The sequence below is a fragment of the Cupressus sempervirens genome, chromosome 8 (assembly GCF_028749045.1).
Source record: "Cupressus sempervirens isolate cs-2001-9-10 chromosome 8, ASM2874904v1, whole genome shotgun sequence".
Classification (NCBI taxonomy): Eukaryota; Viridiplantae; Streptophyta; class Pinopsida; order Cupressales; family Cupressaceae; genus Cupressus; species Cupressus sempervirens.
Window position 1 is genome coordinate 150,452,598 of NC_143125.1, and position 72,089 is coordinate 150,524,686.

General features: G+C 34.7%; 1 protein-coding gene across 3 annotated transcripts; it reads right to left on the reverse strand.

The window, feature by feature from the left end:
- Positions 1–5,615: 5,615 nt before the first annotated feature.
- On the reverse strand, positions 5,616–36,615 carry LOC149541997 (kinesin-like protein KIN-14C). Of its 3 annotated transcripts, XM_089797045.1 has the most exons (17): positions 36,136–36,615; positions 35,004–35,270; positions 34,749–34,893; positions 34,118–34,227; positions 33,843–33,962; positions 33,511–33,714; positions 33,031–33,240; positions 32,847–32,921; positions 32,516–32,662; positions 19,815–19,959; positions 19,619–19,728; positions 7,411–7,572; positions 7,063–7,250; positions 6,813–6,894; positions 6,598–6,702; positions 6,347–6,451; positions 5,616–6,259 (listed from the first exon to the last, which is right to left on the reverse strand). In XM_089797045.1, the coding sequence occupies exons 1-17, from the start codon at positions 36,190–36,192 to the stop codon at positions 6,074–6,076; spliced, it is 2,418 nt and encodes an 805-aa protein (XP_089653171.1). In that variant the 5' UTR covers positions 36,193–36,615; the 3' UTR covers positions 5,616–6,073. The 3 variants fall into 3 exon arrangements, with proteins under 3 accessions (XP_089653171.1, XP_089653173.1, XP_089653172.1); XM_089797047.1 differs by lacking the exons at positions 6,813–6,894; positions 7,063–7,250; XM_089797046.1 differs by lacking the exons at positions 19,619–19,728; positions 19,815–19,959 and having other exon boundaries at positions 36,136–36,613.
- Between the last annotated feature and the right edge of the window lie 35,474 nt (positions 36,616–72,089).

Genomic DNA, 72,089 nt, shown 5'->3' on the forward strand with positions numbered 1-72,089 from the left:
TGTTTGAGGCTAGGGCTAGTGATTAGAGTTAGGGTTTAGAGTGGGGTTAATTTTTTTGTTATGGTTAAGGTTAAGAAAATGATAAGAAATATTGTTAGCATTAGTACCATGGTTAGCATTATTTTTGGTGTTAAGATTTTGATGGACTTATGATATAGTATTATCATTTATCTTTATTATTTACATTATCGTTAGTATAATGGTTTCAATAATATGTTATTAGGTTTAAGGTTTAGGGTTAGGATTAGGATAAGGGTTTAATAATATGATTATATTTATCATTTATCTTTATTATTTACATTATCGTTAGTATAATGGTTTCAGTAATATATTATTAGGTTTAAGGTTTAGGGTTAGGATTAGGATAAGGGTTTAATAATATGATTATATTTATGATTACATTTAGGTTTACAATCTACATCACAATTAGTATTATTGTTGTGTGTGTGTGTGTGCAGGTGCGTGCGTGCATCTGTGTGTGTGCGTGCGTGCGTGAGTGCGTGTGTGCCTGCGCATGTGTGTGTGCGTGTGCGTGCGTGTGTGTGCATGCGTGCGCGCGTGTGTGTGTGTGTGTATGTGTAAAATCACCCCCTCACTCTCCCCTCCCTTATCTCACCAGTATATCCTTCTCTCTATTGGAAGCATCTTTAGATATTAAAAATGTAATACGAGTCCCCATCTCTCTCTAGATATGACCCCTTCTCTCCCCCACCCTCCCTTTTAACCAAGTGCCCCTCTATCTTCCCTCCATTAAAAACATAATATGAGTCTTTTAACAATTAGACTATGGCTATTATTATGGTTAGATTTGATGTTAACATCATGCTTAAAATTGTAGTTGTATGTGTGTGTGCGCGTCTGTGCGTGCGTGTGTGCACGCGCGCGCGCGTGTGTGTGTGTGTGCATGCGCGTGTGTGTGTGTGTGTGCGTGTGTAAAATCACCCCCTCACTTTTTGCTCCCTTATCTCACCAGTAGATCCCTCTCTTTATTGGAAGCATCTTTAGATATTAAAAACGTAATACGAGTCCCCATCTCTGTCTAGATATGACCCCTTCTCTCCCCCTCCCTCCCTTTTAACCAAGTGCCCCTCTATCTTCCCTCCATTAAAAACATAATATGAGTCTTTTAACAATTAGACTATGGCTATTATTATGGTTAGATTTGATGTTAACATCATGCTTAAAATTGTAGTTACGATTTCAATTTAGGTGGAGACATTTCTATTATAAATTCATAAGAGAATTATAATAGATTTGAACATTTAAAACTTAAATAATATAAAATACAAATTTAAATAATAAAATTAAAACTATTAACAACAAAGATAAGCAAATGTGGTCCATTTTTTAATGTTCTCCATAAGTTTATAAATCAAATTTGATTTGTTTAAACGTAAAAATAACTTAATTTTATTAATGATCAAAATTTTAATGGTTAGGCAAGATAGGCTATAGGCAGATTATTGGGCGGGGGCATGCAGGGGCACGCCCTATAAATTGAAAGGGGGGCACGCCTACCATTCAGGAATCCATCATCTTGACTTCCTTACCCCCCTTCAGAGTAGGGCAATGCCCTAAAATTCTATAGGGTGTGGTTGCCGACAAAGGGTTGCCCATGAGAATTGTAGGGAGAATTGGGCATGAAGATGAGCCTAAGAACCATTACAGGCCCTCTGCATGCACCTATAGAATGGTAGGGCACTAGCATTCAAGTCCCTACAATTATATGGGCACTACTATCTATAATTGATGTTAATACATGAATAAAGAACATAACGTCACCCCATAGAATAGTAGAGGTCGGGGATGGGTGGGGGCTCCAGTATTCATTCTTGCTTTTGGTTAGGGATGACTGATGCATCTGCAAACTTAAGGCACCATCCAAAAGGACGTTAGCTTGACTGTGCCGACCAGGAACGGATTAGAAACTGCGACTACCTATAGAATGGTAGGGCCTTATTCCCTCTCCTCTCCCCTCCTTGACTTGCAGGTTCAATTGGCCTGGGACCTTGTAGGTATGCATGCAAATCTCCCTCTGGTTGCTAAACCAGCACCCCCAAGATCAAGAGACATCGCCCTACCACCTGCATGTGATGTCAATCCAATACGATGCCCGTTGATTGCCACCTATCAGTCAAAGAAAATCGTGACCCAATTATTCTGTTGAGCTAAACCCGCCTTCTACAATGGATTGTTCGTGGTGCAGAGCCTACAATAAACAATAGGCACTCTGCATGCACACCGGTGGGACAGGAACATGTGAAGAAAGCTTTCCTATTGAAGAATAATATAATAAAGGGCACCCACCCGCCCCCTACGAGCCATGGTAGGGCGACTATCCTCTGCACCGAGCCCCACCCCTGATTCCCTCTCCCGGCAACCTTGAAACGCTCCCTAAACAAATTATTGTTCTTTTGTCTCGATATGCAAAAGACTTGGGTGGGCACGAGGAGAGAATCCGAGGGGACTTTAGCTTACTTATCGATTCACCACTAGCGATTTGTTTCATGATGAGTCGACTTAAATAAATGTTTGTTTCGATGCAACCAAGATTCAATAGAAGACAAGATTGTATGTAACACCCCAAAGGGACAATAACTTTATTGCCCAAAAGTAAGCCTTGATCCAATTTATTGTCTCTTATCGAAGAGGTCTTGAGTTCAAGTCTACTCACACTTTATAAATAATAATAATTAATCACAACACGTGATAATTAATCTTGTCTTCAACCTCTTACCCATCCAAAAAAAAAAATGGTTAAATTGTAAAATAAATTAATATGTTAATAAAAAGAGATTTTGGTTTTAAATTTTGAAGTTTTAGGGAAAAAAATATATCATTAATATTATGTTTTGAAAATACTTTGTGGACTTTTTTTTCGTTTTTTTAAGACTTTTATTTCTCTCCTATTTATGTGTCATTTGTAACTGCCTTCCATTTTTTTTTTAACATAGAATATTCCTTGACATATTCCCCTACTAAAAATGGCTACTATCATTGTATATGCCTTGGACATAATTAAATATTTATAAAATTAAAATATTCAAAAGTATAATTTTTTTAAAACTTATGATAAAAACTTAAAAGACGTAAATAGTAAATGAATTAGAGACACTTAAATACTTGAGCAACTTAGGTGTTATAATTGTTGCAAGCATCACAAAAGAGGAAATTGACTTGCATTACATTTCAAGTCCCATGCAACTTCTGCATTACAATTATTGATATACTGAGTGAATGCGGCTTCAAAATGTTTTCCCAAACGCATACATTTCTGTATCGATTTCTCTCAACTATATTACTACGAGTAGGTAAGACCAGAGAAATATGAAAAGCACCACAGATGTCTTGGACAGTAACCAATTTATTCAAGTAACTTTGAAAGGAGCGGGCTATCCTCCCAAGAAGCACCGAAAGTTGTCTTTTTCAAACAAAAATCCTTCAGATCTGCGAAAATTCAGCATTTTTTTTACAGATTGTGTTGTTTTCTGTTATTACCATTGAAATCAATACAAATTCACACTAAAATTTCCGTAAAAGTTTGTTGTGTTTTTTGCAATTTTGGGGAAAAAAAAATCGAAGCTGCAAATTTATTGTGTTTTTGCTTGATCTGTAACTGTACAACCTAAAATGCTACAAGCTTCATCCGCACCTGTTAAAATGAAATTGAACCTTTGATGAAGTGTGTTTTACCAAAAGATTAGCTTGCATCTTTCATTTAATCCTTATAGACTATATTCTTTCCTCTTTAAAGACAACATCTACACAGACTTGTCCACACCATCAATACCCTCAGTACAGTTTTAGAACGCATCAATTGCCAAGAAAATGTGAGAAGAATATTGAATACTAATCCCTGAACATATAGTATCCTCTGAAGAATAATATTGGTTACCAGCTTACCGTTTGAATTGTCCAATGCAACAGTATTCATTATAGCTTTATCTCTTTATTCGAAGAGTGAACAGCATGACCCGGACAGAATTGGGGATTGTCTGATTAAAACTGTGTGAAATGTATCAAATGCTAAAGAGCTTTATTTATAAATAAAGTCAAGTAAGTCTTAAATTCACTCGCCGGAGCCCTGCCTGCCTACCACATTCTTCCCATGCATCAGAAATAGAAGAGTGCTTCCATCACAAGTTACCAAGTGTTTCTTGAAGTAGACAATCCTAGTGCCAAAAAATCACAGGCCACCTTTCTCCCGGGAAGAAATTTCATTCGCACATGAACTTTTCCGATAATTGAAAGGCTGGTTGCATTAAGCTCATGCTAATGCTTGAGCAGCTATCCTTTACAATATCCAAACCAAGACATGAAACTTGTTGTCTGGGTCCTTGTTCACTGTCGTGAGTAAAGTTTGTTTCAGAAGGGTTTTTAAAAGCAGGTGATAATACTGTCTCATAATTAGATTGCCATCCTGCTGTAATCTGAATTGGTTCAAAACAAGTTGCCACAGAAACCCCGATATTAAAAGAATCTCGATGTCGGAAGAATGACCTGTGGGCAAATCTGTGTCTAAAAATTAGAAATAGATATTTGAATTGTGCAATGCAACTTTCCCCAGCCTGGGAGACGAGGATAAAGATTTTATGATGATAAAGTTGTCAGCCGATTTGAGACTGATATATAATCTCCTGTAGATCAGGTTGACTCGTCATTACACATAAGATTGATTTATTTAGACTTGACGAAGCTAGGGAGAAATGCCTTTGATAAAATGTAACCCACAATAGGTGTCTTTTTTATTTATTTAGGTACCCTTTACAATATCTATATGTGAATGGTCACTATGTGGAGCTGGTTTAGCTGGGCCATCCTCTCAAGTTTCAACATCCTATATACCCAATAAATAAGTTTTCAGAATGCAAATTGAGTTGCATAGTTTAAAGTAGCTGATTGGTTACTTTGATCACTTGATCCAGTATGTTGTGTTGGGCAATGTTAGATGTTAATTAATCTACAGCAGCTAACAGTTCTAAGAGCGGCAAAGAGTGCATTGAGCCAGTCATATGTCTGTATATTGTTGTGAATCCGTGATAGATCATTTGTTTATATATGTGTGTGTGTGTGTGTGTGGCCGTTGCAATCCATCTTTTTCGGTCTAACCAAAGGCACATGACTCAAATTCACCTCTTCACAAAGACGAACAGTAAAAGTGCAACTCATTCTTCGGAAAAAAAATTGGGAAGAAATTTCAGCAAATAAAAAGCTATAATTCAACTATACACCAATCAAGATTGTATGACATTTTATATCAATTATGATCGACACAACATTGCACCTCCTTTTCGTGCAAGTGCTAGTAGTATTGTATTTTGCACAGGCAAAGTAGATAACTGAAACATTTATTTTAGCAAGGTAACATAAAATCATCACTTCCTAATAGACTGCTCCAAGCATATAATGAGGTAACTTTATTTCAGTGTCAAGATCATCCTCCCCATCATCGAATTAAGCAACAAGGTAAGATAATTGGTAGATAAAGACCAACTATTTCACTGCACACTTTCTATAAATTAGATGTCCATTTAAACTTGAGCTTTTGGGGGCATGTGACACAAAATATCATTATCCAATTGCATTCTGATTCTCAAGAAAATGATTCACTGTCGTCATAAAGAGTTAGTACCTTTAATTCAACTTTTTTATCAGATTATGTCCCACAAGCTGAACGACTCAAAGTTGTCACCCAAATGAATCCTTGCACAAATAAATATGTGAACAATTAGTAGAAATTGTCTGAACCAAGAATTGTTAGTGTACACATTACAATATAATTAAAGTTGTACGCTTTTGTGAGAAAACCCGTATAATGCACCAGGCTAAACCTACACCCGGTATAAAAATTTACAGTACTGAATGTGCTGAGGATATATACTCCAGCAATCAAATCCCTGCATAAAGCATGATCATCTCAGTGTCTGAAATAACTACTGAGGCCATCCGCATGTCCTGGTGTATAGATAGCAGATGTCAACATCAAAATGGTAATGCCTGTTGTTCCAGCACCAACAGGTCAAACCAAGCCACACTGAACCATAGATATAAAATAATACATAACCAGTGAATTCTAGCTGTTACTCGATCGACTGTGAGTATCACTGATTCTACTGCTTGTATGCCGCCTTGGCACACCTATTTCACAGGCATTGACCTTGGCAGCAAACCTTAAGCTACACAAAGACTCGTTAAATGACTTCGGATCTGGTGAAATGTTGACAAACATTAAAGTCTTAGAATCCCCTCCAAGGCATGGCTGCATGGTAAAATGCTCATTAAAATTAGTATTGTAGGAAACAAGTGTTTGATTTAATCATACAAGACTGCTTACAGACAGTGTTACCTGAAGTAAATATGTAAGCTTTGAATTCCTGTAAGGTACATGTTGCTCTTTGTTAGCTATGGCCAAAATTACATCACCTAAACTTGACAAACTTTTGTTAATGGCCTGCAAGCAGATTTATGACATTAGTTAATAAACCATTTAACATTAAATTCTATTGTCCTTTATTAAAAAATGTAGGATGATCCATTATCCCGCTAAAAATTTATAAAAAGATTATTCAAAAAATGAAAAACCAAATCTCACAAAACCTGTGTTTCTTTTAAGCGTTCTCCTGTTGCTCCACTCCTTGAGAGTCGTTCACTTCCAGCTAAATCAACAAGATTTAAAACTCCATGAACTTGTTGTTCAGTATTCTGGCACCACCAAATCAACAAGTTTTGTATCACCAAGTTGTTGCAGAAACGAAACAAGCATTTCCAATCATATAACACCCAACAGTATATTATATAGATAGCTCATGTACCTCATTAGAACCAGCAATTCTAAGAGTGAAGACACAGTGACTACGCGAGGATTGCTCATTCATTGCAGTCTTTCCTACTGTCCTATAACCAATAAATGAAAAGGGCAAGGAAACACGACCATAAAACCATCAAAATTATATTTGGAAACCAATTAAACTATCATCTGAACATTATATTTCCAAAATAAACACCATATCATGTTAAGGAAAAAAACATGAAATTCACATCACTGACTATCCATAAAGTGACCTGCTTTGCGCTGCTTGATTCAAAAGTGAAGAAACCTCTTCCCAAGTTGTAACTTCAACAATGGTAAGATCTGAGACGAAGGTATTCCCATTGGCATCATGTTTTACAACATGTTGCTTTCCAGCATCATGGGAGTTGGCCCGAGCAAGATCACGAATAGTCTCATTGTAAATTTCCAACATGGATGCCTAGATAGTAGAATTTATGTATTGACAAAGGGTCAAAAATCTTTACAAAGCTAGATTAAGCCTACACTCTTGTTCCTTAATCATTCAGAGTATGTTAAAAGGTCCACTCATTCAAGGCTCATTAAAATTGTCAATGTAATAGAGGATAGTTATTAACAACCTGCATCTTAAAATCCCAGCCTTGAGAACGAAGAGCTTGACTTGACTTGAATATTTGTTCCAGGGACCTTGGTATAATGCCCTTATGATAATCCACATCAGGTCGACCAAGCATAGTATATGTTTTCCCCGAACCTGTCTGCCCATATGCAAAAATACAGACCTGCCAAAGAAAAGATAAAAGGATTAACAAAATGTTGTTTTCTGGTCAAATATCCATCCACCAAATGAAAACCTTCACATAATCATCTGCCAATAACCAAGTAAATAAAAACTGCTCAACCAAATGAAAAACTTCACATATTCATCTGCCAATAACTAAGTAAATAAAAACTGTTCATGTAATTTATATTGTAATATAATGCTCAAACAAGCTTTGAAAGATTATGAAAATCTATAAGAACACTTGGGAAAATGTGAAGACCAAAAGAGTAGAGTCAACATTTCCACAAACCAGTCACCGTTTCCAGATTCAGTGTAGATAAAAATGAAATCAGCTAATTTTAATAAAAGTGACATGATAATAATAAAAATTGTGCTAGAATATCCATCCACCAAATGAAAGACTTCACATAGCCTGCTGATAACTAAAATAATGAAAAGTGAAAATTAATTATACAATATATAGTTTAGTAGAAGGCCCATACAAGTATTGGAAGGTTATGCCATCTATTGAGAAACTTGGAAAACTGCATTTGTCACCACTGCCCATTATATATCTTCCAAAAAGCCATAGGCTAGAATGCTTTTCATACTAAATCCATAAATGCTTACTAAATTGTAGATTCACAGTGGAGGGCAAACTATTCAAACAGTTAATAACAGCATCGACACTTCATTTTTGCAGAGCATAAACTATTATATATGCATGTTGTTTGCCGAATGCTTTCCTATGCAATAGGAAGATTCATACTAGCTTTATTAGAAAATTGATTTTAAAGCATATACATGCATGTTTATGTGGTTCTATAAAATGCAACAAGGTTTCTAAAAACCCCAAACCAACCTCAGAACACAGAAGAGCCTATCAACCCAATTAAGCAATACCATAGCATGCAGTTACTATGGAAGGCAACTGAACTGTCAACCTAGAAAGAGAAAACAAATTTTCTCTAAGAAGAAAATCATCAATTAGCTTTGATTTTTTTAAAGAAGAAAATTAAGAGAAAATTGAAATCCAGTATTTACAAAAGTACTATTTTTGAAGAGTATTAAATAGGATATAGATAAATACAGAGTTCAAATCAAGCCTTAATCTATTACATAAAACCAATTATACTCCTAACCCATATCCTTCACCTGGCTTGATCTAATGATCGCTTTGATGTACAATTGATTTGTTACTTTGCAATACCCTGCCAATTGACAGATTGCAACCATGCAGTACACATTCTCCAATCAGAAACATAATAATATTTAAGTATTGTGTAGACAGAGTATTAATTAATAAGGGTAAGATAAGGTAAAAAAACAAACATAAAACTTTAAAAGTAACATATTGCTTAGAAATGAGAACCTATTAGTACTTAAACTTTTAGAACAAACTTTAAGTGAACCACCAGGATATAAAAATAGAGTTAAAGAATGACAACAGTGGACTCTGACTGTTCCCAATCTACAAACTGAAATAGCAGCAAAATTAATCATCAAACTCACTGCATGCTTCCACAAACAACAATAGATGAGACACACTAAATTCTATCAATGAAAACTGTGACTGAACCTGCGTGAGTTTAGAGTGATAGGGAGTTAGTATACCATAAAATATTTTTCTGCTTGTAACAACAATGATGAAAACGGGAAAAGCAGTGAACTTAAAATATTTATATCAACTAATGGAGCACAAAAATAGGTAGACCAATCAAAGTATACGCAGCATTTTTGAAATCCCTTGAGCACCCAATAGTAATTAATACTTGAAAGGTGCAACAAAGACTTGAATGAGGCGCGGACCAAATAAACAGTGAAAAAATTGTATCACCTATAACAGATAAGGTTTACAAGACAACAAATAGATTCGATACTATAAAGTTTCAATCATCTCCGAAAAGAATTGGAGGCCAAACAATTTGTAATTTTAGGATCAATTCTGCATTTGCTGGTAGGAAATTCAGTGACTAAGAGACTGCCTTAATATGTGAAAACATGCAGTCTCTAGGAAAATGCCTTAATATATGAAAACATGCAGTCTCTAGGAATCTTATAAGAAAAATGAAAACTTGAGAAGTTGGGATGAAAAACAAGAACAAAAACAAATATTTCACACCATTAGAATATGAGCCAAATGTACTAAGTAGAATCCAGCTAAGGATATCAGTTTTCTAGAACCTATAATACTTTCACAGTGTTCTTTCTGAGTTCAATTGTGTGTGTTTTTTACTACTTGAGCTCTCTAACATTCTGATGATGGATCACAGAATGTGATCCATAACATTCATACAAGACAGTACACAAAATCAAATGCAGAAAGAGCAGTAAGAAGATTGTGTTAATAACATTCTGATCACCGACTTGTAGGAGTATTAATTATGTTAATTAAGGAAGGGTTATGTCCCTTGTAGGGACATACCCTTTAGGAAGGATATATAGGGAGGTTATCGATGAAAATTGAGGACACACAGTTACAAACATAGTAATGAGAATCGCGTGAATCACCTATTCAGCGATCAGATTCATGCACGCCGATTTTTTTGGTGTCGGAAATCATGATCGGCGATTTCATCAGGTGAATCGCCTGAATCACATGTATCGGCGATTCACTCAAAAAACCGCCTGAATCACCATCAAAAATCACCAAAAATCGGCTAGCAGCAGCAAGCATGTTTAATTGGAAATAATAAAAAAATCACTTATGTTTTTTGCTTTCTTTTTTACCTTTCCTCTTTGTTATGACCCTAAAAGGGCTTCTAATTGTTAAGCATGACTAGAAGAGAGGAGAAGAGAAAAGAAGAACCATAGGTTATTAAATAAATAAAAAACGACGACAAATGAAAAATGTTTAGAATGCATAATGGACGATGCCCAAGGGAAGGGAAAGGCATAATCAGGTAGTAAAACATCAACAGTTCCCAGAAAGAGTGTGGGATTAGAAGAAAATCACAAAAACACTGTGTTTCATGTACTTTTGTGTGGGTTTCAGAGTGCTAATTTGGTTTTGGCGACGACCCCGTTGGGGGCGTTGCCCCCTAGACCCCTAGTCGCTGCATTTATCAATCGTGGGAAGTCTGACCAGTTGATGAGACCTGAAGTTGTTGCAGGCATGGAGTGTCTGTGGTGGAGAGAACAACAGAGTAAGCCTTTCGAGAGGGGCGATATGCTTTGAAGCACTTGGAGTAGGTGTTGGATGTGAAGCTGTCTTATAAAAACTCTTTAGCTCATGTGGCAAACACAAACTTTCATGTTTATATATGTTAAGTTTCAACTTCTATTTGATGGTGTTATAGTGTGTTTAAGTTATATTCAATAAAAAGTGCAAGAAATAAGTTTTAAATTGTTAAAATCTCTACATTTAAAGGGTTTTTTCCAAATTTGCCGATTCATCGCTGATTCACCGGCGATTCATCCCCAATTCACGATTCGATTCGGCCGTGTCGATTCTGATACGATACCGATTCTCGTTACTATGGTTACAACAAAGTCTGCTCCTCTAAGCATCTATATCCTGCGAATTATATCAGAGATACTCCCTCACAATCAAAGGTCGATTATTCATTATTGGATCTGCATCAAGATAGGTGTTAACTTCATCAATAATCAGAATTCTTAGAAGACCATTCTCAGCATTTAAAGACTGAATTAAAAGTCTGATTCAAAGATAAGGAATTAGCAGAAACTTTACATGGTATCAAAGCTTTGGTAATCGAACCTAGGCTTTACAAAATTTCAGTAATTAGACTTTGTATACATCAAGCAGCAATCTCCTATCTTCTATGGCATACACAATTAGACCCGAGGATAGGTTTGATGGGAAGGAACATTTTGATGCCTAGAAATTTAGAATCATGATGATTCTTGAAGAGATCAATGTAAAACAATTTGTTGATGGAGCATCCAAACAATCTCCAATTGAACCTCACAAATCTATCTGGAGCAAAAGAAATGGAAAAGCTATTCAAATCATCTTGGATGGAGTAAAAAATGATATCGTACCTATGCTTACAAAACATCAAACTCTTTGATATGATGAATGCATTACGATATGCATATGAAGTAAACAATGCAACTAGGGTTCTCGCACTAAAAAGGCAACTAAATCACATTCGGATAAAGAAAGGAGAATCGATAAATTCTTACTTCCTAAGAGTTGTCGGCATTAGAGATGAACTATCAAGCATAGGAACCACCATTAGTGACACGGAATTAACGCTTATGGCTATAGATGGATTGCCAGATTCATGGGAGACATTTGCACAAGGAATAAGTGCCAGAGATAATCTTCCGGACTTTAACAGACCCAAGAACAATTGTCTTCAAGAGGAATCCAAAAAACTAAAGAAAGGAGGGAAACCAAAAGCAGAAGATAAAGAACTTCATGTTCTTAATACAAACTCCTATATGAGCAAGAAGAAGCATTTCAAGAAGAAAAAGGGAAATCAAAAAAATGGAAAACCCAAGAAAGATCTATCTAAAATAAAGTGTTTCAAATGTGAAAAATTTGGACATTATAGATCTAATTGTCTTGAAAATTTCAAACAAGAAGCAAATTGTACAAATGTTATTAGAGAAGAAGATACTTATGAACATGAGAACTATGTTTTGTATTCCTCTCTATCAAATGAAATTTCAAATAAAGCATGGGTAATTGATAGTGGATCTTCTAAACATATAACGGGATACAAAAAAACTCTAGATTCTTTATCAGAGAAGGTTAATGGTGAAGTTACCGTTGGTGATAACTCAGCACACTCCGTTGAAGGAATTGGAAATTGTACTTTGAAACTAAAATCAAAACATACTCTTCTTCTTAAAGGTGTACTCTATGTACCAAGAATTAAAAGAAACCTAATCTCAATTACAGCACTTGAAGATGATGGGCACAATGTTGCATTTGTGCATGGCAAAGTATTAACTTGGGCTAAAAACTCCTCCATCAAGAAAGCAAAGTTAATTGGTGAAAGAAAAGGATATTTGTATGAATTGAATACAGAATCTAGTCAATCTATTCAAGCCCTAGTTCACAAAGCTACAGATACAAATGAAATATGGCATAGAAGATTAGGGCATCTAAATTTCAAAACTTTATTAATTATGGAGAAGATGGTTACTAGATTACCTAAACTAAATAAAGACCACCCAAGTATTTGCAAAGGGTGTGCTCTAGGTAAGAACACCAGAAGTCCCTTTCATGATAGTACTAGGAAAACAAATAATGTACTAAAATTCATTCATTCAGATTTATGTGGACCCATGTCTGTTCCTTCTCTTGGAGAATTTTGGTATTATATCTTGTTCATAGATGACTTCTCTAGGAAAACATGGATTTATTTTTTTAAATGCAAGGAATCAAAAGAAGTCCTACAAAGATTTAAAGAATTCCAAACATTAACTGAAAACTTGTCAGGGCATAAAATTAAAACCCTTAGAATTGATAACGGAGGAGAATATACCTCAAATTTGTTTAAAAGGTTTTGTAAAGAATCAAGGATTAAGAGGGAGTACACTGTTCCTTATAATCCAGAGCAAAACGGGGTAGCAGAAAGAAAGAATAGGACGATTATAGAAGCTGCTAGAGCTATGATTTTTGACCAAAATCTAGAATATTATCTTTGGGCAGAAGCCTATTGTACTGTTGTATGTATTCAAAACAGAAGCCCTCACTCCTATCTTAAAGATAAAACCCCTGAAGAAGTATTTGCTGAAGTAAAACCCAATATAAGTCATCTTAGAATTCACGGGTGCCCTGTATATATCCATGTTCAAAAAGAAAAGAGAACCAAGCTAGAACCCTCTAGGAGGAAAGGTATTTTTGTATGGTATAGTGAAACATCTAAGGCATATAGGATTTTCATACCTGGACAGAAAAACACTGAACTTAGTAGGGATGTAATCTTTGAAGAAGATTTTCCATTCAAAAGAGCTATAAGTTCTGATGAACTTTCTCCTTTACCTAGTTCTGAAAGAAATAGTGAATCTGGGTCCCAGAGGGAGAACTTAGAAGAAATAGAGGATCAAATTCAAAATATGAATCTTGAAGAAAATTCAAAGAAAAGACCACTTTGGGCCATTAAAACAGTTAAGTAGCTCAAGACTTTGTTGCACCTTCGGGAACAGTTAGAGAAAGCAAAAGACCTAAAAGATTCTCTAGTTATACAACAAACATGAGTGATTTATCCAAAACAGAACCTACCAATCCTTCTAATGCTATTAAACATATAGCTTGGAAAAGAAAACATGACAGAAGAATACCAATCTATTATGAAAAATAATGTTTGGGAAATTGTTTCTTCCAAGTGGATATTTAAAATAAAGCATGTTGCTGACGGTAGTATTGAGAAGTATGAAGCTAGATTTGTAGCCAAAGGATTTTCTCAAAAAGAAAGAATTGATTATGAAGATACATCAAAGGGATGGAAGGTACATTAGATGGATGTAAAAATAGCATTCCTAAATGGAAAGATTACAGAAGAAGTTTATCTGAAGCAACCTAAAGAATTTAAAACTCATGATACTAACATTTTTGTTTGCAGGCTCAAGAAAGCTCACTATGGGCTTAAACAAGCTCCAAGGGCTTGGTATAAAAGAATTGATAAATATCTCACTGGCTTAGGATTCTCCAAGAACGAAGCCGATCCAAACTTATATTATAAAAGAGATAAAGATGATATGGTAATTCTGATATTGTATGTCGATGATTTATTAATCACAAGTGATGATCATCTTATAAATCAGTGCAAGAAAGATCTAACTAGAGAATTCAAGATGAAAGACTTGGGGCTTCTCCATTACTTCCTAGGATTGGAACTACAACAGAATTCTGACAGTATCATACTTAATCAAGGAAAGTATACATCAAATATTTTGAAGAGATTGGGAATGTGGAACTGCAAGTCTATGTCTTCTCCAATGGAGACTAATCTACATAAACTTAAAGAAGCAACAGCAGAATCACCTTCCATAGATTCCACTCTCTACAGACAGATGATTGGATCCCTTATGCATTTGGTAAATACAAGACCAGATATTTGTTATGTTGTTAACGCCTTAAGTCAGTTTACATGTGATCCAAAGGAGATTCACCTAGTTGCAGTTAAGCACATTATGAGATATTTACAAGGCACTCTAAATTTTGGACTCAAATATGAGAAATTTGCTTTAGATTTGCATGGATTCACATGTTTAGATTGGGGTGGAAGTGTTAAAGACAGAAAAAGTACTTCAGTATGCTATTTCAATTTAGGATCAGCTATGATATCTTGGATATGCAGAAAGCAATCCTTAGTAGCTCAAAACTCCACAGAAGTCGAATACATTGCAGCAGCAATGGCCTCTCGAGAAGCAATCTGGCTAAGGAAGTTACTTGTAGGATTATTTGGGCAAGCCATGAATCCTACGATTATTCATTGTGATGATCAGAGTTCCATCAAGTTTTCAGTGAATCCAGTTTTCCATGACAAGTCCAAACATATTGAAATTCATTACCATTATGTAAGAGATATGTAAACAGGAATTCTATAAAGTTGGAGTACATTTGAACTACAGATCAGACAGCAGATATTCTCACCAAACCTCTATCTAGACTAAAGATAGACCACTTCAGGAGAAGACTTGGTATGGTTGAATTGTAATTCATTTGTATTCTTCAAATTATTAATAAAATAATTTTATTTGTCAGGCTATTGACTGTTATGGGCTTCACCATTTATATTCATTATATAAGAGGTGATGATCTCTAAGATAATGAACATTTGTATAAAAGACATTATGAGAGATGACAATCTCTTAGATAATGTGCTAAAAAGTAAAGTTCTATTGTAAGATCTAGATGAGTTCAAGATCATATTGTGATGTAAACATTGCTATGTCTATGAGTCACAATTTGGATAAAGGAAGAATTTTAGTATTCTCAAGGGTTATTCTGTATTCTGATAGATCTTAAACTCAGGATCTTGTTGTGATATAGAAATACCAATTTCTATGAGTCACAACTTGGATAAATGAAGAAATTAAATTACTCTTCAAATTTATCCTATATATTATCACTAGTAGCAATGATTTGTCATATCACAGGTTTAGTAATATGACTTTGTATCATGTGTTCTATGATACCTCATACTAAGAAGAGTCAAACAGATATAGAGTATTAATTCTTGCTTATTCATCTGTATTGGTGTTGCTAGATATAATATCTCTCTGTAGGATTATCAGGTTAAGAGGGAGTGTTAAGTATATTTAACCAGATAAACCTACAGGTCTGAAAGTGCAGACCATACTTCTTCTTTTACCCTTATATATCATTTATGTTGGCATTAGATTATTTTCCTTAGGAGCCAGCAACTTCTCAAGAAGTGAATTAATAAACCTTAACTAATCTAACACATTGTGTTAGTTAGATGTTATCATGTTCATTTATTCTGATCGCCGACTTGTAGGAGTATTAATTATGTTAATTAAGGAAGGGTTATGTCCCTTTGAGGGACATACCCTTTAGGAAGGATAGATAGGGAGGTTATCGATGCAGATTGAGGACACACCATTACAACAAAGTCTGCTCCTCTAAGCATCTATATCGTGCGAATTATATCAGAGATACTCCCTCACAATCAAAGGTCGATTATTCATTATTGGATCTGCATCAAGATAGGTGTTAACTTCATCAATAATCAGAATTCTTAGAAGACCATTCTCAGCATTTAAAGACTGAATTAAAAGTCTGATTCAGAGATAAGGAATTAGCAGAAACTTTACAAGACGTACCCCCGCAAAGTCCCCAATTGCTGCCCATCAACCTTTGTTTGCTATTAGGATGTCGAAGAGGACGCATGAGCATCCCCTGTCCGCTGTCAGTTTTATGTATGTATAGAGCCAAAGGAACCATCGCAGATTGATGAGGATGAGGACACAACAGTTTCAAATGAAGGCTGGTTGGTATTCCTTTCACCAATCTTGATCTTGAGGAGTCGAGCAGTTACAATGATGAGGAGTTTGCCTTGAGGCCTGACTTCCCAAGAGATGATTAGAGGCCTCCCTTCACTACATTTTGACTTTTTGTACTTGTTTTGATATCATTCTACTCAATGTAATTATCTTTATGATATTTTTCATTAAAAGAAATCTTTAATTAGCCAATTCAACAATTGTCCAATTTTATAATTTATTTAGTATTGAGTATTCTAATCTCTAACTAGTAATTCGATATTCAAAATTCCAATGTTCATTTCTCATTGTTCAATGTTAAAGTATTTACTATTTAATATTTGGCATTTGCAATTTTATTATTTTACTTCTTCATAGATATATACACCTTTTCATTACTAGCATTTGGTACACATTGTTTCCAGTTACATTGAGCATTGTAATTATATAGATTATAGGTATGCTACTTACTACATCTTGGAGAGGATATTGTGGTGCATGAGCCTGTACAATTGGTGGTCGTCAATCCAGAGTGGGCCTAGTGGTCTAATTCTATTTCAATGAAGGAAGATCAGTGAAACAAAAGAACCATGGTGATAGTTGGTGGGAGCACAATGAGGTAAGCCGCTGATTTTATTTTAAAATCTAGCTTATGTTACTCTTTAAAATGCTGATTTTCATTTTAAATTAAAATTTCTAATTCTGGCCTGTTAATGGGTCTTTGAGGTTTAAATCTTGGCAAGTAGGGGCAAACACAATAAGGTGGTATTCGTCAGAGAAGGGGTGGGTAAAGATTAATTTTGATGGTGCCTCTAAAGCAACCCTAGACCTTGAGGATTTGTTTTGTGTCATAATGAGAATGGAATTATCCTTGATCTAGGTGCAAGAAGGCTGGCAGACAGTACAAACAATGAAGCAGAATGCTTGGTGGTAGTTGGGGCAATTTTGATGGCCAAACAATTGGGAGTGCAAAGGCTTCATCTTCAAGGTGATTTACAACTTATTGTGAATGGCATAGTGAAAAGGGGATATGGATACTTGGTATCTCAACAAGCACATCTAGATGATTTGAGACCTTCTGAGGGATTTCATTTACTTTTGGGTGTCTCATGTTTTTCGGGAGGCCAACACAATTGCAAACAAACTATCTAATGTAAGGGGTGAATGGATTGGTGGACTTTAGGTTTTGGGGGAATGGAGCTTGTGCTTTGGAAGGGGGAGATTTTTTAAATCATTTTCTTGACGTCACATTTTTGTGACGTCAAGGAATTTATGAATCTGGAGGCAAAAGAAATACTTTTGAGCTAGCCTTTTTTGGTGATGAGTACACTCCTAGCTAAGGTGGCAACGTGCAAGTAGTTTGAGGTGTGATTTTCTCTTACCCGTATCTATTAAGGAACGGTATGATGCGATGTTTCAACATCATGCTTGGAGTTAGGGTGTGCTTTTGGAGGCTTCAAATGCCTTTAAAGGTAGAATTGTTGAGTTGCATAGTTTGGTGTTTTGCTAGTGCTTTCTCTTGATTACAGAGTTGTTGTGCAAGTGTGAGTATTCATGGAAGCAATCTTTTCTTTACAATCGTTAGGCCAATTGGCTTGCTTCAATGGGCGATTTATGTGCAACGGGTGAAGAATATCTTCAAATTTGACCATGCTGTGATCTAGGAGGTTGTGTGTTTGATGTTTGGGGATGAGTTTATTAACATTGATCTTTGGCCCAGAATCAACTTGGACATTTCCTCCTTGTTTGTGGCTCTAGCTTTGATGGCTGGTCCATCAAAAGACAAGCTCCTAAGGGTGTCCTGCATGTGTTTGGAGTCCAAGTGTGCAGGTGGGCTTGCAGATAGTTGCTAAGGCAGCGGTGGGTGTGGGCCTGCACATGAGTCATGGCCCAGGCAAATTAATTGGTGGTGAAGATGGGAAAATGCAGTCCTTGGTCATCTGGATTTCCACCCAGCCAATGGAGATGCAAATGGTGGATGTTCGAAAGGGGTGGAGGGATCTTGTTTTTCCACAAAAATCTGAACTGGAGTGCAGGAGTTGGTGGCAGAGAGGAGAACGGTGAAGCAAACTCCTATGAAATTGACAACACCTTTGGTGAGCAAGGGCATTCCTATTGCTCGCCAGCAGATCTGTCCCAAACGATCGGCTTGTGGGGGTTTTGGGGATGGTGGTAGTGTGGGGGGCAGTGAGGGATCAGTTCGGGCTGAGCGTGGTGGCCAATCCTTTGTAAACTTCTCTAGGGAAGAGGCTGCAGGATGGTTCCTCTGATGTCTGGCTTTGGTCTCCTGCTTTTCGGCATACACAATTTTGATAGTATGGATTACTGTGTTTTGCTTTGTGCTGCTGTCTGCTTTTTGTCAGGGTTTTCATGGTGTTCATGCTCTGCTGGGAAGTGTTTTGGGATGTATTCTGAAATTCTGGTTTGACTCAAGTGGGTTTTGGGGGTTGGAAAGTTAACTCTGCCAATTTGTGGTGGCCTTGTAAACAGCTTTTTTAAATTAATATAAGCTTCTTACCAATCAAAAAAAAATCTAATTCGGATTATAAAATTTATAATTCTCTCAAGCTTTTTGTTTGCATTTTGCAGATATCGTTGCTCTGTCACACCCATCATAGAGAGTGTCCATGCCAATTGCATTGTTTGTGGTTCTTCCAATTTACCAGTATCTACATCACCTAATATGGATGGTGAAATGATACTTTTGAAGATCCATATGATGTTGCTTGGTCAATGATGGCTGACTCTTGACACTCAAAATTATTGTTTTTATTTTTATTTTCATATTTGATAGAAATCATGACATTTGATTTTGAGCAATTGACATTGTAAAATTTGTATATTTTATGATGATTTGTTTATTATACAATATATGATACTATGTGTCGTATCATAAGACTTAATTATTGCTGCAAACATGTATAGCATTTTTTTTTTTTTTATAAATTTTTGTATGGATAAACCCAACCCAAGAAAATTGACTTAACTCCTGCACCAAACCACAGAAGTCAAACCCAAACCAACACCAGGACATCTAACTTAGAATTTGCAGATTTGTATTCTCACAATTTTGATCTTAATTACATGATATTCAACCAAACTAAACTTAACCTATATATCAAAATATGGTAATTTACCTTATAGCCATCCAATGCACTTTGTACAAGTTGAGATATATCCACAAATACATCTTCTTGGGTAATTTCAGGACCAAATACTTTGTCAAATGAGAAGCCATACTTTTGTCCTAACAATACAACAGAGAAATATTCAGTTTTTCAATTTGCATTACAAGTCCCATAGTTGAAAATGACAAGATAAGCTTTGAAAAACCTTGTTGTGGTTGAATAAGCTCAACACCACGACCCTGAAGTTCCATTGAATTAGGATATTCAACAACAGGAATTTCTGACCCATTCTCATCATCAGGAAGAATCGGGCGCACTCTGCAGAAAACTCTAATATTGCCTTTCAATTCCTGCATGATAAATAAAATATTGATTTTGAGTTATTCAATTCATTGACTGGCATGGACATAAACTCTATGTTTTTATAGATTTGAAGGAAAAACATCATGTTAAAAAAATTATTGATCTTGAGCAATGCATTTCTGACTACAATTTACATAAAATATGTTTTTATAGATTTAAAGCAAAATAAATGATAAGATGTTTAAGACTTATGCCAAAAGGGTTTTTTAAGATGATTATAAAAAATAATTTAATACTTTTGAGGTAAATGATTAATCACAGGCCTAATTTGAAAAAATATAAAAGGAAGGCACCTAGCCTGAATTTGTAACTAGCATTCCCTTCAGCAATTTATTCACTTTTCAAATTGAGCGCTGCATTCTACTCATTTCAATGAAAGCCCTTAGCTGTTTTCAGAAGTATTTGAGGATGAAAACAATCTTAAGTGATACAAAAGACCCTAAACCTCTACGATCAGCAATTCCATACAAAAGTTCCATGGTCTGCTGATTTGGAGTTTTGGTGCATATTTTTGGGTTTGGCAATTATTATTTGCAAGAAGGTCACTTGGATTGCTGATTTTCAGATATCTGAAGGTTACAACATCCATCTCCACTGTTTGGGAATCAACTATTGCATTCTTAGAATGCTGCTGCATCATTCCAAATGAGGTGATCACCATTTCATTTCGTATTTTGATGGCCTTGAAGAGTGTTCTCCAGATTAGAGAGAATCTTGACACTTATTGCGTGTTGTACAGCCATTTTGGCATCATTCCTACCTGCTAAACAGTAAAAAGCCCTTGTGATTACCATTTTCTTGGAGGCTGCACAGTTATTTTGGCAACATTCCCATAGGTTAAACAGTCCATATAGCCCTTGTGATCACAATTTTCTCAGAGGCTACACAACTATTTTGGCAACATTCCTACACACTAGACAGCCTACACTGCCCTTATTGCAGCCATACAAACCAGATCTAGCATCAGTTTGTTCATTCTAGTGTTTTGGTATAAAGATTTAAAATTTAAAAATTCAGAAATATTGTTTCCAAAAACAATATAACAGCACTTTATTTGTGCAATTGATTATCATGTTTAAAACTCGGATTTGCTCAATTCCAGTGCGTAAGGGCTTCATATTTTCTATCCATCAAAGTTGATCAAGGGTTTGATATAATAAATGTCTGATATCTAGAATGGTTATCAGTGTCATTTCTTCCCCAGTTTGCTGTTTTAAGTTGTTCCTTTGTTCACAAATTAAAAAACTTTAAAAACACGAAAAAAAACAGAGAAATAATAAAATAATTATTTAGGAACATTATAAAAGCTGAATTCCAATGCAATGGCACCGGAAATAGCATAAGAGCTTACACTAACAAAATTTAGGTCAAACATTCCATTTATTACAGCCTTCTAGATCTTATCTGTTACACAACTCCACCAGCCAAAGGCACAATACATACATACCGCAACCCTAGAACTCAATCTCCATTAGTCACTGTGTGTTTCATGAAATTTGGTAAGATTCAAAATCAATTGATAGTTTGTAAATGACATTAGTACAAGAGAGATGAATTGTGACTTATCTTCACATATGGGTGGGTTTGATCAGTTTCAGAGCATAAGGAGCTTGTATACAAGTCATATGCTGGCAGGATAATCTAAAGCATCCTGAGAAAGACACGAGATGGTTGTGTAGGTTGCAAAATCAAGTGCTTTACGAAGTTTGTTGTTTTCCTCACTTTCCACGAGTGATGAAAGTGTTGAGACTGCAGCAAAAACATAAATGCCATACAAGGGTTAAGAATACAAATAAGAATGGCCAGAAATGGAGAGATATATAGATGATTGACAATAGATTTAGGAAGTTGGAAAAGGATGTTATGTTTAATTTTATCTGTCATTACTGAGGAATTAGTTTAAGAAGAAAGCAAGAACACGAGAAGAAACCAAATAGGACTATATGTGGACATCGAGTCATATATAAGTAGAAGCGGAGTTTTTTCTAGGGCAGAGGGAAAGAGAGATATTTAACATACTGAAGGAATAGCTAATGTCAAGAAACTAGACAATTGGTTAGTGGTTACGACAAATGGAGGTCTATTTTTACTTGCATGGGTTGAATGCATGATAGCAAATCTCTTTTGCTTGTTAATCTATGGTAATGCACTCACTGCAAAGCTCTCACTGCCTCTTTTCCAATGAGAAGAATCTCCACCAATCTCTCAAAGTGAAAAATTTAGGGACTTGTTGAAGAAGCAATTCTATCACATATACGGTGGTGTTGTCTGTCTAATGGCAACCCTACCATCAAAAACAAGAGCAGCGCGTGCAGGAACACACAATGCAGTTCCATTAGGAGGCAATTCAACATGTCCAAAATATGATGAACAAAAAGACTAACATATTGGACAAGGTAAGAGGAAGATGCTATGGAGTGGTCTGTCCAATGGCAATCCTCCCACCAAAAAACAAGGGAGGTGTGTGCAAGAACATACCATGCAGCTCCATAAGGAGGCAATTCAACATGTCTAAAATGTGATAGATAAAAAGACCACTAAATTGAACAAGGTAAGAAGAAGAGCTCCACTTTGAAGCAAAACAACAAGTGGATGAAGGATAATTGTCAAGGTGTAGACTCAAGCGAATGGAAAAGCATGTGGAAGAAAAAATGTCTAAGTTGCCGATTCGGGTTCAGGGACGGGTTCGGGTTCGGGGTTCGGTTCGTGGATTCGGGCAATTTTTTATTTCCCCATTTGGGTTCGTGGGTGGGTTCGTGAGTATATATATATATATATATATATATATATATAAACACACACACACACAAGAGAAACATACATAGTTGCAAAACAAAGTCATTTCACAATATGAACAATTGTTGCTTGATCATTGATCAATGCCAAATGCCAAAGGGTTTCGAGTCCCTTCAAAACCTATTTTTACCTGAATCTAAAAGCATTAAATACTCGCTCATTAATCTATCTTCATGATTGTAAAGAAAATTATACATTGAATTACTAAATTGCAAAACATAGACTAGTTCATCAAATAATACATTGAATTACTAAATTGCAAAAGAAAGACTAGTTCATCAAGTAATAAAGATTGAAACATGATGATAGATGACAAGTTTTTAGTAGTTTATCAATAATCATAGTATCAAATGCCCTTCAAGGGTCAAATGGATCATCACAAAATGAGGGATCAATGGCTTCATCCCCAACTACAACTATATCTAAATCTTCATCATTGGAACCCAAACTAGTTCCACTAGTCCCATATGCTGCTATATCATCGTCCTCCTCCTTGACATAAGGGATTAGATGAGTGAAATGTTTTTTATTAAGTTCCTTTGAGTGTTGCATAAGAAAACAATTAAAAAAACACGCTCTTTAATGTTGTTTTAGCCTTGGGTTCGCTGTGGGTTCATCTGGGTTCGCTTCAGCAAGGACCCGGACGAATCCACAGTCAAAACTAAGGACCCTGCCCAGACCCGAACCAAACCCAGGGACGAATCCAGACCCGTACAGACCCAAACCCGAATCCGGGCAGCAGGGGACGAATCCGGCAACAAAGAAAAATGTCAACACCAACATTAAGATCAAGGACAAGGACAACTCAATATTTTTGTACACGTCATGACAAAGCACATAATGAACAGGCTTGTAGGAAGCTACATCCACAGTTGCACACTTTCAAGAAGAACAAAAGCACTATTTGCATGAAAAAATTGAAAGAAATTGAGCACACCTCCAATGTTGATGATTGTTTTTCATATGCCATTATGAGGTAAGGTACAAGTGTGGGTAAAGTGATGCCAAAGAGGAGAAAGCAATGAGCAAGTGGTTTCAAATGACACTTCATCACAAGTGAAGGAAGGCAAGTGCCCTATTTGACACTTGTTCACAAGCAAAGCTGATATCCCAAGAACTAATCAATGAACATTGAATTGCCAACAAGACACTATTACGATAATAGATAGTTTCTATTATCTCTATTTAATATCTAATGGTTATCTATTGTAATCTTTTGTAAATATTAGAATGTTTCTAATATTTAGGTTTATGTTTCTAGAATAGAATGTTTCTATTCTTTACAATTGTTTCTTAAGGAAAAATCATTCAGTCTCTTGTATAAATTGAGCTCTTGATCACTGTTAATAACAAGCATATATTTTCCAATTACTTCGTAATATGGTATTAGGGCCAATAGTCTAAAAAATTTCAAAAATAATTATAATTTCTTGGTTGAAATTGTTTGCCTTTTATTTTTGAAATTATTTACATGCATATTTGCTTCCAACTCTCTCTAATCCGACTAGGGTTTCCGTTCTAAGAGATTTGAATCCACTGACTTCTGGTTCGGCTCTACAACCCATTTCTATCCAGATCTATCTATTTTTCTGCACATTTCCGCCATTTTTTGTGGTTTTTTTGCAGCAAGGCCATGTTTGTTCAAAACCCTAATTTCTCATACGGGATCCAAAAAAATTACAGATTCTTGATGAATTTTTTGAGATCTCAACTAGTTTGTCATCTGTTTTTTTTAGGTGCCTCGATTTTCAAGCCAACCAATCCAAAAACGACATCATGTTCTTTCTAGGTCTTCGAGCTCTCTTTTGAGTCACCCTTCAAATTTTCTGGGTCTCGACTTTTTGAGGGTTGCATGTACTTGGATGTTGTTTACATGTGCTACTTTACCATGCAAAGTCTCGTGTTTTGCCTTACTTAAAAAATTCGGTGGGTTTTCATTAAAAAAATTTCTCAAAAAAAAAATGATGAGTTCTTTATAAGTTTCTATAAATTTTCCCTCAAAAAATTATGATTCTGTAACTCGCAAAGTTGTGTGGGATTCCTCATGTTGGGTTTTGATTGATTTTTCAGCTCAAAAATCATGTTGGGTTTTGATTGATTTTTCACCCCAAAAATTGTGTTTGGTTTTTTTTATTTTCTCCTAAAAATCATGGCTTTTTGCGGTTTGTTTTAGAGCATTATGCTAATCTGCAAAGTTTTAGAACATTATCCAAAGTACCATCAGTAATCTTCTCAACAAACATCCTTTGCTCCAGATTCAGAAGGCTCCTGGAAGAAGAACATTCAATGCAACTTTTGCCACAAGTTTGGTCACATGAATGTTGAATGTCTGAAGCGCTTAGCTGCCCTATCTAAGCAATCTGGTTCGCAGCCCACAGCGAACAATATAGAGCCCCTTGAGCAACCAAAATTGCCTTTTACGCTTTTTGACAACTTCGTGCTCTAGATAAATTAACCATTAAGGGAGGGTATTACGATAATAAATAGTTTCTATTATCTTTGTTTAGTATCTAATAGTTATTTATTGTAATCTTCTGTAAATATTAAAATCTTTCTAATATTTAGTTTTCTGTTTCTAAAATAGAATGTTTCTATTCTTTACGATTGTTTCTTAAGAAAATATCGTTCAATCTCTTGTATAAATTGATCTCATGATCACCATTAATAACAAGCAAATATTTTCCAATTACTTGGTAATAGACACAAGTACATATTCTTTGGGGTAGATAAAACAAGGCATGGAAATCTCAATCAACAACCAATGTGTGATCAAGTTTGAACTTGCAGTGGCTTCAAGGATGAAATAATTGTTGATATAGTTCCATTGGATATTTATGGAGTAGTATTTAAAAGTCCTTACTAGTTTGAGAGGGATGCAATATTTAAGGAGGCAAATCAAGTATTGGCTTGTCAAATCAGGTGAAGAACTCATTATCAAGTCTTATAAGACCGAATCCAAAACTTCTATGGTTATTGCAAACAAAGCAAGCCGTAAGTTGATTAATCCAAATAGCAAGTTTGTGCCAATAATGTTGATTTGCAAGCAAAATGAGTAGGTGGCTGAGATGAAGTCAATGCATGATTTACAATCCAAAACATCCATGGTTACTACAGCCCAAACCAAGTAGTTGCGTTGATTAATCCAAGTAGCAATCTTGTGTTGACAAAGTTGAATTTCAAGCAAAATGAGGAGGTAGTTGAGGTGAAGTTAATACATGATTTACATAGCAGCAAAGAAAAAAGGGGATAAATTAGCTTGTATGGCACTTCAGCAAGCTCTATGAAGAGCCTAAAGAGCTGCCACCACACTAATCAATTGAGCATTAAATCCAATTGCTGCCTAATACCATGAAAACCAGTGTAACACCGACACAAGGTCATGTCCAGACAAAAAAAATAAAAGGAGGTCAATCTAGAGACACCGAGGAATGGCAACAGGAGGGGTTGTATACTAACATGCCAAATTGAAATACTTGCATATAGAAAAATTGCAACACAAACCAGAACCATTGAACATTCAACATAGTAACATGGTACATACCCAATAATTACATTCACAAATCAAAATTCAAATAGAAATCCAAATATCAACAAATACGTTTTATATTAGTTCTATCAAATATCGATTATGTCATAAAGATTATTAGAATGAGCAGCACCATGCATGATATGAATCATGACCAATATCAAAATGAGTACAAAATCATGTTAAAATGACAAAATGTAGTGATGGGAAGCCTCCAATCATCCCACAACGAAAGCCCTTGTCACTAGAACTACTAGACTCCTCTAGCTCAAATTCACAAAAGGAACACAAGCCAACCCTACATTTGTCTCTGTTGCAATCTTATCCTCATCAATATGAGATGGATCCGTTGGCTTCACATCCCATCATGTTGCTAGGCTCTCTTTGTACATGTGTGTCGAGTAATCTACAATATGTAAATCATTGTTACAAAAACTAGCTTCTCAGCTCTCTTAGAGGTAAGTCTATTGCTCTTAACAAACTAGATGAAGCACCCACACAACCAGTTAGAGGTAAGTTTGTTGCTCTTACAAAGTGAATCACCCAAGCACCCAAGCGATGCGGTAGTAGGTGTGGTCACAGTGTGGCAACATCTAGGCAGCAGTGGGGGTACTTGGGTACTCCAAGTACCCGTCCCAAGAACATCCCCACAATAGGTACTCCTGGGTTTTGGGTCAAGTATGCATCCTCGAGCTTCACTCACATAACACATTATGGAGGTTAATAAGATCAAGAACCAATTTAAGGCCCTTTTTGTTGTACTATTAGAAGTTAAGCTTGATCATTGTCTTTCTTAGTTATTCTAGGGTTTAGTCTTTCAGTATGAGCACATGAAAAGGAGCTTATAGGTAGGTAAAAACAGTGAAGAAGTGGAAATGTTACATGTTTTGGATGAAACACTTGTACATACATGCATTCCAAACATTAGCAAGCACTCTTACTACTAGATGGGTTTCTTGTGGAAATCTTACTTAGTTATGACTATGAGGTATAAAAGAAGTGACACGACCAATCTAGCAGAATTTTTTTTACAATGGCAAAGGTATGCATGCTATCTAGCCTTGAAGCTTTGTCCAAGAAGCATATGCAATGGAGAATAAGCATGATGAGGTCTTTGAAGAGTTGTTCAAGCTGCAAAATAGGATTCCATTGACAATTTGGATCCAAAAATTGGTTTTCACTTGAAAGATAGTTTGTTTTCCAAAATAGGAATGTTGCGTGTACCTTAAAAAAGGAGTTTGTTGTTCATTAAAAAGTCTTGCACCTTCAAGGTTGCGAGGCATTTTGTAGTGACTAAGACCATCTCCAACCTTCAACACTACACAGATTTGGCTATACATGCAAAGGGTGTCTCAAAATTTGTTAAATGTTTCAAATTGTGTAGTTTGGGTAAGCCAAGTCAACCAAATGATTGGATGTTAGGACTGCATCAGCCATTACTTAGCACTTGTTGCCCATGGGAATGCATCTCTATGGAGCTTGTAAGTTGCCCATGCAAAAGAAGGGGCAAGATTACCTTTCTATAGTGGTTCATTGGTTTAGCAAGACATAGATTTTAATTCATTGCAAGAAGACACTATCAAGAAAAAAATGTAGTTGACATAATATTGTAAATGTTTAGATTTATTTTGGTTTGACTAAAAGCATTGTAGTAGATGAAGATTTAGGGTTTATGTTGGATGTTTTGATGTGCCCTATGTACCTATGGACATGGTATGAAGGCCTTGCTTACATTCAAAACTCTTATAACAAGCATATACACATTTCAATAAATCTATCATCCTCGGAGACATGTTTCAATTACTTAAAATACCTAGCACTCCAACTATTGCAAGGCAGACATGGAGAAGAAAATGGTGGAAATTCAAAAGCACAAAGGGTTGTAAAGTTCATTGAATGCATCTCACAAATATATTTGCAAGTCCAACAGAAATGGAAAAAAATCAAGAGAAGTACAATAAGATGCATGATTAAAATCATGTAAAGCATAAGTTCAAAGAAAAAGGTATACTTGTACTTAGGCAAAGAAATAGTCCCCAAGCAAGCAGAGAGGTAGAAACATCTAGTTTAAAGTTTATTCTAGGGAAGATAGAAGAGAATGATTTTATACTTGATTTGCACCATATGTGAAGACTTGCATGATCCAACAAATGTAAATGTTTTATATTCAACTTGGAGCCCTCTATGTTGTTTGGGGAAGAAGTGTTGTTGCTTTCACTCAAGGATCTTTCTCCATGTGTCTTGTATGAACCACAACAAGACATGGTTCTCCAAAATGAGGAAAGACGGGCTTGTTGAGGGATTCATGGGACTTAGGGACTCATCAAAATTGGTTGACTAGACTGATGGAGCAACTACCAAGGAAAATTGGTAGCCAACAAAGAAAGTGTGTAGCAGTTATCCCTGAACTTTTGGGAACAAAACCAAATATCAATGGAGGCTTGAGGTTGGCAAGGGGGGTATGATCCATGAAAGCAAGTCAAGTTCACAATCAAGTGATCATTGTAAACAACATCAATTGGACTAAGATGAATAGACAATGACAGTAATATAGACATGAGTTTTCATCAATTTTAAAAGATATGAAGACAATACATATGTCATGCATACTTGGGGTGATTCGGAGATCCTAGGCATCGAGTCCCAAACTACCACAAAATCCTAGAAACAACTTCACCTTCAAGGATATGTCATCAAGAAGGTATAGCAATAGTCATCAACAAATTGAGAAGAGTTAAAGGCCAACTGACAAGAGTGGGTGTTCTCTCTCGTACATTGAGCTCATATTGGACTCAAAAGGAAATTCCTAGAGATAACCTTAAACAAGGTCTTAAACCACTTCAATAAATCCACTACAACAACAATAGTTATATCCAATGTACTCTTGACCCCTATAAATGCCATTGGGTCAAAGGCTAACTAGTCGCATAAAAAACTCTTATATGGCTAATACAACCCCTTGCCCATGAAATTACAGATGATAGCAAACATATAGCTATTTAAGTTTGTTTGACATTGTTCCCCAGTTCATTATATTAAACCATTAACAACAATTGTATTTCTAATCTACTACTACTAGCATAGATGGAGATTTGCTAAATGATAAACGTTTGGTCCTTTAAAGATATGGACAAGTGTCTACTTCATTGGGCAAGAGTCATGAACAACAAAGAGGAAAGAGGTACCACAAGTAAGTATCAACAAACTACATTTCATTTATATGACAATCATAGATTGCATCATATGTTATGGACATAAGAAATCAATAATCCATCTCAAAACTACAATTAACCCTATGCAACAATGGAAAGACCTTTGCAAGCATTTGTCACATATTAAATCATTCTATAATCACGGAAGCAAATATGGCGAGAGAAAATACACAAATTCAACTATACATTCCCGAGTTATTGCAAACTAACATGGAGACATAAAATAAATGGAGATTTCCTTAAAGACCCTTCTTTCATTCCAAAAAAATGTATTATCTCAAATGCAACTCAATCTTTCACTGCTTGATACCATAAAATCAGTTATCAGCATTTCTAGACTAGAAAAATGTCTAAACAACCATCCATCTACATGTAGAATGAAATCAACTTATAACCCTTCAATGCTTAGCATTAACAGCTTGAAGTGGTTCCAATTAGGCATGGAACCCACAGAGGTCATGTGTAGGGTATGTTCAAGGTTGTGGAACCTTCCAAATGAATAGCAAGTATCCAAACAAGTGGATTTAGACAAGAAAAACTCCTATGACCCTTATTAGTGGCAATAGGGTCACTTATATTGTCTACAATCAAACTTGAATGAGAAATCACACCCTCTAGGCTAAAATACAGTTTTTTATGTCAATATGGTCAAAAGAGTGGTTGCAAAATGAAATTTGACTAAATGGTGCGATGGATGAACTCTGGGAATATGCAAAACGGTTTGTTAAGGGAGTCAAAATAGACCATTCCTTGGAACCAACTTAAGAAATGCTTGAAATTTGCAAATCCAACCAGAAGAAATCAAAGGAATTTCCTAGTGGAAGTAAAGAGGAGAGAGAAAGCTAGGACTTAGGATCTCCAAGGAGAGTCAAGTGTCAAGGGTGGAGAACTTGATGTCAAGGATCAAAAAATGGGGAAGCCCATGGGTCAAGTCTTCAAAAAGATGGTGTACCTAATAAGCCAAGGAGAGAAAAGCAATTGAGGCCCATGTTGCCAAATGGAATAGGGAGTGGAGAAGCTGAGAAAGGGAGCAAGGTTCCCTAGCAAGTCCAAGGTTCAAAGGTAACATAGGAGATTAAGGGAAGAGTTCAAGGAAGAAGGATCGAGGATTATTAGGTATCAAACCTCATGTGCGATCAAGAATAGGAGAGATGAAATGATGGGAAAGGATAAGGTTAGAGGACAAAGAGGGAATCAAATTCAAAGAGCAACCAAGCAAATAAGGGGAAGAGTCGAAGACAAGGTCCAAGAAAGGACTTGTGGATGGGAGCTGTAAACAAGGACAAAGATGTGGCCTAGAACTCGGACATTGGGTTTAAGCTTGTCATTTTGTTTGAGGGTCCACAATAATGAGGAAAAAAGAGGGAAAAGGGTGAAGGGTGATCAAGCTTGGCAACCACGGAATTTGTCCCAAAGGAACAAATCCATGCAAAGACACACATAGCCCAACAAGGAGCTACGAAAAAGGGGGCAGCATGCCAAGTGGGAGTTGGATCCAAATGCTAGTTTTAGGTAGACCCAAGAACACCAAAAAGAGTGAGAATCACAAGGAAAGGACACAAACAAGATAATGATGACAAAAACACCCCAAAAACCAGTTTACCAAGAATTTTAGGATCAAGACATAAAATGAACAAGCATCCTTTAACAAAAACTATCAAATACTAAGGGTCCATTAGATGGTTGTCAAACCAATTATTTATGATGGTCAAATAGGGAAAATGCAAAAAGAGGGCAAAATATAACAATTTTTGGAATCTGTTAGGCTTGTCAAACTAGGCTCTAACATAGGGAAAGGAGGAGGACAAGCGTGCAAGTTCAAAAACTAAGTGGGCTTCAATTTTATTTGTTTTCACTAACTTCCACAAGTGGCTAAGGCATCAATACTACAATGACACAAATACCACAATAAAAATGCAAACATAACAAATGCACAAATACTTTATTGATAGAAGTGATGAGTTCGTCACAATTAATACAATTAGTGAAATTTAAAAAGATTTGTCAATTGATTTAATCTTCTAACACGACAACATGTGCAATATTCCCTAACCCTTGTGAGCTCAAATTTGCAAGTTTTAACATTGTAAGTAGGGGTTGGAGGTAGAAAACAGCATTGTAAAGTTTCCAAGAAAAGTAAACACGTCAATGGATTGTGTAGTTGTTGATGTACTTGCTACAATGCACTAAACTGGATCATAGTGGCATGAGAAGTTCTTACTAGATATTTTTTCATACTAGAGCCTCTTCAGAATACTCATGTTCTCCATCTATGTTTGCACTTGTTCATGTTTCCTTTCACAATTTTCATTTTTTGTGATCTAAGTATATTACAAATGTTTTTGATACGTTTTTAGTGCTTAACTCTTACACAATTTATAAATGTTTCAAAGAGCTTTGAGTGGACTATTTATAGCGAGTTAGAAGTATGAAGACTATACCCCCTATTTTCAACTCACTGCATGTTACCTTCTGCCCCTAAGTTGTAAAAGCTTGTTGCAATTGTTAGTGTCACCTAGTAGTTGCCTTGAAAAACATCGATGCATTCCTAGAAGATATTCTGAAAGAATTTATTTGGTAAAACCTAGAGAAGGATTTTTGAAACTATGAAGCAAAGCCTTGATCTAGGTAATAATTTACTAGAGGAGATAATTGTCACTTTGACTGTATTATATAAATTAAATGATGATGTAAAACCATCGGTAACCAATACCATTTATACAAGTCATATATACTAACATAAAACAGCTACCTTTAGTATAGAGGCAAGAAGGGATCCGGCATTCAAAACTTTCCCAAAAGCTGATATTACATTTGTCAAGTTGAGAAATATTATTTGCAAACTGGAAACTATTCAAAGTTTGTAAGATCTTCCTCATTAATTTCAAACCCACATCTTTAAAAAAATATATATTGAATATAGAACAATTAAGGGTTATGAAACTCAAATCTTGATTCTAGAACAGACAAATACGCATATGCATTTACCATATTAGGATTTCTAACTACCTGAATGGTATTATGAAGTTTACGACGAAGGACTTCGCCTTCCCGCAGTTGGTGCTCTGCTTCTACAAGTCTTCCCTGCAAATCTTGAAGTTTTGACATATAACCAGCTCCTTCCTGCTTCTGTTGTGCAAGAGAATCATCTGCCATCTGTAATAAAGGATAGCAAAACCAAGATTGAAATACACAAATATCTGAATAAATAGACTGTGCACAAAGGCAGAGGAAAGAGGAAATCATAGAATGATTGACCATCACATAATTCTTTAAATTCCAAAAGGTATAAGATCAAAATTAACTGATTTCTCTTTGAAATAGAAAATCAATACAAAACCTTCAATTTCTGATTTGCCACATCAAGTTGCTGCCGGAGACCCTTTATTAATTCTGCTTGAGACATGTAGCTCTCCTATAAACATTAACCCAAATCAAAAATAGCATTCAGAATCCAATCACCTCAAGATTATCTGATACCAAAGCTCAAAAAAAATTAAAACAATTAGTGTTTTAGTAATCACCTCTAGGGCAATCGCCTTGGTAGTAAGCATTTGAAGTTCATAATCTGACTTTCCTGTGAATTCTTTGAACCTTGCATTTTCCTCATTGAGAGATTGGATTCGGCCAAAGCATTGATCCCTTTCTTCTATCACATGGTGTAGTTCTCCATGAACCCTTTCTAGTTTCTCATTTAATGTATTCTTTTGTTTTGATATTTCAAGAATAGTTTCCTGCAAGCATAACAAATTTTACATACAAATGTGTCATTCACATATATAATAACTAGATAGGAAAGCAGCAGTGATGGGCCCATTCTGGGGCAGTTGTTTAACTTTTAATGCCATTTAAATTGTGTAAAATGAGCAAGGAAATCATAAATAATATGTATATTCCAGATATGTGTCCATACATATGCATGTTTGCAAATTAAGAGAGTGAATGAGATATAGAGAAATATAACATCACAATTTAACTAGATTATAAAACAGCAATGCACTTGCCTTACAACTGTCCAGCTGGGTCTGCAAAGCAGCAGAAGTACCCCGCACAGAACTGAGGGTTTCTATAATAGCAGCTTTTTCCTGTTTTGTCTTCAAATTCTCTTCTGTGGCAGTGGTGGCATCAGTTTGCAACTTGCTATTATACACCTGTAGACTTGTGTTATACTCAGTCAACCGTTTGTTGATATCATTTAATGACTTTATCTGGAAGCAAGAACCAACAACGAGTCAGGAGAGTGTCAGAAGGAGAAATTAATTGGCAATAGTTAGAATTTCTTATTATAGGTATAATCAAGAGCACAGTAAGAAAACGACTCAGAAAAATTCCCCACTTGATCAGTTAAAACTGAAATTTCATTTGTAAGTCTGTCAATCTCATTAGAAAGCTTTGTTCGTTCCTCCTTGGCAATTTGTAGTGCCTCCAAATCCTTGTCATGGGCCATACGAAGTTCCTGAACAAAAAAATGTTTGGGCTTAGCATGAGCTTGGTTTGAAGACAAGTTCCATCTAGCCTAATGTGTAAAGAATGCCCATGACGAGAAATTAAATTGCCAAAAACGAAAGTAATTTAAAAGTCTGCAATATCAACTCTAACAAAGTAAACAACCTTGCTTTCTGCATTGCTTGCTATGACCTCTTCTTCTAGAGTGATGCACCTTTGCTTTAGCACTGTTACTTCATCCTGGAGCTTTTCATTCTCAAGCTTTAGAGCAGACTCTGTGCAGTGAAAGGAAAGCGTTGAGATGTTAATAACAGCGTATTACTGAAATGGTACGCTTGGCGATTGTAAATATCTAAATATACTCAGCCATCAATAGCTCACACAGGAACAAAATGCATGTTTTCCTCCTCACTTAACCATAACAAATTGGATACTGTACACAATTACCAACAGCTATTTTCATGCTAACTTCCTGAAACACTGCAAGTGAAAATACCTCAAAATGAATTGCCATCAGTAACTGATACAAGAACGCAAAGCCTATTACTCTCAGTCTCATTATTTAGGTAAAGAATATAATACACTCTAGATGATTGGCAATGGCAGTTTCCATGCTGAATGTCATTTAATCCCATTCCTTTCACTCTAATATTTTGCATATGGTCAATAAGGTTGCAATCTATAGTTTTACAGATATAAGAATCATATGGACCCACAAACTGTCATGTCGTTCCTTCCAAAGTAAGAAAGTTCTAATACCGTATTATACGGAAAAGATTTAAAAAAAAGTACATACCATTTGCTTCTTGTTTTCTTCCGTGTTCATCCATCTGGTAGATTAGCTGCTCCTTCTCAATAATATATGCAGCCTCCTTCTGTAGAAGTTGCCGACCACAAGCTCGGAGCTTCTTGATGTACTCCATCATCTGCTCCATTCTACCCTGTTTAGCACCAAACTCTTGTAGTTATTCCACTGAATTAACTATTAGTAAAAAACAATGTTCTGAAAAGTCAAACTAATTCAAAAAAAATTGTGTGGACACAGGAGTACCTTTGAATCGTGCTTTGCTTTTCCTTGCATCTTCATGTTCAGCAGTGCCTCCACTTCACTTGTAGTCAGTGCACTCTCTTCTCCTTCCTCTGGTCCATTTACACTTACTGTTTGAACTGAATGAACTGATTCCTCCACCGTCTGCTTTGTTGAGAGGAGAGATAATGCCTCACGGCCATTGTTTTTTAGTGCTGACATTTGTCTTGTGTCATCTCTTTGAGTCAACTTTCTTTTCTTCTCTGGAGGGCCCAATGTCATATTTTCCTTCTAGAATAAACAATATGGAGAAATGATAATGTCATCAGAACTTGATTGTTCTAAATTATTCGACAAAAAGAAAATTAAATTACTATTATTTTTTGTTATTTTTACATTGTATTGACCTATAAATCATAACTAGATCTATTCAATTGGCATTGTACATGCAATCTAGCGTCCCACTGGACGGAAGCCTTCAGCAATCTTGACAAAAAAAATGAGGATTTTAGCTCAGCTACAACATTCACTAATTTCCATATGCACCTATCGTCAAGTAATTTGTTGAGTTAGCATCTGAAAGGTCACACAAATATAGGCTGCAGTGGGCATCAAACAACTTAAGTGGGAGCTGCAAATTTTCAAAGCAGAGCTTAGATAAAGATTTTTACATGTTTCCATCCTAACTTATCAATAAATATCATAGTGTAAACTTAACGGAATTTGGGAGAAACTCTAGCCACCACTAGAAAATAATCTCTTGAAAGAGTGCTGCAGAATTTACGTCTCTCAACGGTAAAGACTGAGAATATCCTTCCTAAAGGTAAGTTAATCCACATTTTCTGTAACAAATTCCGGATATCGCAGTCCCTAAATTTACCACATTTTAAGGATATAAAATCTCAGCACTAGCCCGCTTCACGGAACCCTGCATTGGACTTTTTCAAAGCGAGGAACGCAGTGCAAGACACTTGAACTTGCTGTGAGATGTCATTTACCTTTTACGTGGGAAAAGGTAACTTTCTACTACCCTACACCCATTTCTTGCAAGCACCCGCAGAGCCCACCCTAGTAATCTGAATTTTCTCCTTTAATTGTACTGAACCTCTTTTCATCTTAAAAATATAATATCCATTAAAAAAAAAATGCTACTTACAGATTCCCGGCAAGATTCGGTACGGCTCCGTGTGCTGTAAACGCCTGATTTCATCATGGACTGAAACACTCCCGAGAACCTTAATTCTTTTACAGACAACACCTGGGGTTTGGGCCTTCCGTCTTCAAAGAAACGTTCTATATATGTGATTCTATCTCTTGTTTTAACTGTGCGCGTATAATTTTTTACTCATAACTGCACAAACCCCTCTTACAATCCTGAATGCCAAAAATTCCTCCACCTCCAAAAACCCTTCTGCGGTTGTCTTACTTTTATGAAATTTCGATTCTCATCGTTTCCTACAAAAATCCTTTAGGAAAACCCACCCTCTCCCTCTGCTGCCGGACATGTAATTTGAAAAACAAAAGCGCGGCATGGGGAGCCTAGCCTCCCATTCATTTCTGAATTTGATTTTGATGGTCGTATGGCCGTATTTATGAATGGTAGTCACTAAAATGCAAACAAATTTTCAAGAAGGCTCCGTAACAATGAAAGAAAGTAACTTATTATAGGCAAAATGTCAAATATCGAAGGATTGAAAGTGTACATTATTTATATAGTTTGTAACATTGTGCCTTTCATTAAAGGCATTAAAAACAAAATTAAGCTTAGTTTAATTTTTTTGATAGACATTATATTTGTAATACTTAAATTTATATTTATTTTTTAATTATTGTTATCTTTTAGATTGTGATATTCATGTTATTTTTATGTATTGATTAATATAGGAGTTAGTGTAGTTTTGTATAAAAATATATAGATAATCTTGTTTTGTCTCTCTATCTCTATGCATCTTAAGAGTTTAAACGAACTTAATAAATTCATCACTCAAGTCTATTTTCCAATCATATAATTCCTTTATTTTGCCATTATCGTTGAGAATTATGGACATCAAAAAACCCTCAAAAGTATTTAATTTCTCATTTAGATGCACAACTAACCTAATGTAGAGACCATTGTCTATGCAACACCTGAAATGTACAATTTAGTGCAATTATTAATTAACTAAAAAATATCATACCCGTTATATTTTAAATTTTAATTAACTGTTATTTTTATAATTGTAAGTAAGTTTCCACAATCCATAAGAATTTTTTTTTTTTTTTCTTGAATCGATTGTGTAAAAAAAAAAAATCCATCAAAAGCAGAAACTAAATTATTTTGATTGATGAAAAAATTCTTACACCATCGATTCCAGAAGCAAAAATTGATATTAGTTTATAATTGTATTATTATAAAGTAATATAGAGATATCATTTAATAGTTTTGTCATCCAATATGCTCTTAATAGCCTAATATTGGCACTCGGAACAAACTTTTCATGACCAAATATATTCTCAATCATTGATACATAATGTGTCTAGGATATCTTTCAAACTTGCTCATTTTTTTGCATGGCTAATAAATGTCTTTTTCAAGTTATTGTAATTTACCTATGGATTTTCCAGCTTTTGCAAAATTTAGGATAGCTTATAACCCAACAAATTGTTAAATAATTTAACTTTTACTTTCTTTCCTTTGACACCATTTTATCTACTTGGTTAATTTGCTCAACATGTTCCTTCACTTTACAATCCTTATAATGAAAGTTGTATGTCTTATTGAGGCATATCACTTGAGTTAGTCTAAGAGGTTGCAATATCTGATGGTATTCTTCAAGGAGAACGAATTGGTGATTAATTGGACCTGTTATTTCAAAGAGATCAAATCCAATATCTATGTTTTATAGTGCCTAGAAACCCTAACCTATAGTCCTTAGCACAAAAATGTCACCAAAACTCTACTTTGACTTGTAGATGTTCTTTTGATATCTTAAGCATGATTATTGAAATGCCTACAAATAGGAAATACTTAGAGAAGAAATTGAAATATGTCATTTTTTTGTTATTAGTGTCTAAATGAGAAAAATAGTGGAGTTTCATTCGAGGTGTTGATACGTTGAAACCTTTATTATCGATATTTTAAGAAAGCCTAGATCAATGACTAACACATTGATTCTTCAATGCAAACGCATTTGAAAAAATGATTCATAAATTTTCTCTATGACTTGTAGGAACATTTGTAATAGAGGAATGACACTTATCCCAACCTAGGCAAAATATAGAGAATATATGTGAATTTGCCTCAGTTTTCACTGAAGGTAGTGGAAACATACTAGTGGTGGCTATAGATAACTTTGCACACTCATAGATCCTATGCGGTATAACATATTTCAATTATTTTTGTTGTATTTTTACAGGCTTAATTGCTTATAGCTAGTGTTTTGACTTTTTGGTATTAACAATGCATGTTATGGGATTTGTTATGCACTAAAAAATTCAATACCTACTTGAAGAAATTCCAATAATCATCCATTCAAAATTATGAAAACTTTCAAACAAATGTCTCATTAATTGTGCAAAAAATGAGCCAAAAAGGCTAAAAGAATGATTAACTATTAATACATGTGAAAAATGATCAACTATCAATACATCTGAATGGTTATTGCAATGCAATCTACTATCAATATTATTCCCCTATGTTTCATAATAGTGTCATTGTGAAAACAAACAAAAAATGTGCAAATAAAATTATTGTGTGATCAAGTGGTGCACTACAATAGTGCATGAATGTGTAGGTCAATAGTCTATAATAACATCATGATAATTGCAAAGGATATTAGAGCTAATGCAAAGAGTTTGTGTCATCTCACAAAAAGTTTTGGAGGTTATGTGTTGTTTTAGCACACAGACACAAACTTGAAAACATAACATTTATGTAAAGTTGTATAATGCGGAGATTATGCATTATACAATGAGGGTGGAATTTTTCACAAGTTTTTTATCTTATTTATATGTAATGGCATTTCCATAACATAATCCTTTCTGGACTTTGTGGGTAACACATTTCATCCTAGCACATAGGTGTAAATTTGTCTTGAAGAAATCTTAAAATTTGCAAAGAAAATGAGAGAGTGAAGTATAGTAGGAAGACACTTGTCAACACTAAACATCAATCCAACTGTGTCTAAGTGTTTTGTGAAATTTTTCATTGGAAGGAGTGAGTTCGTCATAATCAATGATAGACATGTGGATATGAATTGGGACACTGATTGGATGCACACTAACAAGTGAACAATATGTACTTTGGCTACTATTACAAATAGACTTTGATCAATATTATCAAGTATGGATTGATGAAATTGTGAAGCCCTTGATATGAAAATAGTGCCTGAGGAAAAGGTTACATGCTCAACCAATCACTAGGAAATAGAATGTTGGGAAAATTAAACATAGACCAAATGCTTAGGGTGGGGATTTTTATATACATTAATTGTTTTCACATTAATTAACATGATATAATAGGGTTCATGACCCCTTTTCTTACTAGTAGTCAAGTCAACTAGAGCATAAATTATTTAAAAATTCATCCTAGGATAGTGCATTTAAAGACTTTAACTTCGTTAAATTATTTACGAAATTTCCCATCAAGGATAAACAAATAAATAATCATAGAAAGGATGACAAATGATTACACTAAAATTGAATGAGCACCATATAAGTGTATATTTGTAGTTGTGTGTTATCTTATATTATTTTCATTGTCATTGAATTGGTCCATATACAGGCTTGACCAAAGGAGAGTAAATTCTTATACAACGAGGCTCTACAATTTTTTCAAAGATAGGTGTATCAAACATATCTAAACCATTTATAGATATCAAAATTGTAACAAGTGAAAACTTCATGTAATTAAATTTGTATGCTAGTTTTAAATTCACATACATAGAGTTAACTTCTCCAACATGAAATCTACGAGCACTCTTAGATGTGATACTATTTATATAGTTGTTAACTATTATGAAATGATTGACTATAAGTTAAAATTTCCAAGCACATTTCAAAATCATGTTTTCCTTGGCATGTTATGTACTAAAGATCTTTATTATTTAATTTATATTTCACATTTTTACTCAATGAAATTGGTCTTGGAGGCTATACCTATAAATTGAACAAAAGTTGTGATATTAAAGAATTGCATTAAATCCAAAAATATATGAATGTATTATATTGAACAAAGGGATTCCAAAAGATAAGATCTCATCCACTTAATTATGTTTTAAAGCAATGACACTTATTTTGGATCAAGGTGACAAGTGCCTCTTTTGGTGAGACCAACATTTTTTAAGGAGTCTTTATGTTTCTTTTGTAACACATTCCATAATTTACCATATCCTCCCTCATTAAGAGCCTCTGAGGAAAGGTAAGGGCATATTTGGTTTATTCACTAAAGTCGTAGTTGCTTTGACATGCTCTATTGTAATGTGGAGCCTAATCAACTCATGTTAATTTTTCCCCACTTCCATTGACATTGTTTCTCCCCAATCTTTTTTTCTACAAGGGTTTGGGGCTACACCCTAATCATGGGGACAAGGGGAAACACCTCTTGCAGGGTCAAGGGGCATCACCAAAAATTAATTTTTTTTATTATTAAAGGAATTGAGAGTTATTTTTTCTATTGGATGGCATATTCTAACCCTAATATTGTAACTGACTTAAGTATTCTATAAAATGACATGGGGTTAAGTTTTTTTTAATCTAATGATTGAGTGACTTCTTGTTGTAGTATTGAGTTAAAAGGGATTAAATACTATAATCAAGTCAAGTTATTGGATAATAGTATTGAACTCTTTGTTTGGTGGATGCAACCAAAATTAGGTGAACCATGTTATATATTTATGTCTAATGTTCTATTTATTTGTGATTTATTTATTTATTTTACTAGCTTATATTTCCATGTGGATTTCATATTATTGTCCAATAATCCTAAGAAGTGGTATTAGAGCAAGGTCATTTTAGTTATTCTTTGCACGAAGCACTCATGGTTGAGTGGAAGTGTAATGCTCCGCTCATAAACCCAAGAGAAATAAACCTAACATGTTACAACATTTGTTGAACAATTTTTTTAAAGTTTAAATAACATCAAAGTAACAATGTGGAAGTAACATACACATGCACGTCAATTGCGCATATATAGATACAATACAAATTATATTCATCAAGGGTTCCTTCACATAGAGTCACATTTAAGAAGTTTGGATTAATTAGTTTAAATCTTAAATACAATGTTCTTGATCATAAAGAAATAACAAATGTGTCATATCATAAGCCAATGCATAAATACAATTGATGTAATTAAATACATCTAATGAATAACATCCACTACACATGTCACAAGGTATGCGAGAATATATATTAGTACATCAAAATACAAGATACATGATAATATATATACATCAATTGAATATAAGTCACCAAGACAAGAATAAGAATGATAATGGTACTATTGTATCAATGAACATCCAACATCTACAAATCTGAGGGGTGGCCCAAATAATAAGAAGTCACTACCTCCTAACCACGTGGTTACCTAGTCAGGCTCTTGCTCTCACCATGCAAGGAAGATAATGAACAATCCACGTAGAGATAATCAAACCATTAAACAATCCTAGATAAAGAATCCTGAAAACCAAATCTACCTCAAGGCTATACAAACTACTAAAGAAGAAAGATAATCAAAGTTGAAAAGATAATCAACCAAACCAACACCACAAACCAAAGTCAACCATAAATACCAAGTATGAAAAGTAGAGAGATACAACATTGAAAGAATAACCATCTCCAAATGAGATGTCGAAAGTCAAAAGTATAATAACTAACATATCACCAATTATCATCGATGAAATGTTTTTATCAACAATAAATACATCTGACAATAAAACTACCACCAAAGGTTAATACAAAATATGTGGAGGAGACTCATGCTACATCTTAGAGAGTTCCATCACATGGTCAAACTATTTGAGTTACCCTAGATTGATCTCTTACTAGACCCTAGACCCTCAAGTGTTGAGTTGCCTTGGACTAGTCATTATGGACCACAAACCCTAAATGTGACACATGTAGAACCAGAATACCCTCTCACGAAGACGAGGGAAACTAGTCATACCTCTCATTAGGTATCATCCCATTCCCATCCTTATCCTACACAAGCACTCAAGGCATGGGCGAGGGACATATCTAGCTTATCTTTTTAATGTATCTCAAGGAAAATGGCTATGCAAGATATTTAATTACTATGTTATCACTTATTACACAGCTTACAATAGGTTACCCTAGTACTGACCACTTTGGGTTTTAGACCCCTATTGAAAGCCACTGGCATAGACATGTACCTAGACAAACTCTCCTAAGTAAATAAAGCACAGTTGTGTCCCATACCACAAAAGAAATAATAATCATATTTGGTTTCATACATGCAATCGAAAACTACCATTGGTTCTCAAAACTCAAGATATCATAAATAGCCCTAGAAGTAAATATCATAACATGAGCATCAACTTAAACTAGAATAACATCATAACGTTCAATGAGAAAATTTGCCATAAAAGTAAATTTCACAAGCCTTTGGTACATATCCTATTTTGGCCAACTAAGTAACTCATAACTCATCACAACAAAATTCTAAATCAACCATACACATATGTTACATCATGCAACTAGGTATAGCAAAGGAAACTTAAAACAAATTTGAATTCTAATTGAAAAAAGAAAAGCAAATTGCTATTTGAATTCCAATTTGACAATAAATATATTCATTATTTTTTTTGTACTAATTTAATACAAACAAATAAATCGTTACTCAAATCTCAAATCTCAAATAAAAGAATATGCACATTACTCTTTGAAACATACATTTCTAAATTAAAACAAATAAATATTGCACATGCTTTTAAAAATAAAAATAAAAAGAAAATAAATATATATTTTGTTTTATTTTATCGATAAGAGGCAAATGCCCAATCTTATTAATATGAAAAATATATTCAAAAAAACTTGTTCAAGTACAAGCACCAAGGGAAAAAAAACAGGGTTAAGAAAATCTCGTGTGTAGCCCAGGATTGAAGTCTTTTATATGTACAAATGCCCTTATAAGGACTTGAAGAGGGCATTCCCTCTTTTTCAAAATTTTAGGGCGCATTCCCTCTATTACAAAAGTTTAAAATAAATTTAAAGATTTAAATTATTCCATTTTTGGTATATTGTTTACCAATGCTCATTCAGTGAGTCAAGTTATAATGATATAGAGAGAGTTCCATCCCTTCAGTAAGAAAGAGCCTAAAGAGAGAGCCTCGATTTGAAGAAGAAGTTGCCTGCAAACATTCCCTTGCCAAAACAAACTAATAGGAAACCACAACAAACATTTTCTCGACAAGGAATTAATAACTTTTAGCTAATAAAATCATCAAAATACATCAGATAAAAACTAGAGAGAAACATCATTTGATTGTAACCAAGGATACTTTGATTTCAAGCCAACTCAAATAGTTAAGTAAGAAAGAACTCATAGGGAGCGCCTATAACATATATTTAAAGGAGAGAGCTTCAAAAAACATATACCTTAAAACATAAGCCTTGCCAACTAATCTAAGGTCCATGTTCAATCCTTACTAGATTCATGCCCATAACTTAACCAAACCCACTTCTCATAGCTTAAAGACTCATTAATTTAGAGCAAATCCATGTTATCTTATAAGGGAAGCTAAGCGCATCTCTAAATGAAATAATGTTTTTATTGGAGAGTGTTATAACCAATAAAGCATGAAAACTTGACAATGTAATAAATCGTCTTGGCCTAAGAGTAGATCACTTTGTGACCTTTTGGTTAAAAAAGAGTTATCAATGTTCTTAAGAGTATCTTATTAAAAAATTGGCCTGGTCTCCAAACTACTGGCCTCTTCAATCTAAGTGTGCTAAAAACTTATAGATTTATTTTATAACAATTCTTTTATACCTCCATAGGATGTTAATCCAGTTTATGGATGAAATAATGATAAGAATGTAGTATGTTGCATATCATAAACATGAAATATTAGCATAAAATTTTATAATACATTTGACACTCTTGACCTAATATTAGATCTCCCAGTAACCTCACAAATGACACTTTCGACCCTAATGGTCAAAATTGTATTTTCATAGAAAAGAATCTAGCAAGGAATTAGCCTTGTCGTGGGGCTAATAGCCTCTCGAGTTCAAATGATTTGGAGGCTACGGAGTTGATCCAAGCTACCATGAGTGCTCACTAACTTCAAATATTTAATGAAAATACTACTTAATTTCCTAAAATTTGTAAACTTTCTGAGTTAGCCCAAAATAAAGTAGAGATTGGAATTTCAATAGAATTTATGCACTATGAAGTTAACTAGTAAATACTTCAAATAAAACAGATAAGCTTTAGATTAAAGTAACCATGGTTCCAATAAGCTTATGAACTATATGTAAGTTCATTGAGTATACAAAAATTAAACAATTTTCCAAAAATAAAAGGAGTTTATGGAATTGCAACAAACTTAAGGAAAAAATGGTAAGTCTTTAGAAAAAGGAACATCATCAAGCCCTGATTATCCCTAAATGCTTCACATTAATCTTCAACGGTTGTCCTAAGGGACCTTTCATGGAGAATCCCTTCCTCCTCAAAGTAGTTTTCCAACCAAATATCTTCAATAGGGTCTGGAATGGCAAAGAAAAGGAGGAGAAATCAAATATTTCTTTGATAAACTTATTTATCCTCCCAAAAGCCAGTTGGATCTTCAATAGAGATTATTGGGTAAGTTGGGACTAGTTCTCCCTTACATATAAACTTTTGTAATTTGTTGCCAACGAGATTTTTTAGGTCTCCTCCGATACTCATCAAGACAATATTGAGGTCTCCTAGTAATTATTCATCAAATAGTTCACGACAAAGGCTGGAAACAAGGTCATTATCGACATAGAAGTGGTGAGAAACTACTATAAACATGGCCACAATGCTTGCATTGGAGCAAAACCTATTGGGGCAATTGATACATTGAGTCTCCTAACATTGATGAGTAGCTCTCCAAATAACCTTATTTCTAATTGAAATAAATTGCATAATCTTCTCTATCTTGGTGGGTTTGTCAAAAGCCATAAGGTGAGAAGGGGAAGTAAGCTTAATTGGGATGTCCATATATATCAAAACGCAAAAAGAAGCCAACATTCCTTATTAAATAGGAAAAAGGAATGAAAAGAACTCATAAATGCCAACATACCTTGAAGAGTTAAGTGCAATTAAAGTTTGCACGTAGAGAGGGGTGATGCATGCACAGATGGTGCTTTCCACCCTATCCATGGAATTAAATAAAAAATGATCACAAGTACATCCAAGATTAAAATTAAATATATCAATTAGGTTACTAAAAAGATAAGAGAGTTTAAAGGGTTGCAGGGCAAATCAAGGGAGAATGTTAATTAGTACCTTTTGTTATTTAATGCAAACATGGTCATCAATGGTAGTTACCGATAACAATATAAATAATTAAGATAGTATGAGACCATGACATTCAAACTAAAGTTAGTTGTCCTAGTGTATTGGTTAGTAGTTCGATTAAAATCATGGTCCCAGTGTGTTCAAATAATAGCACACTAGTTTGAATGTAATTTACTTGAAAAATAAAATTTATATATATTTGAGAATTCTAACCATTAATAGAATTAAAATAAAATTAATCATCTAAGTTATCTAGAGTTAGATCATAATCATGGTGGGTAGGGATGGGGGAAAAGGATGGTTTCATTTTTCCCATCTGCTCCTTCATTAGTCAATTTATCAATTAAGTTGTTGCCTTCTCTGTAGATATTATCAATAGTTCAATTCTTGATGTTCTTAGCTAGATCTAGAGCCTTGGATAGGCGAGAATTCAATATGCAACTGGGCATCATCTTCTTTCTAAAGGCATTAATCACAATTGTTGAGTCACCTTCAGTTTCCACTTCGTTCATATTAAGTTTCAAATAAAGTCATAGTCCTTCAATTAAGGTTACTAATTCAACATCATTATTAGTTACCTCATCTATTGGTTTCATACATTTGGCAAGAAGTTCTCCCTAATGATTTCTAATGTAGCATCATATACTAGCAATTCCTGGGTTGCCCCTTGAGGCATTGTCAAAATTAAGTTTGACCCAATTTTTTGATCCGGGAGACCAAGCACATGCTCTTTTTTCCTTACTTTTCTTACCTTTCTTCCCATAGAAGTAGGTAGTTTCAGTTCTAGCCTATTTTTTGTCATTTTATCATCCCATGTGATCATAGGCTTTATTGTCCCATTAAGGATTAATTTGTTTTAAATGGTTTCTATGATAGAAGATTCTATCTCAATAGTAAGTTGATCCCATGTCATATTAATATCTTTTAAAATTCTTCTATTTCCCTCCTTCCATAATTCCCACATGATTATGGAAGGATATATTTTCCATAAACTATAGTATATACTTCTAGAGTTTAAATTGGTTAGGAGATAAGTGATAATAAAGAATTAGGAAGAATCGTACTATAATTCGTTATGCCATAGAACTAATACCATACCTTAGAGGCATAAGAATGATCTAGTAAGATATGATCTACATCTTTCTTAGTTGGTTCGCATACAAGACAATGAGGGGGGGCCCAAAGCTCATCCTCTTTTGGTAAACAGAGGGAATTCCAACAAAGGGAATAAGGCAAAAGAGGATGAAGAGGATGAGCTAGGCCCCAACTTTTGGTAAATAGAGGGAATTCCAACTAAGAGAATAAGGGAAAACTATCTTAGGGAGGAACCTTATATTAATTATATAATTATAGTCATCTTTTGGATTATATTCCCCATCCTTGGCTCTATCCCATATTATTTTATCTTCTTGTCTGGAAAAAGTTAGATTTAATTTATTTAATATGTTGGTTAGTTCTTTTTATTAAAGATAGAGAGTGATTTCCATTTCCATCCAGTCGAGGAATCATTATCTTCCTCAACATAGTTAATAAGGAATACACCCAATTTTTCTTCCAAAATGGTACCAATTGATTGGAGGTTTTCCATTTTGGAAATAATTTGATAACCACCACATGAATCATACCAAGTTCTCACTTGATCCCTCTTATCAACTTTCCATGTGACTTTGTTCAAAATGATAGATATACAACTTAACATAAAGTTCTATAAGTTATAACCCCTAGGAGGGTTTTTGGTTCTAAGAACACCGAGTGGATCATTAGGATGCAAGTATTTATTAAAAAGGGTTCTTGACCATTTCAAATGTGGATACTTGAGAATCCTCCAGATAAGCTTAGCACCAAGGGACACTACTTGATCCTTAAGATTTTTGATACCAAAACCTCCTTCTTGTCTAGGTCAACAAACCTTGTCCCAGGTCAAGAGAGATATTTTTCTTTTATCCTCTGAGCCTTGCTAGAGAAAATATTTTAAAATTTGTTAATATTATCCCTCTTTTGAGCTGGCATTTCCAAAACCAATAGTTGGTATATTGGGATGCTAGACAAGACTGACTTAAGCATGGTAATTCTTCCAACAAAGATAGTTATTTTCCTTTCCAAGATTGTACTCTTGATTTAATTTTTCCAATTAGGATATTCTAACTAAATGAGTTTTTCTTTCTTTGTTCTAATTGAATATCCAAATATCTACAAGCTAGTGAACTCTTCTTATTATTCAAAAGCCGACTAATTTCCAATTCCAAAGTTGCCTTGGTATTGAAAAAGAAATTTACATATTTAGATAGATTTATTTATTGACTAGAAGCTACAATGTAAGCTTGATGAACATTTTTCAAGGTTCTAGTTTCTTTTATGTTGGCTTCCCCATATAACATAGTATCATCTACAAATTGTTGGTGGGTTGTGGATTCCTCCTCTTGGAAAAGTTGAATTCCTTTAAGGGATAGATTAGTTTTTGAGGTTTCCTGGGGTACTTCCCAGAGTTTAAGACATAATAATAAATAAAAATGGGGAGATAGTGTTGAAGTTGATGAAGGATCAACCCTACAGTTCCCAAGAATCACCTGTATGAAAACACCTGTCATAGAGAAAGAGAACAAAAGCTACGGAGGCAGGAATTGCCAAATGCATAAACAAGACATTTTTTATGAGAATAAAAGAGATTTCTATTGTCAACAATGAATGAATAAATTATAAAGAGATCAATCCTCATAAAAGGAGTTCAAAACCCTAACAAGAATCTAACCTAGGTTGCATGATAATAATTAATAAAAGAATTAATTATTATATGCCTAAAGTTTAGCTTAAGTAAACTAGAGATAATAAGTGACTTAATAATTAAATCAAAATGATTTAAATATAAAGGCAATATCTTATTACTCTAACACCCCCCTTAAGATAAACTCAAGGAGTAGCTAAAAACCTAGAAACTACTATTGAAGGTAAATTGGGTCTCGACAACAAGGCCTGCTAAGGTACCCAAGCACAACCAAATCTCTGTAAAGAGGAGAAATAGAGAAACCACTTGGGAAAAACCCTACACCAAAAAGAGATGGAAAGAATGTTCTAGAAGATAGGAACAAAAGATGATTATGAAGAACACTACTAAAGCATGAAGCTACAAATGCTACCAAACTACTGGTCTGAAGAACCTCCATTGTATAAAACATGACCAGGTAGAGAAGACTAAGTTTGAAGAGTTGATCAATCAAAGATGGAAGGTATCTTCATGGCCTCCAAAAATAGGAATGAAAGAATGCATATATGGTAAATGATCCATCTCACTAAAATGCATAGGTATCCATCCACTGCAATAACCTAGTACATAGGATCAAATACTGAACACACAACTCACTCCATCGAACCAAGAAAACAATAGAACCAACATAACCCCCTCATAATGCTGAGAGATAAGACATGAACACTAAAACTAAATGCAATATCTATTGTAGAAAGAAGAACCAAGAACATCGAGAGTGCAAACGAAGTACAAACACCTATAATGGCATGTGTCGTTGACACATCATGAGGTTAATGTTGTGGAAGGAACACTCACTTGAAAAATGAAGATGCCAAATATGGCCAACATGAAACCCACCAAGGTACTTTATAATGTAGTAGGAGTACAAAAAAACACAAAGATGTGCAAGATCCCATAATGCAATCGAGTGACACTTTATCTCAATGCATTTGCCAAAATACTACAAAAGGATGTCAACAAAGATCAAAAGAGAAATAAGGCTAATACAATAGATAGAATAGCCCATGAAAAAGTATTTGAAACAACAAAATTGATCCCTAGCCTGAAACAACCAAGATATACACCAGAATGTAGAAAAACAAAAAAATAAATGGGATGTGCCTGAAGCAAAATCTGGAAAATAGAATGTCTCAAGATATGTCTTCCGAAGTGAAAAATAGAAATTCTAACTTTTATTGCCAAAAAAAACCACCAAACAAAATAAAAAATCCAAATAAACTACACCATCACGACAAGCTCAACATCAACTTTCTAATGCTTCCTTCAGATAAAAAAATGGAGTCTAGATGAGTAAGTTATGGCAAAAAAACCACAGGCACGTCAAAAAGGTGATGGAAAAGCAAAAAAAAAACTACTTTGGGATTCATGCCAAACTACATTAAAAATTGCACATACCAGTACTAGAAATTACCTCGGGAAGCATACTAATTTTGTACTAAAACTATCTTGATTTATGCAACCAAAAACCTCAATTTACGTGCCAAAAATTGATTATGAATAAATGTAAAAAATATCACATCGGGAAACATGCAAAAAAACTCAAATTTCAAACCAAAAATCTCAATTTGTGTGCAAAAATCAAAAAATGGTTGCTTTGGGAAACATGCCCAATCTGGGAGCAATATTTTTTAGCCAAAAATTCCAACTGTGTCCAAATTTGATGCAATAGCACCTTGTGGTGTAAGGGCAATCCTGTATCACCCAAAAATATGCTTAGTGTTAGTTTCTATTTAAATTGTTTTCATTTCTAGATACCTATTTGGGTCAAATAAAGATTCCAACTGTCATAGCTACAATATTAGTTTTTTAAGCTAGAGTTTTTGAGCGCCTTAGGATACGTGCCAATGCAGAAAATAGGTTATTTTGTAATTGAGCCATAATTATAAATGAGTTAGAGGGTGTAATTTGGAGGGATGATTATACTTGTACGTTAAATCACTCCAAAAAAAGAATTAGGTCAAAAGGCTTTACGGTTTGAAAGTTATTGTAGTTTTAAGTTACCTGGAGACCTCCTAAGAGCACTTCAAAGTCAGATTTGAGGCACTAAATGACCTCGTACGGGCCCAAAAATGGGGGATGAGAAAAACTCCTCCATGGGGATATAGAGAGCTTGGAGAGCTTTCTGAAAATTTAAATGGTTCATCACTTGGAGTTCCGGATCAAAAGTTATGCCTCTTGGAAGTTAGAATACCATTTCTAGATTCTTCTAATTTTACACTAACTTCTGACATGTTTTCTAGAACCTTTTTTTTTTGCGGTGGATGCCAAATGGCATATTCTAAAATGTTTCCTAACCCTAAACCTTTTTTTTTTTACTTAAGGATATTTTTGGCATTGTAAACAATTTTTGGTGAAGTTTGGGAGAAGGTACTATGAGAAGGGTTTTCTCCAGAATCTGATAACATTGTAAGGCCATAGGGCATGTCGTGGAGTCTATTTTCATTGTACTGGATGTAATAGCATATCACTTCTAATAATAATATTCCTCTTTTCTTGTTGTGTTCATTTTTGTCTTGGGTTGTGTCCCCATCAAGTGGTATCAAAGCAGGTTCTTTGAAGTGTGTAGATAGAGCACTGATTGTGAGGTAGTTTGCACCAGGATTGTGTGGTTGTGGGTTTTGATAGAAGAAGATGCCTCCACAAAGGGAGTGTGGTGGAAGGGCTAGAGTTGTTACTCTTGAGGTTAGAGCCCTCCAAAGAGAAGTCTAGGCATTACAGGAGGAGATTCGTAGAGGGATGAATGTTGTTGTAGGCGACAAAAGTGAGGAAGAAAATGAAGAAGGAAATATTGGGCAGGAAGGGGAAAGAGATAGAGAAGTCCTAAACCAAGCAAAGGAGAGGCTTTTTAGGGCCATTTTCAAGCTTGGAAACAGACCTAAAATTGACATTGGCATGTTTTCAGGAAATCTAAACCCAGATGAGTTGATCAATTGGTTCAATGAGCTAGAGGAATATTTTGAGTATGAGGATATTGGGGACCCTGATAGGATTAAGTTTGTGAAGGCCAAGATGAAAGACCATGCCAAAATTTGGTGGTAAGAGATTCAGTTTGAAGGAAATAGAAGAGGAAAGAAGAAAATCACAAGATGGAATTGCATGGTGGACAAACTAAAGAAGCAGTTCATTCCTGTTGATTATGAGCTTGATTTGTTCAAGAAGATGCAAGGGTTAAAGCAAGCAAGAAAAATTTGTCCAGGAATACATAGAGGAATTTTACCATGTCCTTATTAGGGTGGGGCATGTAGAAGAAAACAAGGAGAAGGTTGCCTATTACCTTAGTGGGTTAAGACCTAACATTCAGGAGGAGTTAAGTCTGGTTAGAATGGCTGGCATTGAAGAGGCGTACTAGTTTACCTTGCAAGTTGAGGAGAAACTAAACAAAAAGTTTGATGGAAGGTAAAGAGGGCACAATTAAGGAGGAAGGGGTGGTGGTAGGTCATTCGAAGATTGAAATGAGAACCAGAAGAAAAATGAAGATGTGGGTACCAGCCAAAACTAGAGGAATGAGGGTTTCAACCACTCCCATGATTAAAAATTTGGAGATTAGAGAGGAAGAGGTAGAGGATGTGGACAAGGTTCAGGAAGAGGAGGCTTTCATGGTACCTATTTTCATTGCAATGAAGAAGATCATCATGCTTGCATATGCCCTCATCGCCAAGGAAGAATAGATAGGAGAGTTGATGGTCAAGCAAGGGTTGCTCATGTGGATGATGATGCACAATCATCACATTCAAAGGATGCAGAAAGAGGAGAGGTTCTAGTTAATGAAAGGGTCTTACTAAGCGGTGAGACTGAACCTAGACAATGAGGAATTTGTTTTGTACTAGGTGCAAGTGTGAGGGTAAATGTTGTGATGTGATTGTTGATGGTGGAAGCACTGACAACTTGGTGTCAGAGGAGATGGTCTCAAAGCTAAAGCTCAAGAGGGAGAAACACCCCCAACCCTATCAAATTTCTTGGGTGCAAGATGATCATAAGGTTCTGGTTAGTGAGCAATGTTTGGTAAAGTTCAAGATTGGGAGTTACCATGATGAGGTTCTTTGTGACATCATTCCAATGGATGTCTACCATTTATTATTGGGAAGGCCATGGTAGTTTGATAGGAATGATGTACATGATGGTCATGCAAATACATACTCTTTGACAAAGGATGCAGTTCATCACAAATTGAAGCCCTTTATAAAGAAAGATAAAAAGGTATGCAGTAGTGCTAGGGTATGTCTTGTTGATGGAAGAAAATTTCTGAATGGCATGAAACATAAGCATATATGTTATGCTTTGATTCCTAGAAAGGATAAGGAAGGTAGTAGTGAAATTCCACTTGAAGTTTCAGGTCTATTGAGTATGGAGATGTCATCTCTGATAATGTTCTAAAAGGGTTGCCGCCAATAAGGAAAATCAGTCATCAAATAGATTTAGTCCCTGGAGCTAGTTTGCCTTCCAAGGCTGCTCATAGGATGACTCCTACTAAGACTGAGGAGTTGAACAGACAAGTTCAGGACTTATTGAGGAAAGGTTTAATTCAAGAGAGCCTGAGCCCATGTGCAATACCTACAGTGCTAGCACCAAAGAAGGTTGGAGAGTGGAGAATGTGTACAGAATCTCATGTTATAAATAGAATAACCATCAAGTATCGATTTGCTTTGCCAAGAATGGATGATCTTATGGACTGTTTGAGTGGAGCTCAATACTTCACAAAGATAGATATCAAGAGTGGTTATCACCAGATATGGATACGAGAGGGAGATAAGTGGAAGACTACATTGAAGACCAAGGAGGGTCTATATGAGTGGTTAGTCATGCCCTTTGGACTGACCAATGTGCCAAGCACCTTCATGTGACTTATGAATGAGGTACTAAAGAAATTTTTGGGAAAATTTGTTATTGTCTATCTGGATGATATTTTGATTTTTAGTAAGTCTTTGGATGAACATTTTATTGTACATTTATAGTGTCCTTGAAAGGTTGAGGGAAGAGAAATTGTTGATTAGTTTGAAGAAGTGTAGCTCTATCAAAAGGGAATTAATCTATTTGGGGTTTGTTGTGTCAGCTAAGGGTCTCAAAAATGGACCCAAAGAAGGTGAAGGTCATCTTGGAATGGCCTACTCCAAGGTTTTCCACTGAGGTGAGGTCCATGGTCTAGCTATTTTTTAAAGGAAATTCATTAGGAATTTCAGTAGTATATGTGCACCCCTAACTGAAACAATGAGGGGAGATAGAAAAGAGTTCAAGTGGACTACAGGAGCTACCAGGAGTTTTCAGTTGCTGGAGAAGAAGGTGATAGAGCAAACTATGTTGGCACTTCCTAATTTTAACAAAGTGTTCTAGGTGGATTGCGATGCTAGTGGTAGTGCTACTGGGGCTGTATTGAGCCAAGAAGGTAAACCTATTGCCTATTTTAGTGAAAAATTGAATGATGCAAAGCAAAAGTATTATGTTTATGACCAGGAGTACTATGCAATAGTTCAAGCCTTAAAGAAATGGAGGCATTATTTGTTTCCAAAAGAATTTGTTTTGTATACTAATCATTAGGCATTGTAGTACCTAAACAGCCAAGGTAAATTGAATTAGAGACATTTGAAATGGGTAGAGTTCATGCAAAGCTATACATTTGTATTGAAATGTAGAAGCATAAGGTTTAATAGGGTTGTCGATGCATTAAGTAGGAGATAGTTGTTGTTGACAGTAATGCAGGTTGAGGTGGTTGGGTTTGGTGAACTTAAGAATTTGTACCCTGAGGATCCTAACTTTGCAAAGGCTTGGAAGGCTTGTAAAGAACCTGTTACTCTAGATAGGACCATGTGGCTAGATTACATGATTCAGAATGGTATGTTGTTCAAGTGAAGTCAATTGTGTATTCCAAAGAGTTCAATGAGGGAGAACTTGATCAAGGAGAAACATAATGGAGGGATGGCAGGACACTTTGGTCTAGATAAGACCACTGCCATTATTAAAGAACATTAATTTTGGCCTTAGTTTTCATAGGATGTGAAGAAGTTTGTGCAAAGTTGTCAAGTATGTCAAACAACCAAAGGATTTCATCAAAATACTAGACTATCAGCCATTGATTGTTCCATCAAAGCCTTGGGAGGACATAAGTATGGATTTTGTTCTTGGACTGCTAAGGACACAAAGGGGTAATGACTCAGTGTTTGTGGTGGTTGATAGGTTCTCCAAGATGACACATTTCATTCCATGCCACAAGGCTCATGATGCAGTGCATATTGCAGATTTGTTTTTCAGAGAGGTGGTGAGGCTACATGGTCTCCCAAAAAGTATTATTTTTGACAAAGGTACTAAATTTGTTGGGTGTTTCTAGAGGAATTTTTGGAAGAAGTTGAAGACAGAATTACAGTTTAGTTCTACACGTCATCTACAGACTGATGAACAAATAGAAGTAGTGAATAGAAGTTTGGGCAATTTGCTGAGGTGTTTAGTAGGAGATAGACCCAAGGGATGGGATTTGATTATACCACAAGCAGAATTTGCTTACAATAATTCTATAAATAGGAGTATTGGTAGATCACCATTCCAAATTATGTATGGGAGTAGTCCAAGGACTGCACCAGAGCTAAGGAAGATGGAGCAAGGGGAGAGGACAAGTGTTGATGCAGAAGACTTTGCTAAACATGTCAAGAACCTACATGAGGAGATGCAAGCACATATTACTAAGATGAACCTACAGTATAAGGCTAGGGCAGATCAAAAGAGGAGACATAAGGAGTTCCAAGTTGGAGATTAGGTTATGGTATATTTGAGAAATGAACGATTTCCAGTGGGTACCTACAACAAGTTAAAGATGAAGAAATTTGGCCCCTGCAAAATTTTAAAGAAACATGACTCAGTAAATGCACATGAGGTGGAGTTGCTAGATGAGATTCACATTTCTCCTATTTTTTAATATTGTAGACTTAATAGAATATCATGATGACGGTATAGATGAGGAGTTGATTCTGGAGCCATGTCCAATTCCTACGTCTGCAAAGGAAGAGATTGAACAAGTTCTAGATAGTCATGTGGGCCGAAGTACCAGAAATAGACAATATGAAGAATACTCGGTGAAGTGGAAGGGACAACCAATAGAAGACTCAATTTGGATATTTGCAATGGAGGTTTTCCATTTGGGTTTTCCTCTACCAGTTATAAAATGATAGGGTTACTTTTCAATCTACCCTGGGTGTCTGATGCAGGAGCATCTAGTGGTGTAAGGGAAATTCTGTATCACCCAAAAAAATGCTTAGTGTTAGTTTTTGTTTAAAGTGTTTTCATTTCTGGATACCCATTTGGGTCAAATAAAGATTCCAACTCTCGTAGCTATACTATTGGTTTTTTGGGTTAGAGTTTTGAGTACCTTGGGATATGTGCCAATGTAGAAAATAGGTTATTTTTTAATTGAGTCATAATTATAATGAGTTAGAGGGTGTAAGTTAGATGGATGATTATACTTGTAATTTAAAGCACTCTAGAAAAAGAATCAGCTCAAAAGGCTTTATGGTTTGAAAGTTATTGCAGTTTTAAGTTGCTTGGAGACCTCCTAATAGCACTTCAAAGTCAGATTTGAGGCATCAAATGGTTCCATATAGGCCCAAAAAATGGGGGAGGAATAAATTTTTTCCATAAGGCTATAGAGCACTTGGAGAGCTTTCTGGAAATATAAATGATTCATTAATCAGAGTCCCGGATCAAAAGTTATGCCTCCTAAAAGTTGGACTACCATTTCTGGATTTTGGATTCTTCTAATTTTACACTGACTTTTGACGTGTTTTCTAGAACCTTCTATTTTGGTGGTGGATGCAAAATGACATATTCTAAAATTTATTCCTAACCCTAAACCTAATTTGGTTTACTTAAGGATATTTTTGGCATTGTAAAAGTAGTTTTTGGTGGAGTTTGGGAGAAGGTCCTATGAGAAGGGTTTTCTCTAGAATCTGATAACATTGTAAGCCCATAGGGCATGTCATGGATTATATTTTCATTGTATTGGATGTAATAGCATATCACTTCTGATAATAATATTCCCCTTTTCTTGTTGTGTTCATTTATGTCTTAGGTTGTGTCCCCATCAAAATTGGACATTATTTATATGGAAATAAGGGTTTTTGGGTGCTCTGAGCTCAACGGTGATGTTTGTTTGGTCTCAAAGTGCACTAAAAAAAGGTGACATCCCCAGATTTATTATAAAAGAACTTTGAAAAATGAAACCCTCTAAAAGGAAAAACACAGATTTGAAAGCCAAGCTGAACTTCTCATAAAGAGAACAGGGACATGAAGATCTAGAAGTCTAATACCATGTTGAAGTTGATGAAAGATCAACCCCATAGCTCCCAAGAATCACCTGCATGCAAACACCTATCACAAAAAAAGAGAAGCAAAAGCTATGGAGATAGGAATTGCTAGATCCATAGATGAAGCATTTTTTATGAGTAAAAAAGAGATTGCTATTATCAACAGTGAATGAATAAATTACAAAGAGATCAATCATTATAAAAGGAGATCAAAACCTTAACAGAAATCCAACCTAAGTTGCATAATAATAATTAATAAAAGAATTAATAACTATAAGCCTAAAGTGTAGCTTAAGTAAACTAGAGATAATGAGTGACTTAATAATTAAATCAAAATGATTTAATTAATAAGACAATATCTTATTACTCTAACAGATGGGATCCCCTTGCCTTGGTCCTTTGGAAGGAGAGAAGAAACCCTTTGGTGTCCCATTTACCAAGACTAAGAATTTTGGGGGTTGAAATGCATTCAAAGATTAAATTTATCCAACGCCTAGAAAAGCCAAAGGCTTGTTGACATCCACATAAAAATCACTAATCTACCTTGTCATGGGCTTTTCTAATATCTAGTTTGATCATCATGCTTAGAACCCTATTATACTCGAGGGAGTGGATTGCTTCTTGTGCTGTCACAATCCCATCATAAATGGATCTTCCTGGGATAAAGTCAATTTGCTCTTCACTAATAAGAGTTGGTAGAATGATTAACATTCAGTTTGCCAATGTTTTAGAGAGAAGCTAGTAAAGATTATTACGTAGAGCAATAGTCCTAAAATCCTTAAAGCTATCCGTTGAATCCTATTTTGGTATGAGGGTAAGAAAAGTGTGATTGACCTCTCTAAAGAGGCCTCCCAAGCTTCTAAAACTTTCTAGGGCTTTAGTGATCTCATCTCCTAAGAAGTGCCATCATTTTTGAAAGAAACATGTAGTGAAGCCATCCGACCATAGGGATTTTTCTAGGGCCATTTGGAAAAGAGCCTTAGTGACTTCTTCCTTCAATATTATTTGTGGAGGTGTTTTTTTATGATCATCTGATATAGCTTTTGGAATATTATCTAGAAAATAATTTTGAAAGGTCAAAGAAGATCCTTCCAAGTTATTTAACATGTTTTCAAAATAAGAGACTGCCTCCTTGGAAATTTCATTAGGTGATTCAATTATGGTATTTTAAAAAAAAATATTATAGCTACTTTATTGGTGACTCTTTTTATGTTTAGTGATGTTGTGGAAGATTTTGGCATTTCTATCATCCTCTCTCAACCAGGTTTCTCTTGATTTATATTTCCAAAATATGTCTTGTTTATCTAGGATATCTTCCAATTTTAATCTAAGGTTTTTTTCCTTAAGATACAAATTATCATTCATACCTATCTTCATGACCTTTGCATTTACACTAGGTAGATCAAATTCAATTTCAGCTTTAGTTTCAAAGATGTTTCCAATTTTGTTTAACAATTTTAAGTTTTTGTACTACCTTGTATAGTTTAGAGCCTTCCACTTTTGATTTTACCCACCAATGTTCAAGTAAATTGATTATGGATTCATCTTTAAACCACATATTCTCAAATTTAAATGGATTCTTGATCAAAATTGCTTCTAATTCAATAGATAAAAGGATGAGATTACGATCAAAATTGGAAAAGGGGAGAGTCTCATAAAGGAGAAGGGACACCTCTTTAGGAATTTTGTGTGATAAAAGGAATCTATCCATTTTTTTAGCTATCTAACTAAAACCTTGTCTTCTATTATTCCATGTAAAAAAGTTATCCTTAGATTTAATCTCTGGTAAAGTACAACAATGCATCCAATTATTGAGACCTATTGAAGCCTAAGATAGTTTAGCCAATCCACCTTTCTTTTCTGAAGAGGTTGAGATTGCATTAAAGTCTCCCTCCAAAATATAAGGGGGATAGTAGAATGCAGATCAAATTCCAAATCCATCCAAAGGGCTCTTTTTTTATTGATGGAGTTGGCCCATATATGTTAAACAAAGAAAATTGTAGATTGGCATTAATATTTTTAACATGACTTAACATCCAATATCTTCCCTTCTTAGAGGGGTGAGAAGAATTGAGTGGGGGTTCTGAATCATTACCAAGCCTCCATATGCCCTTATACTTAGGCTTCCAAATATTTTATTTGAAACCTAATTTATTCCCAAAAGAATCTAGTTCATTCTGATTCATTTCAGTTTCTTGAGTCATAATTATATCAAGTTTATATTGGGTTAAGGAGAACTTTAATAAGTGTCATTTGTTGGGGGCATTTAAACCCCTAAAATTCCATGTAAGGACCTTTATTCGACATGGGAGGGAACTTCCCCTTCCCTACATCAAATGGTTCAATTAGTTTGGTTTGATCTTTAGCCTCAAAATATTGGGATTTGAGCTCATTCATATATTTTCTACCTCTTTCTTGGGAATCTTGCTCAAGTTAGGCAGAACCAGAGGTTCTTGAGATTGTTCTAGACCTCTAAGGTTATCCTCATTGTCCATTCTTATTAAATCATTCCTTAGATCTTCCTAGGTATAGCCTTCTCCTCAAAGCTTCAACAATTTCTCAATGACTTTTTCCTTATCTAGGGTAAGGCCCTCTTTTACCGATTCCTCAGTACACATATTAAGGAGATCTTTAATGAGGGCAACATAAAAGGCCTCTTTTTCTTCCATTCTTATTCTAGAATTGAAGGAGCTTTTTCTATTTTGAGATAACACATCCTCTTTTGTAGAAGGAACCTGAGGGGCTCAGGTGAAGGTAAGGCACCTCCATATTAGGGTTGAGAGGGGAAACATGGGATTTACCCAAATCTAACCCAATTTTGACTAATCGAATCACTATCAGTTAAGAAAAAATAATTTCCAGGGTGGGTCTTAAATCCTCATTAGTTAATGCAAGTGGGGTAGAGGGAACCACTTCCTCCACCCCCAAATTTTCCACAATTTCCCCTTCCTTGATGATAGGTTCTAGAGGAGCTCCAACCAACCCTTATGTATGGAAGGATGCCCTATTTGAAATAATAAAACTTCATTCAGTTGGGTTGAGGGAAATATCCAAATCAGGAGAGGAAGCATGACACCCCTGAGAATTCAGAGATTTATAATCTCTATCATTATTGCATTTTAAGCATTGTGGTGGTGGTTGGTGGGGGGGGGGGGGGGGGGGGGGTGTGTGGGCGGGTTTCCATATGATGTTATCACTAATTTTCCTAGAGAAGATTTCTAGTTTGAGGTAATATAAAGATTTTTTTGTGATAATCCTTAACTTCTTGAAATTAACTCTTAAGAATTCCATTTCAATCAAGAGTTTAACATTATTAGATGATACAAAATCCTCCTCAAACCCTCTGAATTCTCTCAATGAGTTACCAATTCAACTAAGAATAAAGTTTTGAAGTAATTCAACCAAGATATCTTTAAACAACACCCATTTCATTACTTCCATATTATCAAAATCATAAGGATCATAATTTGGTTCCAATTTTATAAACTTTAAATGATGACCTTTCAAAAAAAAAAGGATCTCTATACATGATTTTTTTCCTTAATTCATGGGATGAACAATATAAAAAAATTACATTGTTTTTAAGGGTATAGATTCTTACTTGGTTCCGAAAGGAGGATTTGAGTCATTCCTGTACTAGGGTTCCTAAGGGATCCTCACTATCCCATTTAATAAAGAGACCCTTGGATTTGCAATAATTCCATAACCCATTAGTATATATGTCATTGATAATTAGGGTTTCGGTGTCATTGGATGACCTCCTAAAAACCCTAGTGGGACTATTTTGAGTGTTTGTCGCCACACTCGAGGTGCCCTTTGTCAATTTACAGTTGAATGCTACTGGGTTGGAGCCAAGGGAGGAGTCCTATAAACCATTGGAGGGCCAAGAAAAATGACATTGGCTCTCAAAGCAATATTAGATGAATTGATTGGAATAACCTAGATCCATTTATTATAATGAAATTTCTTAGGGTTTTCAACTTGAGCACCCACCTCCTCGGTTTTTCTCTATTTAGCATTGAATTTTGATGAATCTCTGACTTATGGATTAGTAGGAAGGGTAGGGGAGACTCTCATATTCATTGAAGTTGAATGATTCTCCATTAACGCATTAAATGGGTTCCTAGTTTCAAAATAAATCAAATGACCAAGATTAAAAGGAGCAACCTTGTGGAATGGAAGACAATCATTCAGAGAAGCTAAAGAGGCAACCTCCCTAACTGTAGAAGCCCTACAAGATCGAGCACGAATGTAAAAAGCAGAGCTTTGTCGAGCCATAAAATAAATACATACACATATATAATTATTACCAAATAATAATTAATACTAACTTATAATAAATGTAACTAATTAAAAGTAAATAACAATAACACATGCAATTAGATAATAATAAAATTTAATATTATTTATTAATTACAATAGATTAAGTTATAATATTTTATAACTAGTATAGATATCTTAAATAAATCTATCTAAAGAAATGTTGATAGATATCCATCATAAAAATGATTAAAATTTAATTTACTATATCTAAAAATATTTTTATTTCCATTCTTTTTTTTGCACTATCTCAAGCTTTAAATATTGTGATACTTTTTTGCACTTAAGTTTTTTTTTTTTTTTTTTTTTAAAAATTTGACAAATGTTTTATGTAATATTTATTAATCAAAAAATATATACATACCATATTTATAATAAATATTAAGATTTTGACATGTAGATGGTTGTCAAATTTAAGCTAGAAAGTAAATGTTAACATTAACACACTCACACCCTACAACTCCACCCATTCTGCCATTGTAGAATGCCTATCGACATTAATTAAAGTGATTTAAATTTAATATAAAAACAAGCTAACCTAAAATACATCAACTTTTAGTTTGCCCCCCCAAATAAAACATATATAGAAAAAAAAAAAAAAGTTTAGCATAAAAACTTTGTGTTTGGTAGGGGAAAGTCATGTGGTCCCCCACCCACTTCCCCTTTTGACTTATATGTTAAACATATGATGCATGTGCTAGGTAAGCGCTTTCTACGATTTTGCCATTTTTGTTTTAATGATTATATTTTAAATTATTTTTTCCTATTTATACATTTGTTTCTTAATATTATATATAAAGTTGGTTTCTTTTATTTTCTGGTGGATTTTTTTATCATGTTTATTTCCCAACAAGCTATTATTATTATTATTTTTCTTTCATTAATCATTTAAAAAAAAAAAATCTTTAGAAATATAGATTTTTTTTTGTTTGATCGATAAGAGGCCAAAGCCAAGCTTAATTATTATTAATTATTATTTTATTAAGCACAGGTAGATTCGAACCCAAGACTTCTTCGATAAGAGGCTCACAATTTACTGTTGTGTTGTCAGCTCTTGCCTTTAGCAATATAGATATTATATTTAAATATATGAATCTAATTTTTAACTGATTTTTTTTTAATGGAAGGATAAAAAATACAAATTTTCACATTAAAGTTTAATGAAGAAATTCCAACAGCTTACTTTTAATCCTTTTTTTAGTTTCACTCATAGTATAGGGAATAAATCACGTTTTAAACAAAAAAATTCAATCAATTTGTGGGTTTTATCCATATATTTTTTCAATCAAAAATCCTATCTAATTTAAATTTATTTCCTCACCTAAATTCTTTTTTTTATTATTGAATTTTTTATTCAAATATCAATTTAAGTAAAGTAACAATTTAAATTCACAAACACCACGAAGACACGAAAAATACAGTTTTAATATTTTATCTTTTTTTATCAAATAACATTTAATAATTCAAATGCCAAATGATTGATTCAAATTCATAATCAAGTATTTTACCAAGCAATACACAAAGTCAAAACCACATAAAACTCATAAGCAAAATTAACAGACCTTCAAAAGAAAAATGGGAAGAATTTTCTTCCAAAGTTCCAATTTTATAAGAAATTAGTTATTAAACTCAGTAATAAGAGAAATTTAGAATAAGAATTTCGTAATATGATAATCAAACTCTAAAACTAGGGAATGCCCCTTTTATATATGTAATCTGTAAAGGAATAAGGTCTCGAGCAAGACTGAAAGTTTTCTTCTTCGTTCTTTCCTACCAATGCTCATTTGAATGAAGAAACATGTAATTATATTTTTGTTATAATATAATATAAAAGGCTTCAGTCTTTTACTAATAAAAATAAAATGCTCCTACCCCTATTTTGGATCCTCAACAATCAAAACATAAAATAAGGGGCCATAAGAAACCCTTAGCAATCAAAACATAGTTGTGATTCAAATCCTCAACAATTTTTTTAAAAAAAACTTCATAAGAAAAATCAACCAAAGTGAAAGTCAAATAAAATACACAAAGAAATACTCATGGGTTTCATAAAGGATAGTTAGTACAAGTCCTTCTTCTCATGATAAGTAATTAGGCTATGACTAGGATCAGATTTAATCATTATCTTTCCATTCTTATCTTTGAGTTATTGCGATAGGGCATGCACATCCTAAATTGAGGGAAGTTGATGCCTGATACCTACAACTACATAAAAGACAAGCATACATACATACATACATATATATAAAAGCTACTAGTTGAGAGCAGTACATCACATAGGTCTCGACTAGCAGTTGACTATGAATCCCTCCCTAAACCATGGTAAACACGTTATACATAAAAGTAAAATAGACACACACGCCATACACATGCACGTATGGTGCAAGTACCATAAGGATTCATGAGTACAACTTATCATCAAGAATATAAAACATTCATTATTTAGAGACATCATATGACATCATCAATACGATAGTAATCATAATCATCAAATAACATGTGAAATGTAATTAACTAAGTAATCACCATTGTTATTTATGTAATCCAAGTCATGAAAGAATATCATTCCATATAGCTTTGAAACTAACACATGCATGACAATAGGCCTAAAAGAATTTGACAAGTAAAATATTAAAGCAAACTATAGGTGGACATTACAGGGAGTAATGATAGACAAGGATAAGTTGAAGGTTGAGACGTTTGATGGGCATAACTTTTAGCTATGGAAAATGCAGGTGGGGCACTATCTTTATCAAAAGGATATATGGTAGCTATTAAGAGGAAAATCCAAGAAAGACCCAAATATGTCAGATGAGGACAAATAATTTGGACAAGAAAACACTTGACAATATTTGATCACACCTAACACAATCAGTGACATTTAATATTAAAAATGTGAAGACAACTGAAAAGTTAAAATAAACCCTATCAAAGTTGAATGAAAAACTTTCCACTTCATATAAGGTTTTTCTCATGAGGTAATTATTTAATATTAAGATGGTAGAAGGTGGATCAATTGTTGCTCATTTGTATGAGTTTAATATAGTTACTCATCAATTATCTTCTATAAATATTACTTTTGATATATTAAAAATTAGGGCTCTTTTTTATGTTCTTTGCCTGGAAGTTGGAATGGATAGGTAACGATTGTGAGTAACTGTATTTCTAGTTCAAATACCCTAAAATTTGATGATGTTGTTGGTGTTATTTTGTGTGAGAAAATTTGTCTAAAAAGTTCAATTGGATCTACATCAAGCAGTGTCTTGAATGCACAAAGTTGGTGTAGTTTAATGGAGAAAAGAAACAATTCTATAAATCATGAGAAATCATAAACAAAATCAAAGGGTAAGAGATCTCAATCTAGAGGACCAAGATGTTGTTGGTATTGTGGAAAACCATAACATAAAAAGAAAGATTATTGATCTTAAAAGAATAACGAAGGAAACAAACAAGAAGGAAATAAGGAGGAAAAGGTGGTGAGAGATAAATATGAAGAGAATATTTTGCTTCTTTCTTGAGAAATGTGGATGATCCATGGGTTTTGGATTCAAGGGCTTCCTTTCATGCTACACCCCTTAAAAGTTATTTCTTGATTATGTCTAAGGGACTTTGGGCTAGTTTATTTGAGAGATAATGAATCATGACAATTTTTTGGAAATGGAAGAAATAATATTAAGTTGAAAAGTGGGAATCATTGGCTACTATAAGAGATAACACATATTCCAAGGCAGAGTAGGAATTTAATTTTAATGGGGCAACTAGATCATAAATGTTGCATAATTACTTCTAATGATAAAAACTAGAAGGTTTCCAGAGGTTCCTTAGTAGTAGTAAAAGGTGTGAAAGTAAGCACCTTATATCTTTGTAAAGATCATATTGTTTCTTATACTTTAATTGTTCTAAAGAAAAAACAATATTGATAAAATGTTGTTGTAGTTGAGCATGAACAACGTCAAATAATTGTTGTAAATTCTAAAAAAAACTATGGCACAATACAATTGAGCACGTGAGTGGAAAAGGTACGAGATTACTTCATTCCAAGAAAGTTTTATTTGGTCTAATATGTGTCAATATGGATTTTTGTGGAAGTTGTGCATATCAAAAGTGAAAGAGAATTAGTTTTATATAGAGTGGGAAGGAAAAGAAAAATGAGAAATTAAAGCATGTGCATTGTAACAACCCACTTGGGAACCCCAACAAAACAAACCTAATATGCTATAAAGTTTATTGAACAATTTTTTCTAATAAATTTAAACAACACCAAAGTAACAATGTAGAAGCAATATACACAAACATAATATTTACACAAATGCAAATACAATATAGATTTCATTTCTGAAGGGTTCCTTTGCATTGAGTCACATTTAAGAAATTTTTATTGAGTCACGTTTAAGAAATTTTTATTAATAAGTTCAAGTCTAAATTAAAATGTCCATAAAAAAATAAAAAAATAAACACATACATAATCTCATATACACATACATAAAATCAATTGATATAATAAAGTACATCTAGATAACATCATCCACTTCACATGTTGTAGGGTATGCAATAATAAATACAAGTACATCAATATACAACACAACATCTCATAGGATCTCAAAATACAAGATACATAATACATAGACACATGAAATGAATAGAAGTATTCAACATTAACAAGAATGATAAAGGTATTGTTGTGGTTTCACAATGCACACCCCATTTCTCCTAGAAATGGGGACCCCCTAGCGTAATTTTTTTCTTTTTGGACCCCTAGTCTAGGGTCCAAGTCTTTTTTAGGGTTCTACCTGGTGTCTAAGCCTAGTCTAGCCCTCTACCTAAAAAACCCATTTTTTAGAAACTAGAGATTTTGAGAGAAAAGTGAACTTTAGTAGTAAAGGTGTACTAGTGCACTAAGTGCATTAGTGTGGGAATGCTTCCCTTTGGAAGTGTGCAGGTGCACACATGCATAGGTGTGCACCTCCAAAGGTGTGCTCCTTCTTAGGCCTATAAAAGCCCTAGACCCTTCCTTCCTCCTTACTCATGTTCTCTTCATGATCTTTGGCGAGTGCACCTCCGCACCTTAGAGGTGTAATTCATCTTCACAACCTGTCTACAACACATTAAGCATCTAACTTAGAAGATGCACACCTTTTTCACAAAAAACTTAACAAAACTTAAAAAGAACACATTTACCTAAGTGAAAGATAAACATTCTCCTATGCATAGTAAGGGTGCACACATAGCGCACCCTAAAAGGTGTGTTATGTGCGCACCCTTTTTTCAACACTTTGACCACTTTGCACAAAGTTTAGGGTGTGCACATGTGCACCCCATAATGTGTACTATGTGCACACCATTAGTGTTTGGAGGTTTACCTTAGGAGAAAGGTGCAACTAGCACACCCTCAAGGTGCACAAGGTGTGCCAAGTTTTGTCCATCAGAAGCGAATAATAGGTTTTTTTAGTTGTTTTGTGATGTTTTAAGGTTATGGGTTTGATTTTTTCCTAACTAGGGTTTGTTTAAAATTGTATTTTTCACTTTCCAAACTAATGTATGTATGTTTTGTGTAGATAAAATGGATTTCTCCCCATCCTCCCTTGCTACAAAGATTGCTCCAAAATCGGTGGTCTTCAAATTTCAAGGTGTTCCATTGAAATCACACTTCCAGGATGCACATTCAAAGATTTGGGACACTGAGATGGGTCATATTGACTTGAATTAATTCTTGGTTCTATGCAACAAACCAAATGAGAATTTTTTGATTTGATCATGGCTTTGGTTGAGAATTGTGTTTCAGAAGAGAGGGTGGTTAAAAGCATAATTGGAGAGATGATTCTTGATCCAAAAACAAGAAGCTACATAAATTATTCAATCTTTATATCTTGTTGATAAAACACCTTTGGGAAGAAAACCTAGGAAAGTAGATATGACAAGAGGTTACATGAAGGATGATATCAAACATTCCATAATGCTCTTGAGCAAAATCATGGGATTACTGGTAGTAGGACACTTAAACATATGGGTGGTACATTTCATTGAAACCATCAGAATGACAAAGATGCAATTGACTGAACCACAATTCTCAGTGAGAATTTAGGTGAATAGTTGGTGGCGGTAAATAATGATCTAAGGTTTTATATGACATCTTATTTGGTGTATTTGTTAGCAACAAGAACTACAAATTACCTAGGTTTGTTTAAGAGCGGCAACTTGCAAGATGTTGATGCATGGCCTTATGTGGTATACCCCCAACTAGTGAAGAAAAAGCTCTTAGATCACAACAAAGAATACAAAATAGTGAATGATGCTTTCATTTTTGCAATCATTCAGTTCATTAAGGGAGACTATGCAAAAAGGATGTTCGAGGAGGTAGTAAAATTTTTTACAGAAATAGGCACCTACTACATTCATGTCAAGACATTCACCTACTTAAGGGTAGCAGGTACAATAGGAAACTTTAGATGTTTTGGATCCCCTATATAATCGAGATAAGATATGCGATCAACCAATCATGAAAGCTAAAATTGACAGAGAAGAAAATGTAGATATCAATCATAGGGCAAGGCATATCATCTAGTTGACCACAGAATGGATTAAGAGGTCATTCAAGCTAGATCTAGTTCCACAAACAGTAGTTTTCCAACCCAGTGAAAGGTAGAGGATCAAAGGTTACAATACCAACATTCACATCTCAATCTCTAATTAGGCCAGAGACAATGTATCTACACGATAGGGAAGTTGGGTACTTCAAGGCATAGAAGGGAAAGAATAAAAGGAAAAGAGTTTCCCCTCAACAAATTGAGCCTAAAGAGGAGGCAACTCAAGAACTTGAGAACCAAGGGGCAAAAAATTTAGAAGACATTCAAACTCAGGATAATCTATCGGTGCCACCACCAAAACAAGGGCAAGAAGCTAAATAAGAAGCACATGAAATGTCTCCACTTGCCCAAGAGGAAGAAGGCTCTCCATCAACTCCTAAGAAGAAAAAGATGAAAATTCCAATTAAAAGGAGAAGGAGACAAAAGGTAATAAGAAAGGTTATTCCTTTTCCATCAATCGCATAAGTTATTCTGAAAGAAGAAGAGGATAACCTTCCCTTAAGTCAGAGGTCTTGTCTGGTGAAGGCTGAAGTAGAATGAAGGAGTTCCACGATAACTCTTTCATCCATTCCTACACAACCTATTCAAGTTACTACTTCAAAGGATGAGTTACAAGAGTGGATTGATGAGCAAGAGGGTGAAGACAGTGATGTCTTTAATATGTCAGATTTTGACTTCATGCCAGTGGGCACTAAATTGGTAGGTGATCAAATAAGGGACACACTGATAAATCAACCTCCACAAAAGGATTGGAGTCAATTATTGCCTTAGCTACAAGGACCTTTAGGTGCCTCGCATCACCATCTCAAGATGTATCTTTAGTGGATAAAGGGTAAGCCAATTCTTTCCCTCTGGTCAATGAAGAACAGGTGCAACTAGTGCAAGAAGAAGATCCACAACAAATACCTGTTGATGAAGTATCAAAGGAGGTGCAAGTACATGAAGAACCCTAGCAAACTTCTCAAGACACAAAGGTAAGGATAGAGGGCTGAATAGATACAAGGATGCCTGATATAGATACCTCATAGAAAGAAAAGACTTCAGAGAGGAGTGATAAGGGAAAGGGTCTAGCAAAATAAACTTCCTCTTCATCTAAGTCTCCGATGGAAACTACTCCAAGGTGATTGAGAAAAGAGGTGATGGTTAGGCATAAAAGACAACTCTATTATACAGAGGAAGATGGAATGAGAGAATTAGTTGAAGCTCTCAAGAAGCTTGAATTACCTAAGGGTGATGTGTGTACATTGGCCTTCATTATGAAGGACATAAATCAAGACTTGTTTTCTCATATTGCTATCCCTCCTCTACATGTAGATATTGAGGATTTGACCACAAATGATTATCAAGTAAAAGAAGTATTGCTTGGAAATCCAACTATGGACATGGCTAAATTGATGGTAACCACTAGGATTAAAGAAGTGTTTAACCACTTAGATAAAGATGAGGCTAAATTGGTTAAGTTGAGAAAGTAGAATGAAATCATGAGGGGATTTATACATGAGTTAGTCAGTACTATTAACCCAAATAATTTGGAGGCTACTCATGAAGCAGCTTTAGAGAGAAAAGATAAAGAAAAGGTAATTATATAGGTGGATCCATTTTTGAAGGCTTGTTAGCAATGGCAAGAAATTTTTGAGGAAAAGAGGGTGAAGATAATATAAATAAACCTCAAGTTATTGCACCATATGTAGAATAATGTGGAGAAACTAGTTTCCATTTTAAACCAGGATTTTGGATTGATAGATGAGGTACATACCCAAGGAACTAACCTTTGAGCATTACAATCAGTAAAAGGTTGGAGGTACTAGATGCTTGTAGATGAATATACAGGGGATGAGTTAGATAAAATAGATGATTGTATAGAGAAGATTGTGGCTAGTAGTAAAGTAATGGAGACATTACATGCAGATATTCATAAGCTCAAGGATCAAGCTTAGGAGCAAATTTTGGAAGCAGAGAAATATTACAACGATGCTTGCCTTGACATTTTTGAAGATGAGTCAAGGGATAGACTCAAGACTGTGCAAGCAGTTGTTGAAGAATTTTGGAAGACTTTTGAAGAAGCTTCCACTGATGAGGATATTAGACAAGCATTTACGACCAAAGAGGCATTGCTAGAACTGGATGTGAAATTGGGAGATTTGGTCGAGATTCGCATAGAGGTGGGCAACTATCGACAAAAAGTCAAGGATAAATATGATGCTTTAGATTTTCTAGATGCAACCCAAGTGACGAAGATTATAGAGAAATTCAAGAGCAGATACTCAGACGTAGCTCTGGTATGAAGGGGAGCAAAACCTAGAAGCTAAAATTTCAGTTTTGACACTTGGGAAAATTTTGCATTTTTTGAATGCTGTCTTCTAAGGTGCACTTCTCCCAAGGTGCATTGGAATTTTTTGAAGAAGTCAAAGGTGCACTGATAGTTAACTGCTAGTTCCAAATTTAGAGTTTTCCATGCATTAGAAAGCATTTTGACGACAGTTTAACTCCTACAAATATTCAGAGAAAGTTGAGCTTCTATTTTTGGCATCTCTAAAGACTCCTATATCATCTAATGGCTTTCTTCTTATTATTTTCTCATGTTTTCTTTGTTTTAAGACATTAAAGGTTCATGCACCCATTAAATGATATAAACAAGGGTAGACTCCTACTTGGCACTAGTTAGAGAGTTAGTTTGTACATAAATAGATTTTTTTTATTAGTTTAGAAGCATATATTTACATGAAGAGATCTCTCACTCTCAACACAAATTGAGGAGAAGATTTCCTATAAATTGAGGAATTAAATATGTATTCCAGGTCATCATTTTAATGCAATAATATATGTTATTGGTGCTCTCATTTAGAGTGTAGTTATTCTTGCCTAAGTGTGTTATATTTTGTGAATGTATGTTCATGGAGTGTAATGGAGCCAATAGTTTTGTTGTTTTATTTTGATTGAGCGATCTTTTAATTTTGATGTTTGCCACGTGTTTACAAATTTTGCTGACATACTTAGTTGAAGAAGAGATCACCCTATTGTTCCTACATAACCTTTTGTCTTGCATAAGTGTACTTTTTGTGGCCTTGCAATCTAATGAAAAGTGAAACATCTTACGGTTACTAAATTTCCATCAACAATTGCATCAGTGGAATTAAGGAAGCGCTACTCCTATTTTCATTAGTTACCTACCGATCTTTTCAAAGGCTGAACTTGTAGACATGTTGTTTCTATGGCTTATGTCCATTAGGGATTTACTTTTCAAGTCACTTGCTTAAACTTCTTGTTACTTTATCTTCGTTATTTGCTTTTACGAAGACTTGGTTAATTTAGGAATTCATACAATTGCATAGTTTAAAATTGCATTCATTATAAACAAAAAAATACAAAAAAAATTCTTTTTGTTTGGTTATTCTTTTGAGATAACAAGCATATTCAACATATTATCTAAATTTGGTTAGAACTGACAAAGGCCTCTTCGTGAATACACATATTTATCTTCTACGGAGCAAATTCTAATAGGTTGCAAGATTGCCCAGAACCTTAGAATTGATCCCAGATTAACTTTTCAAGAGAGGAGTTCAAAAGGATTCTTGTCATTAAGCATCATGAAAAATGACAGCTCAATAGGTACAAATGTATCAACGAACATCCAACATCTGTCAATCTAAGGGGTACCCAAATGATAAGAATACACTGCCTCTCAACCATATGACCACCTAATCAAGCTCCCACTCCTACCGTGCAACAGAAATAATGTACAATCCACACACAGATAATCAAATCATAAAACAATCCTAGGTAAGGAATCCTGATACCAAATCTACCTCAAGGGTAACTCAAACTACTGATAAAGAAAAGATAACTAAAGTCGAAAAGGCACTCATCCAAACCAACATTACATGCCAAAATCAACAACAAATACCAAGTACAAATCAAATATCAAAACCAAAAAGATACAACCACTTTCAAATCAATGATAAATGTCATAAGCATAATAACCAATAGATGCCAATTGTCATCAATAAAAGGAAATCGTTAATCTCTAACTCCAATAATAAAAACACCACCAATGAATAATTAACACTCATCAATAAAAGTCAACTATCAACAATAACTGACATCTAATCAATAACTCACAATAAATACACCATCAAAACTAACATCCAACAAGAACACCACCAAAGGCAAATATAAATAACCATGAACGAGACTCAAGCTACATACTATGGAGTGTCATCACATGAGCCAACTCTAAGGTTACCCTGGTAGTTTCTTAGGACACCGACCACCGAGTGACTTTATGAAGAACTAGAATACCCTCTCATGAAGATGAGGACACTAGTCACACCTCTGAAGGTATCATCCCATTCCTATCCTTAGCCTATACAAGCACTCAAGCCATGGGTGAGGCAAAATTTATAAATTGTCTTTTTAATTTATCTCAAGGCATGGGTGAGGCAAGATGTTTATTAATTAGCATGTTATCATTTGTTACAACTTACAATGAGTTACCCTAGTAACAACTTCAAATGTTGACCCACATTGAAAGCCACTCTTATAGACATGCACCTAGACTACCATCCCAAAACTCACAAACCAAAATTGTGTCCCATACCACAAAAGTAATACTGATTGAATTTGGTTCCTTAATAAGCAACCCAAAAATAATATTGATTCTCAAAATCCAAG

What these genes read in the sequence shown, in the direction of transcription:
- LOC149541997 (XM_089797045.1), bottom strand. Translation starts at nt 36,192, where the DNA reads ATGATGAAATCAGGCGTTTACAGCACACGGAGCCGTACCGAATCTTGC. An exon ending in GCTGGGATTTTAAGATGCAG is followed by an intron (nt 7,251 to 7,410) that starts GTTGTTAATAAC and finishes TCTACTATCTAG; the next exon opens with GCATCCATGTTGGAAATTTA. An exon ending in AATCAAGCAGCGCAAAGCAG is followed by an intron (nt 6,895 to 7,062) that starts GTCACTTTATGG and finishes TATTGGTTATAG; the next exon opens with GACAGTAGGAAAGACTGCAA.